The 72,089-nt window shown below is 37.9% G+C and overlaps 3 protein-coding genes and 1 long non-coding RNA gene across 4 annotated transcripts in view; all 4 read right to left on the bottom strand.

Moving 5' to 3' along the window:
* Positions 1-933, bottom strand: part of LOC126676381 (uncharacterized) — a 2,886-nt gene extending 1,953 nt beyond the window's left edge. Inside the window, exon 1 of the long non-coding RNA XR_007640275.2 lies at positions 793-933. This is a non-coding gene — a long non-coding RNA (uncharacterized LOC126676381). The remainder of the gene's footprint in view (positions 1-792) is intronic.
* Positions 934-48,294: 47,361 nt separating this feature from the next.
* Positions 48,295-49,543, bottom strand: LOC126678266 (uncharacterized). Its single transcript, XM_050373167.1, has 4 exons — positions 49,448-49,543; positions 49,068-49,367; positions 48,872-48,979; positions 48,295-48,585 (listed from the first exon to the last, which is right to left on the bottom strand). The coding sequence occupies exons 1-4, from the start codon at positions 49,541-49,543 to the stop codon at positions 48,295-48,297; spliced, it is 795 nt and encodes a 264-aa protein (XP_050229124.1).
* A 534-nt stretch (positions 49,544-50,077) lies between these two features.
* On the bottom strand, positions 50,078-52,462 carry LOC126678265 (uncharacterized). Its single transcript, XM_050373166.1, has 7 exons — positions 52,108-52,462; positions 51,708-51,930; positions 51,456-51,650; positions 51,043-51,393; positions 50,896-50,966; positions 50,190-50,790; positions 50,078-50,087 (listed from the first exon to the last, which is right to left on the bottom strand). Exons 1-7 carry the CDS (start codon positions 52,460-52,462, stop codon positions 50,078-50,080), a joined length of 1,806 nt encoding a protein of 601 aa, XP_050229123.1.
* Positions 52,463-52,510: 48 nt separating this feature from the next.
* LOC126678264 (uncharacterized) lies at positions 52,511-53,740 on the bottom strand. The gene has a single exon (XM_050373165.1). It carries the CDS (start codon positions 53,738-53,740, stop codon positions 52,511-52,513), a length of 1,230 nt encoding a protein of 409 aa, XP_050229122.1.
* Between the last annotated feature and the right edge of the window lie 18,349 nt (positions 53,741-72,089).

The following is a 72,089-nucleotide window of genomic DNA, read 5'->3' as shown; positions in this document are numbered from 1 at the left end:
GCAATATCTCTGCTTTGCAAGACATTTTCTGCAAAACGTCAATTTAGTTTACGTAACTCATATTCAGTCCTTAGACACTCATAACAAGCATGAAATCAATCATAGTCCAGCCCCTATACATTCTTATAAACATGACAATTCAAGTTTCAAACACCATTTAAAACACCTAAGCATAAACTACACAATTTGGCCGAGTATCATTACCATTTTTCAATCAAGTTTCCATCAACATTTATCAACCAATTCTAAGCTGTAATCAGCCCTTTATATCTCCAAATCATGCTCAACATTAACATTTGAACTTTACAACATCGATCGTATATCAAGGCTGAAACCCTTAACTCATTTCATATCAAAATTCATCAATTTATTAATCACACAACACATTTCTATAACCTATGATCATCAACAATCAAACATCACAAACTCTATACCAAAACCTTTATAAACTATATAAATTTCATAATTTACCTTGAGGTTGGCATGTTTATTTCATGACCTAACCAATTCCTTCCAATAATCACCATCAACACTTTAAATTTTGGCTCCAAATTCATAGTTCATACCCTAACAATCATCAAACAACCAAACCCCTAATTAAACACTCAAACCCTAACCTAGAATAATTTTCACAAAGCATCATAACCAAATCAAATTCTCAGCCATAATCATTTTATCTCCTCAATTTTATAGTATAAACATTAATTTCTAGCTAATAAACATCATCACCATCAAACTTGAAAAAAACCGAAATGTTATTCTGAAACCCTGACCAACATTCGAGCTCCTTACCTCAAATTGATGCCATAGAGCTGTAGATAATCGCTTCCTCGTTCCTTGGCCGCAAGAATCACGCAATTCTGATGAGAAGCGAAAACGTTATGGGCATTTGAAATTTTTCTTTCATGAAGAAGATGATCATCACGTTTTTGATTGCTGAAAATGAGGGGTTCCTCATCTTAAATCATATGCTTTTGATATTTATATGTTGGCAAAGTATATCTTTTAGTCCTTTAAGTTGCCACCTCCTTTCGCTTCAATTTCTAACTTTTCTTTCGTCCGATTTAGTCCACTAATCGCTTAATCATTCGATTCTCGATAAATTCCGTATTATTTATTTCCAAATAAATAATTTTAATCCCATATCTTATAGCTTTACTTTCCAATAATTTATTTTGTCAATTTTGGCCAAAAACGCCCAAATTTCCATTTTAACCTAACTTGCACTTTTTCTCACTTTTTCGTCCAATTTTCATATTAATGACTATCGATAACCACTTTATCGATATTATTTTCTTATCTTGAGAAAATAGAGTAAAGCACAACTTCCTCCGAAAGTTTGTGGTTAAAAGTCCACTTTAATCCTTAAAGTGGCTAATTTGCACTTTAACCCTTATTCTTAACTAATCGTCAAACTTTCTTTTAAAACGATTTCGTATACTTACGAAACTTTGACTATCATTTATTAATAATATTTCACGGACCTTGACGTGAATACTATTAGCTCTGGCTTTCCAACTTTTTTTATTTTATTCTCTTTTAGTCTCGATTAAATCCAATTTATCGCATAATAATTTTCCATTTAAATTATTATTCTACGATAATTCCAATAGACCCGCTTCGGTCTAAGTCTTTATATCCTAATCCGATATTCTCGTTCTTAACCTTTACGATTATGCCTCGTGGCACTACACGTAATACCTCAAAAATTTAGGTTATTACAAATCATTTGCAATTTTACAATAATATATATAATGGTTAATAGCATTACCAGTGCACGAGTGTGGCATCGTGTAGGAGGGAAGGAAAATAGAGTGGGAATAGAGAAAAGAAATCAGTTAATGAGGGTGGAGGTTTGGACAGATGTAATATTAAGGAAGATGGCAGTAAATGAAAACTAAATGAGTTTTGTGCTATTAATTGAAATAATAATGGAAACAAAGAAATGCCACTACCTAAGATGGCAATTGGTGAAAAGAAATTGTGATTTATGACTTTTTTTGTTATTTTCTCTAGATTCTTTCATAAAATTGATGCGACCTTTTGTCTTTTTAATCCAACGATCGAAAAACATCTCGCATGCAAATTTCATGGTAAATATTTGATGCGGAGTTAATTATTGTTCTTATTCTTTTATGCGCAAATGTGTTGCAATTTTTTGTTGTTTTGATCTAACTGTAGAAAAATCCGCAATACCGTTAAAAGGTAGAAAATATATGTAGTCATGTAGAAATAATTATTGTCCTTGTTAGATTGTTTCATAAAGTTGATGCGACCTTCGTTTTTTTAATCCAACGGTCAAAAAAAGTCCCGCATAAAAATTTCACGATAAAAATTAAATGTGGAGTTAATTATTGTCGTTATTTTTTTATTTGCAAATGTGTTGCAATTTTTTATTTTTTTAATCCAACGGTAGAAAAAAAATGGCAATACCGTTTAAAGGTAGAAAATAATTGTACAGGTAATTATTGACCATGTAGAAATAATTTTTGTTCTTATTAGATTTTTTCATAAAGTTGATACGACCTTTCGTCTTATTAATCCAACGGTCGGAAAAAAATCCCGCATGCAAATTTTCTGGTAAAAATTTAATGCAGTTAATTATTGTCCTTATTTTTTATTCGCAAATGTGTTGCAATTTTTTCTTTTTTTAATCCAATGGTAGAAAAAATCCCGCAATGCTTCTTAAAAGTAGAAGATAAATGTAGAGGTAATTATTGCTCATATGGAGATTATTATTATCCTTGTTAGATTCTTTCATAATTGATGCTACCTTTTGTCTTTTTAATTCAACGGTCAGAAAAAAATCCCGCATGAAAATGTCACAGTAAAAATTTAATGCCGAATTAATTATTGTTCTTATTTTTTTATTCGACAATGTGCTGCAAATTTTTGTTTTTTTAATCCAAAGGTAGAAAAATCCCGCAATACTGTTTAATGGTAGATATAGAGGTAATTATTGTTCTTATTAGAATTTTTCATAAAATTGATGCGACCTTTCGTCTTTTAATCAACGGTCGAAAGAAATCCCACATGCAAATTTTACGGTAAAAATTAAATGCATGGTTAAATATTGTCCTTATTTTTTTATTCACATAAGTGTTGCAATTTTTTGTTTTTTTTATTAATCCAGCGGTAGAAAAAATTTCGAAATGCCGTTTAAAGGTAAAGATTAAATGCAGAGGTAATTATTGTCCAAGTAGAGATAATTAATGTCCTTATTAGATTCTTCCATAAAATTGATGCAACCTTTTATCTTTTTAATCTAACGATTCAAAAAAATGTCGCATGCAAATTTCATGGTAAATATTTTATGCGGAGTTAATTATCGTCATTTTTTTATTCGCAAATGTGATGCAATTTTTCGTTTTTCTAATCCAACGGTAGAAAAAATCCCATAATACTGTTTAAAGGTAGAAAATAATTGTAGAGGCAATTATTGACCATGTAGAGATAATTATTGTCCTTGTTAGATTCTCTCATAAAGTTGATGCGAACTTTCGTCTTTTTAATTCAATGGTCGAAAATAGTCCCGCATAAAAATTTCATGGTAAAAATTAAATGGAGTTAATTATTGTCCTTATTTTTTTTTCGCAAATGTGTTACAATTTTTTATTTTTTTAGTCCAACGGTAGAAAAAATCCCGTAATTCCGTTTAGAGGTAGAAAATAATTGTAGAGGTAATTATTGACCATGTAGAGATAATTATTGTCCTTGTTAGATTCTTTCATAAAGTTGATGCGACCTTTCGTCTTTTTAATTCAATGGTCGAAAAAAATCCCGCATGCAAATTTCTCGGTAAAAATTAATGCGGGGTTAATTATTGTTCTTATTTTGTTATTTGCAAATGTTATGCGATTTTTCGTTTTTTTTATATAACGGTACAGATAATTATTGTCCTTGTTAGATTCTTTCATTAAGTTTATTCAACCTCTCATCTTTTAAATCGAACGGTCAAAAAAAGTCCCGCATAAAAATTTCACGGTAAAAATTAAATGCAGAGTTAATTATTGTCCTTATTTTCTATTCGCAAATGTGTTGCAATTTTTTGTTTTTTTAATTCAATGGTAGAAATTTTTTTGCTATACCGTTTAAAGGTAGAAAATAAATGTAGATGTAATTATTGACCATGTAGAGATAATTATTGTCTTTGTTAAATTCTTTCATAAACTTGATGCGACCTTCCGTCTTTTTAATCCAAGGGTGGAAAAAAAAAATCCCGCGTGCAAATTTCATGGCAAACATTTAATGCAGAGTTAATTATTGTCCTTATTTTATATTCTCAAATGTGTTATAATTTTTTGTTTTTTTAATCTAACGGTAGAAAAAATCCCGAAATTCCGTTTAAAGGTAGAAAATAAACGTAGAGTTAATTATTGTACATATAGAGGTAATTACTGTCCTCGTTAGATTCTTTCACAGTTGATGTGACCTTTCGTCTTTTTGATTCAACGGTCGAAAAAAATCATGCATGCAAATTTTACGGTAAAAATTTAATGCGGAGTTAATTATTGTGCTTATTTTTTTATTCGCCAATGTGTTGGATTTTTTTATTTTTTTAATCCAACGGTAGAAAATAAAATCCCACAATACTATTTAATGGTAGAAAATAAATATAGAGGTAATTATTGCCCATATAGACGTAATTATTGTCTTTATTAGATTTTTTTCATAAAATTAATGCGACCTTTCGACCGTTGAATTAAAAAGACGAAAAAAATCCTGCATGAAAATTTTATGGTAAAAATTAAATGCAGGATTTAATATTGTCCTTATCTTTTTATTTCGCAAATGTGTTGCAATTTTTTGTTTTTTTAATCCAAAGATAGAAAAAAAATCCTGAAATACAGTTTAAAGGTAAAAATTATATGTAAAGGGAATTATTTTCCAAATAGAGATAATTAATGTCCTTATTAGATTCTTTTATAAAGTTGATGCGACCTATCGTTTTTTTCATCCAACGGTCGAAGAAAATCTCGCATGCAAATTTCACGGTAAAATTTTTATGCGGAGTTAATTATTGTCTTTATCTTTTTCGCAAATGTGTTGCAATTTTTCGTAATCTAACGGTAGAAAAATCCCGCAATACCGTTTAAAGGTAGAAAATAAATGTAGTCATGCAGAGATAATTATTGTCCTTGTTAGATTCTTTCATAAACTTGATTCAACTTTTCGTATTTTTAATCCAACGGTCAAAAAAAGTCCCGCATGCAACTTTCACGGTAAAAATTAAATGCAAAGTTAATTATTGTCTTTATTTTATTATTAGCAAATGTGTTGCAATTTTTTGTTTTTTTAATCCAATGGTAGAAAAAATCCCGCAATACCGTTTAAAGGTAGAAAATAATTGTGGAGGTAATTATTGACCATGTAGAGATAATTATTGTCCTTGTTAGATTATTTCATAAAGTTGATGCGACCTTTCGTCTTTTTAATTCAATGGTCGAAAATAATCCCGCATGCAAATTTCACGGTAAAAATTTAATGTGGGGTTAATTATTATCCTTATTTTTTTATTCGCAATGTTATGTAATTTTTCAATTTTTTTATTATAACGGTAGTAAAATCCCGCAATACCATTTAAAGGTAGAAAATGAATCTAGTCATGTAGAGATAATTATTATCCTTATTAGATTCTTTCATAAAGGTGATTCAACCTTTCGTCTTTTTAATCCAACGGTCGAAAGAAGTCTTGCATAAAAATTTCACAGTAAAAACTAAATGCGGAGTTGATTATTGTCCTGATTTTTTACTCGTAAATGTGTTGCAATTTTTCGTTTTTTTTAATTCACAAGTAGAAATTTTTTTTCAATACCGTTTAAAGGTACAAAATAAATGTAGAGGTAATTATTGACCTTGTAGAGATAATTTTTGTTTTTGTTAGATTCTTTCATAAAGTTTATGCGACCTTTCATCTTTTTAATCCAACGGTCGTAAAAAATCCCGCATGAAAATTTCATGGTAAAAATTTAATGCGGTGTTAATTATTGTCCTTATTTTTTTATTCGCCAATGTGTTGCAATTTTTGTTTTTTTAATCTATTAGCAGAAAAAATCCCGTAATACCGTTTAAAAGTAGAAAATAAACGTAGAGTTAATTATTGTACATATAGATGTAATTACTGTCCTTGTTAGATTCTTTCATAATTGATGCGACCTTTCGTCTTTTTAATTCATCAACTGTCGAAAAAAATCACGCATGCAAATTTCACGGTAAAAAATTAATGCGGAGTTAATTATTGTCCTTATTTTTTAATTCGCCAATGTGTTGCAATTTTTTCTTTTTTTAATCTAGTGGTAGAAAAAATCCCGCAATATTGTTTAATGATAGAAAATAACTGTAGCGGTAATTATTGCCCATATAGAGGTAATTATTGTCATTCTTAGATTTTTTCATAAAGTTGATGCGACCTTTCGTCTTTTTAATTCAAAGGTCGAAAGAAATCCCACATGTAAATTTTACGGTAAAAATTAAATGCAGGATTAAATAATGTCCTTATTTTTTTATTCGCAAATGTGTTGCAATTTTTTGTTTTTTAATCAAACAGTAGAAAAAAATCCTGAAATACCTTTTAAAGGTACAAATTACAGGTAGAGGTAATTATCTCCCAAGTAGAGATAATTAATGTCCTTATTAGATTCTTTCATAAAGTTGATGCGACCTTTCGTCTTTTTAATCCAATGGTCGAAAAAAAATCTCTCATGCAAATTCTACGGTAAAAATTTGATGCGTAGTTAATTATTGTCCTTATTTTTTTATTCACAAATGTGTTGTAACTTTTTGTTTTTTTAATCTAACAGTAAAAAAATCCTGCAATACCGTTTAAAGGTAGAAAATAAAGGTAGTCATGTAGAGATAATTATTGTCCTTGTTAGATTCTTTCAAAAAGTTGATTCAACTTTTCGTCTTTTTAATCCAACGGTCGAAAAAAATCCCTCATGCAAATTTAACGGTAAAAATTAAATGCGGAATTAATTATTGTCCTTATTTTTTTATTTGCAAATGAGTTGCAATTCTTCCTTTTTTTAATCCAACGGTAGAAAAAAATCCCGCAATACCGTTTATTAGAAAATACATGTAGAGGTAATTATTGCCATATAGAGGTAACTATTGTCATTGTTAGATTCTTTCATAATTGATGCGACCTTTAGTACATTTTTTGTATTAAAAAAGATGTATCAATGGTGTATCAATGATTTGTCAATCAAATACGCTTAAAAAATATCTCAATGGCCGATGTACATTTTTTAAACATCAAAAAATAAAATGTATCTATCATACATAAATTATGTATCTGTTAAGTATATCTAAAAATGTATCTATCATGTATAAATTATGTATTAACGATGTATTTATTAAGTAAATTTTAAAATACCTACAGGTTGTTTAACTATTTATTTTTTAAATAATAAATCAATGATCATCGTATATATCTGAGATGTATCGAAATGTATCAATCATGTATAATTGATAACAGGTTCATGGTGCACCTGTTTTATGGGGCAGCAGGCCTAACGCGTCAGGCCTGTTGAAAAGGGAAAATATGTAAAAAAAATTATAGTATTAAAATAGGTTTTATTATATAGGACACATGTAGGCTAATAGATAAAGGTGGTGTTGGATGAAATAAAACACTGACATCTAGTAAGAAAGTAAACAAACTTAATAAAATTGCATTGTGTTAAATGTGGGGCCTTTTTTCTTGTTTTCTTGTTATTTTTTCAAGCAATTATTGCCCATATAGAGGTAATTATTGTCCTTGTTAGATTCGTTCATAAAGTTGAAGCGACCTTTCATCTTTTTAATTCAATGGTCGAAATAAATCCCGTATACAAATTATACGGTAAAAATTAAATGCAGGGTTAAGTATTGTCCTTATTTTTTTATTCGCAAATGTGTTACAATTTTTTCTTTTTTTACTTCAGCGGTAGAAAAAATCCCGCAATACCGTTTAAAGGTAGAAATTAAATGTAGAAGTAATTATTTCCCATGTAGAGATAATAATTGAAATTATTACATTCTTTTATAAAGTTGATGCGACCTTTCGTCTTTTTGATCAAACGGCAGAAAAAAGTCCCGCATGCAAATTTCACGGTAAAAACTAAATGCGGAAGTAATTATTGTCCTTATTTTTTTAGTCGCAAATGTGTTGCAATTTTTTTCTTTTTATAGGTCAAAAAATTCCGCAATACTGTTTAAAGGTAGAAAATAATTGTAGAGGTAATTATTGACTATGTAGAGATAATTATTGTCCTTATTAGATCCATTCATAAAGTTGATCGACTTTTTGTCTTTTTAATCCAACGGTCGAAAAAGTCCCGCATGCAAATTTCACGATAAATATTAAATGCGGAGTCAATTATTGTCCTTATTTTTTTATTCGCAAATGTGTTGCAATTTTTTGTTTTTTTAATCTAACGGTATAGAAAATTCCGCAATACCTTTCAATGGTAGAAAATAAATGTTGAGATAATTAATGTCCATTTAGAGGTAATTTTTGTCCTTATTAGATTTTTTTCATAAAGTTGATGCGAGCTTTCGTGTTTTTAATTCAACGGTCGAAAAATGTTGCGCATGCAAATATCACGGTAAGAATTAAATGCGGAGTTAATTATTGTCATTATTTTTTTATTCGCAAATGTGTTGCAATTTTTCATCTTTTTTAATCCACTGGTAGAAAAAATGTCGCAATACCGTTTTACGGTAGAATATAAATATAGAGGTAATTATTGACCATGCAGAGATAATTGTTATCCTTTTTAGATTCTTTGATAAAGTTGATGCGGTCTTTCGTCTTTTCAATTCAACGGTCAAAAAAGTTCGGCATGCAAATTTTAGGGTAAAAATTAAATGCGGAGTTAATTATTATCCTTATTGTTTTATTCGCAAATGTGGTGCAATTTTTGTTTTTTTAATCCAACGGTAGGAAAAATCTGCAATATCATTTAACGGAAAAATAAATAAATGTACATGTAATTTTTGACCATGTAGAGATAATTATTGTCCTTTTTAGATTCTTTTATAAAGTTGATGCGACCTTTCATCTTTTCAGTTCACCGGTCAGCAAAAATCTCGTATGCAATTTTCCCCGTAAAAATAGTTAATTATTGTCCTTATTTTTTTATTCACAAAGTGATTATTGTCCTATTTCTATATTTTTCTATAAATAAGTCCCATACTATAAAAGTTTTTCACAACATATTCCAACATCTTCTTTATTTTTCAAGCTCATTTTTTCTCAAACACTTCTTTTTTGCAGTGAAGTAAAAAAAACTTCTTTTTTCGTTTTCACCAAAAAAAAATGTCATGTTAGTAGTTCGAATCTCATATCTCATATGGAACTGGTTGGAACTTCCAATATTTAAGTTGGAGGACTAAATGATGGCATGTCGAGACTGGCTTTCATGAGAGTTTATCTAGATGATCGGACTCTAGCAGAGTTCCCTCGACACTAAAAAACAAATTATACATATATTGCGAATTATACATGTGTTAGGTGTTAAAATATGAATGGCATTAGCACAAAAAATATATATGAAAAACAGAAATAACAAACTCAACAAACATAAGATACAAACCACAAGAATTAACTGATGTGAGGGCACTCGATTATTGGGTGGTTTGTGTGAGTATGTCTGAGTATGTGTAGGTGTTAAGTCAGGAGGCGATGGTGATTCGCTCACGGCCTGGATACCTAGACTTAATGGATAACCCTAAGGCGATTGTGATACGCTCACGGCCTAGATACCTCGGGTAACCCAGAGGCGATGGTTATACGCTCGCGGCCTAAATACCCTAGCATGTGTAGGTGTTAAGTCAAGAGGCGATGATGATTCGCTCACGGCCTGGATACCTGAACATAACGGGTAACCCTGAGGCGATGGTAATACGCTCACGGCCCAGGTACCCCGGGTAACCCTGAGGCGATGGTGATACGCTCGCGGCTCAAATACCCTGGTAACTCGGTAGAATTATTCCGGTGGGATGATCCCGAGGTTGTTAGGTTGTGGGTGTTAAAGTGGGAAATCCCACATTGGTTGTGTGTGTGAGTGGACATGTGTTTATATATTGGTTGGGCACCTCCACTTAATACCAATTGGTTTTAAGATGGAATCTAACATGGTATCGGAGCCTTGTCCATTCACACAATTTGAGTTTGGCCCGGCCCACGTGAGATTTACGTGAGGGGGGACTTTGTTGCTTGGCCCATACACGCTACGCGTGAGGGGGAGTGTTAAAGTGGGAAATCCCACATTGGTTGTGTGTGTGAGTGGACATGTGTTTATATATTGGTTGGGCACCTCCATAAGCAAGGAATTATTTCCCAACGCTCTTGTCCGTATACGCCACAACAAAATGGTATGGCTGAGCGTAAAAACCGTCATTTGTTAGATGTTGTTCGCACTTTATTATTGGAATCTTTTGTTCCCACTAAATTTTGGGTTGAAGCTTTAAGTACAGCAGTTTACTTAATTAATCGTTTGCCTTCATCTATCTTGAAGTTTGAATCTCCTTACTATCGTCTTCATAATAAGCATCCCAGTTACCTTGACATACATACATTTGGTTGTGTTTGTTTTGTTCATTTGCCACCTCATGAACGTAATAAATTATCTGCTCAGTCTGTTAAATGTGCTTTTATGGGCTATAGTGTGTCACACAAAGGTTATGTTTGTTATGATCCATGCTCTAACAGATTTCGTATTTCTCGTCATGTTGTTTTCTTTGAAAATCAATTTTTCTTTTCTACTTATGTTGAGCCTTCACCAGAGCCACCCATTCTTCCTAATTTTGATGAGGTCACTCCAAATTTTGAACGATTTAAGACAGGATTTGTGTATCAAAGAAGACAACGTCCAACTTTGCAGGTTTCTGAGCTTCATCCCACATCTGAGCCTGATCAAACTACTCCTTCCATAACCACCCAGTCCGACATCATTTTACGCCGCTCGTCGAGAATCAAGCAGCCACCTGAACGGTATGGATTTTCTCATACATCTCTTCATACCAATTTGTCCAATGTTCCTATTCCTTCATATTATTCAGAGGCTGCTAAACATGATTGTTGGCGTAAAGCAATGAAAGAAGAACTTAAAGCTCTTGAGGATAATCACACATGGGATATTGTTTGTTGTCCTAAAGATATTAAGGCTATTGGTTGTAAATGGGTTTACTCAATCAAGCTTCGTTCTGATGGTACTCTAGATCGCTATAAGGCACGGTTGGTTGCTCTTGGTAACAAACAAGAGTATGGGGTGAATTATGAAGAGACTTTTGCTCCGGTTGCCAAAATGACAACAGTTCGACTGGTAATTTCAATTGCTGCCTCACAAGGATGGCCACTTCATCAGATGGATGTTAAAAATGCGTTCCTTCATGGCGATCTCAAAGAAGATATATATATGGTTTTACCACCCGGCTTACCCTCCTCTTCTTCTTTGGATGTATGTAAGCTGAAGCGGTCTTTATATGGGTTGAAACAGGCTCCCCGAGCATGGTTTGATAAATTCAGATCAACTTTATTACAGTTTGCATTCAAGCAGAGTCAATACGACTCTTCTTTATTTCTTTGCAAGACAGCCAATGGTATTGTTCTACTTCTAGTTTATGTTGATGACATTGTTATCACCGGGAGTGATTTTATCTTAATTGCTCGTTTACAACAACACCTGGAAGCCTCATTTCACATGAAAGATCTTGGTCCTCTTACTTACTTTTTGGGTTTGGAAGTCCATCATGACTCTTCAGGTATTTTTTTGCATCAACGTAAGTATACACAAGATTTGCTTACTTTAGCTCGTCTACAAGATGCTTCTTCTGTGGATACTCCACTCGAAATCAACACAAAATATCGCCGCGGGGATGGTACTCTCCTTTCTGATCCTACTGTTTATCGACAGTTGGTGGGTAGCTTAAATTACCTGACTATAACTCGACCTGACATTTCCTTCGCTGTTCAGCAAGTTAGTCAATTCATGCAAAATCCCAGTCATTTGCATTTAGCTGCTGTTCATCGAGTTATTCGATACCTTCGTGGAACACCTAGTCGTGGATTATTCTTTCCAGCTGGTTCTCCTCTTCATCTTGTTGCATATAGCGATGCTGATTGGGCTGGATGTCCTGATACTCGACGATCCGTCACGGGCTGGTGTATGTTTCTTGGTAATTCCTTGATTTCTTGGAAAAGTAAGAAGCAGGATCGTGTTTCTAAATCTTCTACAGAATCAGAATATCGTGCTATGTCTGCTGCTTGTTCAGAGATTATTTGGCTGCGTGGACTTCTAGCTGAGCTTGGCTTCTCTCAGCCTAATCCTACCCCACTTCATGCTGACAACACAAGTGCTATTCAGATTGCCTCTAATCCTGTTTACCATGAGCGTACTAAGCATATTGAAGTGGACTGTCATTCTATTCGGGAAGCATTCGACTCTCAAGTTATTTCTCTTCCACATGTTTCCACCAACCTTCAGATAGCTGATGTATTTACTAAGGCCATGACACGACAACGCCATCAGTTTTTTGTGGGCAAATTGATGCTTCTTGATCAACCAGCATCAATTTGAGGGGGGATGACAGCATATATCATGCTTTTATTAGGCTTTATTGCTGTAAATATTTTGTTCATAATAGTATAGTTGAAACTTCCTTATCTAGGCAGATTTGATTAGTAAATATACTGTCTATAGAAAGTTCCTTATTTAGGCAGATTTGATTACTAGAAATCAGCTAGATTTAATTGATGTAATTGCTGAGAATCAGCCATGTATTTTTCTATAAATTGAGAAGAACTCTCACATAGAGAGGCATTCAATCCAATCTGACATGGTATCGGAGCCTTGTCCATTCACACAATTTGAGTTTGGCCCGGCCCACGTGAGATTTACGTGAGGGGGGACTTTGTTGCTTGGCCCATACACGCTACGCGTGAGGGGGAGTGTTAAAGTGGGAAATCCCACATTGGTTGTGTGTGTGAGTGGACATGTGTTTATATATTGGTTGGGCACCTCCACTTAATACCAATTGGTTTTAAGATGGAATCTAACAGTGGGTTTGTTGGTTAGGATGACATGTGGGACCAATAAGTAAATAAGAAATGAAAGACAATCAAAACCATAACAGTAAACAAAATATGTCAAGTACGTACTTAATATAAACGTACATGAGATATAAGAATGAGACAAAGGTGTCAAGTACGTGTATAACATAAACGCCTAGTTTATGAGACGTACATGACCTATGAAAGTATGAATGTATGTTTGGAAGTAAGATCGCACGGAGTGTGTATATGCGTTTGCACATTAGGATTGCTGCCCATGCTCGCACATCGTGCCTAAGGCGCGACGCGAGGCTTGCCCTCGCGATGCAACGCTGCTCGTCGCTGCGCGAGGAGTCTTGGCACGGCAAGCCAAGGAAAGGCCCGACGTGACAAGACCATGGCCAGGCTGCTTAGGTCATTTTCGACCTATGTTGATGTATTGAAGCTTATTCGAAGTTTTATTTAATTAGTAGAAATTACGGATTTCTAATTGACGGAAAATGGACGTGGGATGGTTATGAAAAAAAACAGCAATATTGAGAGGGAAATATCTCAAGGTGTATAAATTCAAATTAAGTTTTGTTTGTTGTTACAGAAACTTAAGGATTTTAGCTATGAATGTCTGAGTTTAAGGTTTTGCTAATTCGGACCCTCAGTGGCCCAAATGAGGCAGAACATTACATTGAGTAAATTGCCTTGCATTTTATGAGCAGCCCAAGGTCTTAATTTCCGGGATAGATTTCGACACCTTCGGGTGCTAGTTTTAGTTCGAGACCTAAATGAATATTGTAGATGACATTCCAAACTATATGAATGCTAATTTTATTTAGAGGTCAGACTATTTTAAATATGCGTTTTAAATAGCCAAAGTTGGCTAGAACACCAACTTTATAGATTATGTTATAGCTTGAATTAAATTAATTCTTGCTATTATCGTAATTGCGTATACCCGATGAGGCGACTACCGATGAGGCTCGGAGTTTATGGATCGAGATTAACGCTTTGCTAGATTAGAGTAAATTGATAGCAAATGGTGAGTACACTTTAATTACTCGCTAATATTTATAAAATCGCGCATATTCATATACGAATGACTATATGAATATTAATGTGTTTATGTAATACCCCGTATTTCTATAAGTCACGTGTAAAAAATTTATTAGCCGGGAATATATAAATTAAATTTAAGCGTAAATTAATTTATAAATATTAATAAACATATATCGTTATAGTCGGAGTTTAAAAATTAAGTCGGAGGATTTAAATTTTAACCAAGGAATATGAATAGGGCTAATAAACGGAAAATACGACTTGGCGTCGTATATGAAAATATATTGATAATTAATATATCAATGTACATCTCTAAATGGAAAGTTTAAAATTTCGGACAAAACCCGGAAATTAAAATGCCAAAACTCGGAAAGCTTGACGAGTTATGGACGAATATAAATTAAGATATATATATTAAATAAAAAATAAAAAGAAAGAATAAAAAAGGGGAGGCGGTGCAGTTGTGGGCGGCAAGTAAGGACAATTGTCTATTTTAATTCCTAATTTTTTACTTCAATTAGTTTTTGATTATTAATTAATTAAGTATTATTCGTTAGTTGAAATTAAAATAAAATAATTTATAAGTTCCGAGCGAATAATTTTAGTGTTAATATTCGCGAAATAATTTGACGAAGCTACCGTCAAATTTTTACGAAATTTGGACATAGTAATTTTAATTAAGCAGGACTGATTTGGACCAAATAAATGTTCTGGGATTTATTGAAAATAAAATATAGGTAGGATGCGAATGAAAATTATATTTTTATTCGTTTTATAGTTTATTGGTTTTGGGTAAAGTTTCGTAAAATTTGAAATTAGTCTCCGTTTGGACTACGGACGACTAATTAAAATTAGAGTTAAAGTGCATGATTAAGCTAGTACCAAATGGTACTTTAGCCAAATCTAATTCTCTATAAATAGAAAGGAGGGGGGGGGGCCTCAGAAGCTCAGCTCAGTTATTAAACTGAGGTGCTTGCTAGTTATAGCAAGCGGGCCGCCGCGGCGCGATGCATTTGGCGATTCCGACTCTGATTCTTCAAAAAATCCATTAGTAATCGAGGTATTAATCTCGTATACAATGTTTATTTCGATATATATTAATTATATATTCGATATTAAACGGTAAATGTATCGAATCGATTGCGTACGTATCGATTCGACATTTTAATTATATAATTGAATTTTTTGGATTGAGTTTAAGTGTTAAGAGTAGAAAAATGGATTCGAGCACGTCAGAAATCAGCCCGGTGAGTCACCCTGAGGCTGCACGTCGTACAGCCAGTGAGCTGCACGAACGTGCAACACTGAAGCTGCACGACCGTGCAGCGTGCTGTTGCACGATCGTGTAGTCTTCTTCCAACGGATCTTAAGTGGGCTTTTCGCGGCCCTAACGCGACGCGGAAACTCGATCTTTGAATAGTTTCAAGTCATGTGGTCAATTGTGATTCGACTAAATTTTAAAATTTGAACTAGGACGTTTAACAGGGTTAAAAGAACCTAGACGTTTGAGGATAGTCGGGTTATTAACTCGATGTGATATTTTAATAAAACCCTACATTAATAAATGTGATTAATGTTAAAAGGACTATAAATTTATACCAAGAGTTGTATTACATATTGAACGAGAAGTTCAATATTGAGATTAGTTTATGTGTTTGTTTATAGAGTCGTCTACAAACATTAGTTGTTAAGTCTATCGTTTATACGATAAGCCTAGAGTTAGAAATTCAATGTCTAATATTATTTTAACATTTGAATTTTAATTAGTTCCGACGAATATTTGATCTAGCGAGCCAAACACCAACATGTTTGACTGACAAGTTTGTTTGGAGCTTACGTTTTTGAAAACGGGGACGACAATACTGTGAGTTTTGCTTTTGAATATTTATATTTAAACTGTTTTAAATAACAAATCGCACTATTATAATTAAGCCATTATAGATCTATTGGAATATGCTATCTATTGGGCAACAATAGGACTGTGTGATCACCGGTGTTAATAAATCACTGCATTGCATTTTGATTCGGTTCTTTGGCTAGATGCTTGCAAAGCGGCCTAGACCCTACAGGTTGTACTGGGGAGCCGGTAATTCAATTTACGGCCCAGCAACCCTTACACAGTGTTAAGATGACTGTGACATTGAGAGTTCACAGTTCATCCTGTGTTAAACAAGTGAGCATGAACTATGGCGATATCCATAGTTAACCAAATGAGGTTTCTTCTAGGGTTTCATTTGGATCGATTATTTGGTTATATTTTATACATACAAATGCTTTATGTATATGCGATTTAAATATTCAACTGTAAATATGTGAACTCACTCAGAAATATTTATATTTCTGACCCTCCCCAATGTTTTCCTTTCAGGTTATCAAGGTTTAGGTCGGACTTCCATAATAATTCCGGAAGTCAATGTCAACCATACCTTTAGAGCTGCAATAGTATGGTACTAGGAAGTCTGTCTTTTTGTTTACAGCAGTTCAACTTATTTTAATAAATTCTGATTGAACTACTGTATATAATATATGTTTGAAAAGCTGCGTGTTTTCTAAAATGTTTTGACTAGTTGTTTGAGAGATACACTGATTTTGTATTTTTAGCATTTTAGGATTGTATTGGAAACATAGCAGGTACGTCATAAGAGATAATATTTGCGCTCTGGCTTCTTGAAATACAATCGGGGTTTTAAGAACCCGTTTTCAGAAATGTGTTTTCGTTAAACGAGAAAAGGTTTTAACGGTATTTTCTGAAACCATATCATATGTGATATATGGTCTTGAATTGCGATCGCGTTTTTAATAAAGGTGTTAAAGTATTTCTGCAACGAGGTTGCAAACCTTGCTATGTTTTAAAACGCGAAAAAAATTATAAAGGATTTTAGGCTTACTACGGGTTTCGGAGCAACCACTCCCATTCCCTAGCGCCGGTCGCGATCCATGAATTTGGGTCGTGACAGTTTATATGTATGTTTGTAAAAGTATATGTACGTATGTTTTGAAATGTTTGTATTATGTTATTTTAAATAACATAATTATATGGAATAAATACAAATGCTTAAAGAACCCGGAAAGGGTATAGAATTGTGATATGAAATCAAATGTCGAATAACATACAATTATCGACAAGATATGAATAAGAACACATGACACATCCCTTTATGTACTATTATTCATAACAATTAAAGTATTGTGAATTGAAATCAAATGTCAAACAATATATGACTATAGACAAGACATGAATAAGGAAACATGGTACATTCCTATATGTACTATTAATCATAACAAATACCCTATCTGTGCATGTGTTGCGAATGTATTGTTAGATTGTATTGAGCATGTCATGGTCCATAACGGATCAAGAAAACTAAACATATACGAAAAACAGAAATAACGAACTCAACAAACATAAGACACAAACCACAAGAATTAACTGATGTGAGGGCATTCGATTATTGGGTGGTTTGTGTGAGTATGTCCAAGTATGTGTAGGTGTTAAGTCAGGAGGCGATGGTGATTCGCTCACGGCCTGGATACCTGGACTAAACCGGTAACCCTGAGGCGATGGTGATACGCTCACGGCCCAGATACCCCGAGTAACCCTGATGCGATGGTGATACACTTGCGGTCCAGATACCATAGCATGTGTAGGTGTGAAGTCAAGAGGGGATGGTGATTCGCTCACGGCTTGGATACCTGAACTTAACTGGTAACCCTGAGGCGATGGTGATATACTCACGGCCTAGATACCCCGGGTAACCTTGAGACGATGGTGATACGCTCGCGGCCCAGATACCTTGGTAACTCGGTAGAATTATTCCAATGGGATGATCCCGAAGTTGTTAGGTTGTGAGTTTGTTGGTTAGGATGACATGTGGGATCAATAAGTAAATAAGAAATGAAAGACAATCAAAACCATAACAGTAGATAAAAGATGTAAAGTACGTACGTAATATAAACGTACATGAGATATTAGAATGAGACAAGGTGTCAAGTACGTGTATAACATACATTACAAGAAAAACGCTCAATAGCGACCGGAAATTCAGTCCCTAAAAGTAAGTCTCAATTCGGTCGCTAATGTCTTTTAGCGACCGAATAAATCCGGTCGCCAGCGGTCGCAATAAGCCCCGGCTCTAAAAGTATTTAGCGGCCGGAAATTGCATTCGGTCGCAAAAGTTATTAGGGAAAGGAAATTAACCGGTATTTAAAATGGCCTTTAGCGACCAAATGTTTCATTATTCGCGACCGAATGCCTTTCACAATCAAATGTTCATATTTTTTATAATGACTTATTGCGGCCAATAATCCGGTCGCCATAAACATTAAATTTTCAAAAAAAAAAATTGAATCATACAAATCAAATTTAATTTATTACCAACCTGAAAGTTAATTAATTTCAAGATTTATGTCACGACACCAAGTTATTCAACATAATCATTGGTTCTAATTACGATTAGTGGGAAAATAACATCTTAAAAACTTAGTTTAAACAAAAAACATCATAAGAAACTAAAAACATCATAAGAACTTTGTTTAAACTAGATCTTCAGGCCCTTTTGTTACTTCAAAGGTAGAGAATTTAATAAGAACCTGCCATGTACAACCTGTCAAAAAAGTGAAAACTAAAATATGTCAAGGACACTTCAAATGACTTTAAGTTTAGTCTATTAGATTAGTAGCAATAATAGAAAATAATCTACCTAGAGATTTCTCCAAGAATGCAAAATGAATATTAAAAATATTGACATATACCAACAATTTTACAGGGGTGGCAATTACAATGAAATTCCAACACAAACAGAACACAATAGTTTTAAGAGTACTAGTCGTTATACTCTTTTTTCAAAAACCAAAACTTAAGTTACTCAAGTACAGAATTATAGTTCCAATTTCAAAAACTAGTACTAATTAAATCGATTTGACTTTAAGATAACATAAAATATCAATTAACATTCACGTACATGAAAACAGAGGATTAAACAAGGGTGTTTCACCACCACACTGCATTTTTCTTTAATGATACATGCCTAATATACCCCAAAACCTGCAGATAAAATTACCAATAAAAACTTAAGCATCATCTTCTATTCAAATTTCTAATAGTAGATATATATAGTATGACATAAAACATCTTCAGCTATCAGTGTAAGAATTTGTAAAATGAAATCAAAGATCCCGAGTCGTATGATAATATTATGACCTAATTGACACCTAAAACACTTCTATGGATTGAAGAAGGAACTTTTGGCTTCCAATCACTTGCTAACCAGATCCTACATTCACATGGAATAGAAAAACTTAATAGATTAAATACCAAGGGGAAATGAATGCAAATCCACAATGATTTTTCATTACTTGTTTTTCTTATGGCGCAATGATTTTTGAATTTGCATATATCAACTAAAACTGAAAAAATAATCTAATGCAATGAAAAAACTCTCAACTCTAACATCTCATTCCAAAATAGAAGAATCATATCTTGTTCTAACATTATATTCAAGATTTAAGAAACAGGTCCAAAACAAAGAACGTACCTCAACAAAGCTATCATGTGGAAACCATCGCAGCAGCACCACAAGATTTTTCATAGTAGTAATCGGCTAAAAAGCAGAGAAGCTGTTACCTACAAGTATTTCATCTGAGTATACACCTAATTGTTATGTTTGCTAGGCAAAAGGATCACTAACATCAAAGGACATACATCAAATAGAACACAAGTTTGTCAATAATTGCAAATACAAAAATATACTGTTAGAATCTTAGATAACGAGTATAACATTTTCAGGTGCAATTCTTATAAAAAACAACTAACTACAGGACATTCAATTTTCAAATTATCCTTTCTTTCAGCAATAGATTCTCTCCACTTCTTTAAGCTCAAGCAAAGTCTTCCAGCAAACAAAAACAAATAATAGTTTTACAAAGAAACTTCATTTTTGTTTTTGATAAAAGTGGCTACATACTTTTCTATGATTAATGAAGAAAAAATTTACCATCTTCCTTTTTGAGTACTTTCTTGAGTGAGTTTCATCAATAACAACCACCTGCACATTACCAATTAGATATTCAATTAATAAACAAATACAATTTACACATTGATAAATGAATTACCATACATTCTCATACCAAAAGCGACAAAACTTTAGGAGTAACCATCAATAGCAGTGACCTTGATGTGCTTATTTGGATCCATAGAACCTGATTAAACATAGTAGCTTTTAGAATGACTTCTCTTTGGAGAATATTTTAAAGTAAACAGAGAATATGCATTCTTTATTTCTAATTGTATTTGTCTACTCCAAATCACCACTACTTGAAAGCTTATTATGGTTTAATTATTATTTAATATTCTTTTCATATTTTTAACTTGGTAAAATAATTACAGCAAACAAATTTCAATTATTATACGGTGAATGTACCATTTCAATGAGCACAATTGTCATGCTTAATGGAAAATTCTGTAATTGGAATACTTGCTAGCTCCTTTTTGTTGGATTAAATGCATCAATTCCACCTTCAGTAAACAAGGATCTCAATCCTTGTCCACTCTTCTAGATCCTTCACAAAAAAAGAAAAGTCTTAAAGCAAACAATCCTGTATATTTTTAGCATGCACATTCATGATTTAGATTTGCATTACATAACACTAATATATATAAATATATATACATATATAAGAAACTAGTGGAGTTTTAATTAGAATGGTCCTTCACGACATTTTCCTTTATAAACTAATTTCTAGAAGGAATCAGATTATACTTCTAAGTTGTAAGAAGAGTACCAAGTGACCAAGAAGCACTGCCGCTGTAATGAATGTCAGAAATTCCTACACCATTTCTTTGGAAGCCAGTTTTCTATATAAATACGTAAGAAAGCACTATGTTTAGTTGAAATATAAAATTATAAGTGATTACAAACTCCACAAATTTGACAGATCTAATAGACAGTGAAAAAAATAAAAATGTCACTTGCCAAACAAGTTCGATTTAGAGTTCAAAAAAACAATTAAAAAGAAAAAACTAAAGCATATTAAGTTTGTCAAGTAAGAGTAGAAAGTAGAAATGAGAGCCTCAGTCTGAAATATATAAATTCCAGCAACTAGTTGAATTATAATTTCAAGCTGCGTTAATGTTGAACCAGTTTGAATAACATGAACATCAAAAAATAAATCAAATTATCACTAGAAACCGATACAGGGAAAGGGAGTAGCATCATAAAACTTCAATAAAAATAACAAATAAAATGCCAATTCCAAAATTTGCAGATCATTAAAACACAGTAAAGCAAATAATACTAGATGAAATTACTCTTTGTAATTTGTAAACAAAATAAACAACCATCAAGAATCCTTACATGGAATTAAAATCTCTAAAACACATTTTAAATGTTTGCCTATACATCAACTCAACACACGTTTTCGCCTAGAAATAATCCGGACTCGAATCTTTGAATTTATAATAGGGATCGGTTTAAGGTTTGATACTTTAACGAACCTATGTAGATATTCACAGGGCTTCTTTGGTTAAAAACACTTAACCACGTGATCTAAATAGTAATAATCTGGGAGTTACGAACTCAGGCGAGATTAATACTGAAAACTACTCCTAAATTAAAACAATCCGGAGATTGCGGGATAAAAGCACTGGGCTTGGTTTTTGATTGATTGATTTGTTGATCCAACAATAATGAAGCTCTGAGCTATTTATAGCTCTACATAATAAAGATTCCTAATTTAACTAGAACTAAAACTCTTTAAGAGAAACACTCCTAATGAGTTGCAAATTCCTAATGAAGCAAAAAACAAATCTGAAAAGGCTTTCCGTTGGGCTTAATTCCCTTAATAAGCCTATATGCTGCTCTGACCCATAATATTTTTGGGCCGGTGTAAACAATGCCCCCAACAAACCTGAAACTTTCGTTTTGGGCTTGTTTCCTTTCTAGGCCCATATGCGGTCTCTTGATCCACGTCTTCGGCCCAAATGTTATTGCAAAACTAGCAAAGGGGTGCGCATCTATAAACCGTTCGGTACCCCCTTTGAGTCCACGTCATTACCAGCTGTTACCCATGATGACACGAAGAAGTCCCACCACGCTTTTCGCTCCCCCATCAATCCTCCATTTGGGTAAACACTATGTTCAGAAACTGGCCGACCGAGCACAAAGGGTATCAAGACTGGGTGAATAGATTGAAGCCCCATTTTGGCCAATTATGGAAGGACGTCGGCATATATGATATGATCGGCCTCTGAAAGGCGAGCATACCGATAGCGAAGCACTATATTATGGGTGCCTCCCTCTTCTGGTCAAGCGATGTTCACTGCTTCTGCTTTAAGTTTGGAATGATGACCATCACCCTTCTGGACATGGCGACTATTCTCAATATTCCAGTCATCGGCGAGCGCATTTCGCCCAATCTAGACGCCGACGTTCCCACGTTCAAATTGACAAAGTCTTAAAGGAGTTATGGTCCATTCGTCAAGCTATTTATGGGCGAAGAACATTACAAACCTGACATCAGAGAACATACCGCGTTCCTCGCCTTTTTGTGGCTAAGTTCGTCCTCTGCACATCCTCATTCAGAGTTACCACGGTCTGTTTCACCCTCGCCGCTGCTCTTGCTGAAGGGCGAAAATGTAACCTTGGAGAGTTCATGCTTGCTCACCTGTACAGAAGTCTCAACGAAATTGCCCCCCATGATGACAATCGGGTTTTCCAATGTCCAAGTGACCCCCTATGGGTGTTGCAGTTGTGGCTCGCCCTGTACTTCCCTGAGCTATTTGAGGTCAGCCCTCAGATTAAGGCCGAATTGTGCGGTTACCAATTAATCGCCGCCGGCACTCGCCTTCCTCACGTACTGGATGTGTTGGAAGTTTTCACCAACTCTGTCAGAGTCTCGGAGTTATTCTGTCCGATCCTGTCCCTGAAATATCCTCCTTCCTGGCTATTCCTCGCCTGGGACAGTGAAGACACTGAAGAAGCCAGGGCCGATCCTCGGCTGAGACTTGGAGGTTAATATTGGGGCAGTTCTTTGAAGTCCCGTAATATGATCGCCGGCTTGGAATACAAACGCAGCAGCATAGAGACTTACTGCCCTAACTATGTCGCCCGTCAGTTCCGCTATAGTCAAGGAATTCCCTGTCCTTTATTGATCTCCGTCAATAATCGCGGGACCTACATGCCTTCAATAGAAAATTACCCTGACCTTCAGTTCATTATTCGCCTAAACAGGGCTTATCTTTCTCCCATTTCTGAAATATCTCGCCCCTCTACATCCTCATAATGCACCCCGGAATGCGAAAATTGGTGGGCTTCGGTCATAGAGTCCTATTTCGACCTCTCACCAAAACAAATTCTCAGTCTTCATAATTTTTTCATTACCTCCTTTATCACGAAACCCTACTCATGCCGATCTGTTTCTTTTGCAGGCACCAAAACATTCCAAATTCGAAGGTAATCTCTTTCATCTTTTCGAAATAGCTAAATTTGAACGTTTTTACAAGTTTAATTATGACCCATTACATCGCCCTGGTATGAACCTTAGAATGCAACGTCATAGGCGAATTGCTAGGTTAGAATATGACGAAAAGATGAAAAAAATATGGAAAGAGCATTACGAAAATAAGTACTCTTATGAATTCTATCTCGCCCATATTCGCCCTAAATTTAAGTATAAAATCCCACCAGTACCTAAAGTCAATATGTCCACCACCGATCCAATAAAACTTCCTAAGAAAAGAGTGAAAAAATTAAAACCCGAAATAACAAGTGAAGGCGTAACTTATACCGGCATCAGATGCCCTTCTGATGTCGAGGCGCTAGCCGAATTGGTGAAAATCGGCTATAATAGATTACCAGGTAAATGAATGTTCTTCCTTTTCCTTATCTTGCAAGATCGCTGTTTTAATTCTAATATTCTTTCTCAGTTGGCGTCCCAAGATGGAATAAAGACGATATCTTCGACACTGATGGCGAGGAAAAGTCAGAGTCCAAAAGGGCGATATCAAAGCGCCCTGCAAGCAAGAAAACTTCGAAGAAAGAACCGAAGGCCAAAAAGGTGAACAAAGAATCCACCGGGTCTAGGATGTTCGACCCTTCTCCTAAAGAAGTCCCGTCCGCTCAGCCTTCGAGTGCTCATTCGTCTTCAAGAGGCGATACCGAAATAGCCGACAATCAGACCGGCAATGAAGGTCGCTCGTTCCCTCAGTCGCTTTCTTCTTAAAAGACCCCATCAGAGGTAACTCCCATAGTGTCGTAGATGCTTACCCTTTCTCCACTGCCATCACTATTGTCGCCGCTGGGATCAGACCTGGTCAATCTGCCAACCTGAATTGCCGCAGGGGCCAAAATTAAGGTACTTTCAATTTGTGCTACCCTGCTATAATAGTAGCCTAGCAGCTGATATTTTATTGTGAAAAAACTTAGCAGATTCCTGATGATACTCCGGCGAATTGTGATGACGTAGCAGTGAAGGCAGCTGCTTTCCTAAATTCTGACAGCGAGGACGAGGATTCACACATACTGGAGGGCGAGATGCAAGTGGAGGTGACCAGCGGCTCTTCAGAAAACTGGGGGGATCACTTGGATGTCGTTTCTGAGCTGAAGTCCCAATGCACTGCTCTTTTCAAGTCACCCAAAGATTTTGAGAAACTCAAGAAGTCTGCAACCGCGCTGGACGATGCCCCTCCAGAAGTTCTTGGTGAGAAAGCTCGTGGCACCATGGTTAAGTTGTCGTCATCGCTCCAAGCTTTCCAGAAGATCTACGATGAATCAATGGCGACCCAAACCGAGCATGACAAGTTAATACTTCAGGAAGCCGAAGCCAAAGAAAAGCTGGAGGCGTTGAAGGTGAATGTAAAATCGGCTGTTTTAACCTTGACAACTCGCCGAGATCACGCCAAAGAGCTCCAAGACAAAATCGCTGCTATGAGGCTTGAGCTGGAAGCTGAAGAGAAGGACATCGGCGAGCTGGAAGTCTCTATGGATAAGAGTTTGCTCGAGGGTATCGACGTCAAGAAGAGCCAAAATGCCCTGAAGCAAAGTATTGCAAAGATGAAGCCGAAGGTAGAGGAGGCCCGCAAATCTTTCAGCACCGTTCGCAGTGAGATGGGCGATATTTTTAGCCATTTTTAGGAATGTTGTAATATTTCTAAGCCCGGAACAATTTTGCTTTTTTAATGTTTGAACAGTACTGCCTTTTGATTTGGCCTGGTGGCCGAATCGTTTAATGATCTGTAAACATTGTTGCAGTTTATATTGTTAATCGGCCGAGGGGCCGAACTTTTCATAATTCATATATTTTATGTTCGTTTATGTTTCCACCGTTATTATCGATCTTTAATTAGTCCGATATTATAAATTTGAGCTTTTTTTTTTTGAATTATTACATTAAATAGTTGAGAAAAACGGAGGACCCGTTGAAAAAACTAAACTGTAACAATACATGTCCGAAAAGAAAACTTGGTTTTTACATGTATCGGCCTCGATAAAATAAACTAAGAAACTTGGCCTAATGTGAAACATTTAATATATGTCGGCCTTGATGAAGACACTTATCGGTTTGGAACGTTCGATAAATGTCTGTTGCAGGCATCATTCTTCGCTGGCTCCAAACAACAGTCGGTCAATTTTTTCCCAATAGTTAGGAACATATTTCTTTAGAAACTGACCGTTGATCGCCCTGTCATGCTCTTCGCCATCAATATTCGCTAGGACATAAGCACTGCCTGTTAACTTGGTAGTTACGATGAAAGGACCTTCCTAGTTCGGACTCCATTTACTAAGTCGCCTGTCTTTATGGCCAATAGGCAAGATCGCCTTCTATACCTTATCGCCTATGGCAAATGATTTTGATTTTACCCGCTTATTGTATGCTCGTTCAACCCTTCTTTTCGGAGTTTCGAGGTGGTCTAATGCTACCAATCTTTCTTCGTCGAGATCTAGGGATTCTATTACCATTTTATCGAAGTAATCATCCTTGGATAATTTATTCTGATACAAATGGCAAGTAGACATTACAGTAAGCTCCATTGGCAACATCGCATCGTACCCATACACCATCCTGAAAGGTGAGGTTCCTGTAGCCGATTTCTGGCTAGTCCTATTCACCCACATTGCTTCTGACAGCAATACGTGCCATTGTCTTGGGTTCTCCTCGATCATTTTTTGAACATTAAGTTTGATAGCTTTGTTTGTCGCCTCGGCCTGCCCGTTGACTTGTGCATAGTATGGGGTCGAATGCAGCATCTTGATATTTATCTGAGAAGCCCATTCCAACATATCGCCTCCCGTGAACATCGTCCCTTGATCAGTGGTGATGGACTCAGGTAAGACATGCCGATGAACGATATACTCCTTGAAAAACTTGATAACGGCTTCTTGTGTAGGTGATTTCAGAGGCTTCGCTTCGACCCATTTAGTGAAATAGCATGTGGCGATGATGACAAACGTATGGCTATCTGACGAGCCGGGATATATTTTCCCTATGAGGTCGACTGCCCATCCTCTAAATGGCCATGGCTTGATGATGGAATGGAGTTCCTCAGCGGGGACGTGCTGTATCGGTCCACACTTCTGACAGGCTTCGCATCCCTTAGCATACCTGATTCAGTCTTGTTCCATTTTCGGCCAATAGAAGCCGTATTTATGGATCAGCCATCTCATTCTGGGGCCCGCCTGCTGATGCACCTGAAGAGCAAATCTTCAAAACCCTTTTTTTATAATTCGCCTGCCAGGACAACGTAGTTTAGGGCCAGGGTCCTTAGTCTCCTATTCGTCTGATCTGGTTTTTCAAACCATCTTAGAATTTCGGTCCTCCAATATTGGGTGACATCCAATTGGTAGACCGAAAAATTCCTTTCGTCGATGGTAATGCCCCCAGTATGGAGATTCGGCGTTTCCCTTTCGATTGCGTCGAACTGGAGATTCATCTTGTACCCACTGCCGTGTTGAGCCAAATCATTGGCGATACCATTATCAACCCTCTCGGTGTATTCTAAGCTTGTGTCTTGAAAGCCTTCGATCAGGTGCTTTGCCTTGTTGCAATATCTTACCAGAAGCTCGGACTCGCACTTGAATTCCCCAATCACTTGCTTGATGACCAACAAAGAATCTCCTCTAACGTTGATCGCCTTTGCCCCCAGTTCGGCCAAAATCTCAAGACCGAATACCAGGGCCTCGTATTCTGCTTGGTTGTTGGTACATTCAAAGTGGAGTTTAAACGACAGTTGGTAAGATGTCCCCAAAGGGCGACACGATGTGCACTCCGGCGCCAGCCCCTGGCTAGTCCTGAACCCATCGAACCACATCTCCCATATGGCTATGTCGCAGCAACTAATTGTTTCCTCCCTAAGATAGCAGCGATTTTGCGACGGAAAATTCCTTCGCAAAGTACTAGTATTCCATCGCAAACAAGGTTTTGCGACGGATTTGTTCCGTCGCAGATTGGCTGGTCGCTAAAAAAATAGCGACCAGGGCATCGCAAAACTGGCGACGGACAGTCCGTCGCCATATTCCAAAACCCGTCGCCAATTTCGTCTCCCCAAAAATGAAAAAGGAGACGAATTGGCGACAAATTAATTAATTAGGCGACGGAAATTATCCGTCGCCAAATTTAGTTTGTTTGCGATGGAAAGAATTCCGTCGCAAATTCCAACAATTTGCGACGGAACATTCCGTCGCAAAATTGCCTTGTTTGGAGACAAATTTAAGGAAATTTGCGACGGAATTTCCGTCGCAAAATCCGTCACAATTTGGACAGAAATTTTTTTTTTCCGTCCGTTTCCCTGTTTTATTAACGACGATTATAACCTGTAAAATCTACTATTTGCAATTCACATTATAACTCAATTTCCGAAAAAGAACGCTGTCATATAAAAACATGTTATAGTATACATATTGTAACAAAATGTATAAAGCAAGAAAATACAAAATGTATACAGTGACAAAATACAAAATGTCAGAAATACAAACATGACACTACAAATTCTGAGTGTCGTCATCGTCCGAAGGACCTGGGGGTGGGGGTGGGCGATACTGCGGAGGAAGAGTCTGCATCATCTTCGCCATCTCAGCCTGAATAATCTCGGCCATCCTCTCATTGGCTCTCGCCTGCTGGGCACGGAGATCCTCCACCTCGGTGGTAATCTGGCGCAGTCCATCCTGGATCCCTGCCTGCACACGCCGCTCGATCTCCTCCTCAGTTCGCTGTGACCGTGTGGACCTGGACCTCGCCCTGCTAGACGTCGTCGTATCCACGTACGCACTAGTCGCTGAACCCAACCTGTAGACACACCGCTTCTTGTTGACGCCCTCGATATCCAAAAATAGCTGGGTCTCGTCGACTTCCGCTGTGCTACAAGAACCACCATCTCCGGTCGGCGGCTGCGATGCAGCAGCAAGTCTCTGAGCAATTGCATCCTACAGAAAGATTGAAAAACATATCACATAACGGCTAAAAACGTATAACATATGAAATGTAAGTATAATTCCTTACGAAAATTCGACAGCATTTCCTCTATAATTTGATCAACACCCATTTTTCAGGGATATCCTGCAAACATATACATTTCATATACAACCCACCGGCTGTTAACACACCTAATCTAGCATTTACAATTTAAATTAAAACACATTTTACACTAATTTAATCTAACACTTGAGTAAAGTAAAACAACTACTAAAATTATATAGGTTCATGACTTACACTCATGTCCTGGGCCCTCTTGTCGACCATGACACCCTTATCAGCTTTAGTGGAGTGCATCCGAGTATACAGCTCCGTTGCGTTAGGCTTGCGGCCGAGCTCTTCAGCTTAAAAGAAAAATAAACAATTTGTTAGTTCATCAGAAAATCAGAAAATAAAAGATAGTTGTAAATAAAAAAGAATTCTAGAAACAAACCAACACATCCATATGTCGGATGGCGGAACGGGATCCCCCTGTATGGCGTACTGGTCCGGAACCGGCTCCAGGAGGCTCGCTCATCCGATTAGCGCGAGCTACATCAAACTTCTTCTTCTCGTCCTCTGACGCCTAGAAGGCCTTCCAGGAATCCCAGATATCTTGGCTGATCGAGGTATGTTTTTCGTCCTTCTCTCTCATCCTGTGAATAACGTCCTTGTATCGGTTCGCAGCATGCGTCATGAATACACTTTTGATGAAATCGTCGCTGTAATCCGCCGTATCCCACCAGTATTCCTTCTTCAAAACATAAACACCAAGTTTGAGTTAGTAATTTTGCGTTAGTCTAAATTCAAACTTTAAAATTAACAGTTTATTGCCTTAAATTCCTCCCAATAGAAATCTGTCTGCTCTGCAGTCAGAAACCGCCAGGCTCGCCCATTCTCGAACAAGCACTTTCTAAAGATCTCCCGCATAGACCGGGAGATTGGTCCAGAGTTCAACAGCCTCTCCCTGCGAGGTTACAGCAAAATTTTACTTTTTATAGTAAAACGATAAAAAATATTAAATTAAAAATTTGCATTCTTACCTGCTGGCATCTGGGAAACACAGTGACTTCCCCTGGGCATCCAGCTCTGCAGGGGGCTCTGCTGGCTGTCAGGGCTGAACAGGGGGTGCCGCCTCCACCTCCTACTGCTGACCCTGAATAGGGATGTCCTCAACAGGGGCACGCACAGCCGGGTTACCCCGACCAAGACCTCTAGCTGGGTAACCTCGACGTCCCCGACCTCTAGTCGGATCACCTGAACCACCCTGCCCTCTCATACCTGCAGACATTAAAAGACGTTTCGTTCCACATATAACAATATAATACATTGTTAAAGAATACATTATAACAAAACATTACAGAAAAATACATTATAAGAAAATACATTTTAACAATTTAATATATTAAAATTAACTAATACATTTAATATAACTAATTCATTACAATAATAAATGAATAGAACTAACAAAAACTGCAAAAATATCTAAAACGTCAGTCAAGTTGTTCTTCATCTTCGTCTGATGAGGATGGCGGAAATTCTTCTTCTTCATCTTCAGCAGGAGGGATTTGCAACGCATCTTCGTTGGCCATCTCATTCAGGTCAGCTAAATTTGTGGAATTTTCGTCCGTTTCAACTATAAGGGGATTTTCTTCAATGTCCTCTTGGAAGGCTGGGACAATCGCATCGGGCATGTCAAGTTCTGATCGTGCCTTAATTTTGCAAACTGCCCACCAATTTACTTTGTCCCGTCTTCTGCTTGGATATGGAAGGTAATGAACTTGGTCAACCTGTTCTGCAAAGATGAACGGTTCGTATTTATTGTACCTGCATCTGTGATTAACATCTTCCAAGTTGTATTGATTGCTAGTTTATGTGCCTGTATCCGTAGGGTCGAACCATTCGCATTTAAAAATGCCGGTCTGCTTCATTGGTAGAGCTGGATACTCTAACTCAATAATGTCCATTAACACTCCATAAAAGTCATTTTCACCCTCAACATATTTTGTTCCCCTTACGCAGACACCGCTATTCATTGCAAGTTGATCCTGCCCATATTCCTGAGTAAGAAATTTGAAGCCGTTTACATAGTATCCCTTACATGTGGTGACCTTTTTACATGGTCCCTTTGCGAGACTCAGAATAAACGGATTATTACAAACAGTTGGATCTTTCACCTGTGGGGAGTTAGAAATTTGTAAGATTTATAAACCTTATTATAAAAATGATAGTCCATTGTTATAAGATACGTGCATATTGTTCGAACCAAGAGGCGAAATCACTTTCCAGCACTCTTTCAATTTCTATTTCACTTATGTCACTGTTTCTTTCGCGGAACCCGGCCACAAAAACCCTTTAAATAGAAGAGGCCCAAACTACATCAAATTCTAGAAAATATGTAAAATATTACACTATATTTAAATGCTTACTTTCGATGATCTTCGATTTCGGAACAATTCAGAAGAACATAGGTCCGAGCAGCGATGATCTCATTGTCTTCAAGATATCTCCTACCGCTACCACGCAACGGCTTTCCCTTAGGTTTAAAAATTCCCAGTTCTCACCCCTGCAAACCTTTTGCCGATCTCTCGTTTCCCCATACGAAAATCAGTAACATTTCAACGGAATTGGTGATTCGGAGGAAAAAACTTGCGATGGCAATCAAACCACGATTGTTTATCGCATTTATCCAGTGTGAATGCATCGGTGTTTTCCATGCAGTACGGGCATGCTTTTCTACCAGCAGTGCTCCAACCAGACAACATAGAATAAGCGAGAAAGTCATTTACTGTCCACATAAGAGCCGCCTTTAGTTGAACATTCTAACGCTTATGAATATCATATGTTTGGACTCCACATTCCCACAGTTGGTTCAACTCTGCAACCAGCGGCTGTAGGAAGATATCCATTAGATGTTTTGGGTTTCTAGGCCCCGGTACCAAAACCGTTAAAAACATAAACTCATCCTTCATGCACATGCCTAGGGAGAGATTGTACGGCGTCAAAATGACCGGCCACGAGGAATACTGCTGCCCAAAATTGATAAATGGCTGAAACCCATCAGAGCATAAGCCTAATCTGATATTTCTCCCTTCATCGGCAAACTCAGAATGCAGTTCACTAAAACGTTTCCAAGCCGAAGAGTCGGACGAGTGGCACATCTTATCACCATCCATCTCGTGGTATGCATGCCACGTCATATTCCGAGCAGTGGCTTTCGAAGCGTACAACCTCTGTAGCCTCGGAGTTATTGGAAAATAGAACATTTTACTATATGGCACGTTAGCCTTTCTTTTTGCGGATTTTCCATGGGTCACAGGTTTCCACCACGCATAATTACAAACTTTGCAGTGCGTTAGATCCGCGTCCTCCCCCCAATAAATCATACAGTTATAGAAACAACAGTCAATAACCTCAACCGGCAACCCCAAACCTTTGACCAGCTTCTTAATTTTAGCAAAATTCGTTGGCATCTTGTTGTCCTCCGGGTGCAGCTCCTGTATCAATCCGCATACGTCGTCAACTAAAGCTACTGAACCCTTATGTCGACACTTGATCTCCATCACTTTAGCAGATGCAGAAAATGGAGAGTGTCTCCTATTCCCAGGCCATATGTCTTCTTCAACCGCACGCATCATATCATAAAATTTTTGAGCTTTATCATTCGGAGTTCATCTTCAGGAAACGTTATTTCTGGACCGGCCGCATCAAGAATCATTCTTCGAGCGGAACTGAACTCACCTGGCCCCTCATTTTCATAGTCGAACTCAACATCCTGCTCTGGTAACTATGCAAGGGGATTGGGATTCAAAACGCTCCCCTCGCCATGAAAAACCCATACTTGGTAACCTTTCACAAACCCATTCTTCAATAGATGGAATTCCACCTCATCGACATCCCGATAGCTTGTATTTCGACAACCTCTCTTAGGGCAGGGGCATTTTATCTGTACTCCACTCATACAAGCCGGATGCCGTAATGCAAACCGGATAAACTCCTTCACATGATCCTTGTACCCTGTGGTTAGCAATCCGCTTGTGTGGCTCTTGTACATCCAAATGCGATCTGTCTCCATTTCTGTAGCGCGGATAATTAGAGTTGGGGTTTTCACTTGAGATAAGCAAAGTCAATGTAATTGACTGCTAAAAAGGTATGGCCCTATCCCATTAACTAATATTAAATAACAAACTAATAAAATTGTTAAAATTAAACAACATATAATTAATACATTTATCAAATGAACCTAATTTAATCAACCAATATTTATAAAAATATTAACAATCTACTTTATTCAACAACTTAAACAATTAAACCTAGAAATATCTAACTAACAATTTTAATCAAATATTAAAAAACTCCTTAAAAAACAATATAATATCACTAAAATCAATATATTTTATTATAACAATTCAACTTAATTCTAATATTATTTTCAAAACATAAAATTAACCATATTAACCTAAAATAAAAAAATTAACCCAAAAATTAAAATAACCAAATTTATTATAAACCTATAATTAATTTAATAATTGACTTAACCTATAATAAGCCTAAAAAACAATAAAACCGAAATTTAACCAAATATATTAAATAAATTTAATAAATCATCCAAATTTATAATAAATAATAGAATTGAAATTTACCAAAAATGGGAGCGGAGACAGCGGAGCGGAGGCAGCGGTGGAAGCGGTGAAGCGAGGCTGTTTTTCAAGTTATTTAATTTATATTAGTTTATATATAAAAAACTGAAATTAAATTTAAATATAAAAAAAAGATCAGAAAACTTACCGAGGAGGAGAGGAACGGACGACGGCTGGGAGAATTGAACGGCGGCGGCGGTTGCTCTGAACGGCGGCAGTTGGCGACGGAAACAGTAGAGAGGAAAACGGCGGGGGAGGAGGGAAACGGCGGGGGAGGAGGGAAACGGCGGGGGAAGGAGAAACGGCGGAAAAGATGGGGAGGAACGTCGGAAAAAAATTTAGAAGAGAAAGTGGGAGAAGAAACCGATTCAGGTTTTCATTTAACACAATTTTTGCGACGGACTTTATTGTCCGTCGCAAATATTGTGTTAAATGAAACGAACCGTTTTGGTTATCACAATTTGCGCCGGAATTTGCGTCCGTCGCAAATATCCGTCGCAAAAAGTGATTTTTCTAGTAGTGAAGGGTGATACCAGGATGATCAGCTAAGAAATCGGCCTGAACTTGTCCTTTTACTGCTCTCTGAGGAACGTATACCAACGTAAACTCAGACATAGAGATCGCCCACTTCCCAATCCAATTTATTAAGTATGGTTTCGACAAAATATACTTAATGATATCGGTCTGGGATAGTACGCATACCACTACTGGCAACATATAATACCGTAGCTTGCAGCATGTGAAGTACAAACACAGGCACATCTTTTCTATGTCGGTATAGCGAATCTCCGTATCGGTCAGCCCACGACTTAGATAGTAGACCGCTCTTTCACCCCCGTCATCCTCTTGGGTGAGCATACATCCCAGAGATTCATGTGCAGCCGATAAATAAAGTAACAATGGCTTGTTCGGCTTTGGAGGGGTCATGACTGGAGGTTTGGCCAAGTACTCTTTTAAATCGTCGAATACTTTCTGCTGCTCGTTCATCCATACCCACTGATCGGTCTCTTTACCTCGTAGTAGAACACTCCAACTGCGAAGTCATCCTGCTGTGTTTGCAATGAATCACCTCAAGAAATTTATTTGACCGATGAATCCCTGAAGCTGCTTCTTGGTTTTAGGTTGTTCAGCATTGATGATCGCCTTGGCTTTGTTTTTATCTATCTCCACTCCCCGCTGATGAACCAAGAAACCCAAGAAGTTTCCAGCCGATACTCCGAATGCGCATTTGAGAAGGTTCATCTTTAACCCATTGGACCGTATGCGGTCGAACCCATTTCTCAGATCGGCCAAATGGCCTTCCTCGGTATTCGACTTCACTACCACATCGTCAATGTATACTTCAAGGAAATCCAGACCCCTGAACATCTTATTCATCGCTCTTTGGTAGGTCGCACCCGCATTTTTCAAACCGAAAGGCATAACGACCCATTCTTAAGCTTCGATCGGCCCATGGCACCGAAAAGCTGTCTTAGACACGTCTTCCTTGCTGATCGGCACTTGATTGTACCCGGAATGTGCATCAAGGAAACTAAGCACCGTGTGCCGCGCTGCTCTATCTATCAACATATCGGCCACTAACATTGGGTATTCATCTTTAGGTGTGGCCAGGTTGAGGTTTCGAAAATCTACACATACCCTCAATTTTCCGTTTTTCTTCATGACAGGAACGATGTTAGACAGCCATTCGGTGTACTTAGCTTCTCGAATAAACTTCGCATCTTCCAATCGTTTGATTTCGTCCTTGATGAGGGTATCCACCTCTCTTGACATTCGCCTGGGAGGTTGTCGAAATGGCCGAAATCCGTTTTTCAGAGGGAGCTTGTGCTTAGCGATATTTGGATCGAGGCCCAGCATTTCATCGTACGACCAGGCAAAACAATTGCGGTATTCAATGAGGAGAGCGATCAGCTTTCCCTTGAATTCTGCACTTAACCCCGCATTGATATATGTAGGTCTGGGCGATTCTTCTGTGCCCAGGTTTATTTCTAACAGGTCGTCTTGTACCTGGGCGAGATCGTCTTCCAGTTTACCTGTTGCCAACTGTATGTCCCCAATTTTTAGTGATCCCGTTGGGTCTTGATCCTGGTCCTCATAAATGCATTCGGCCGATGCAACGTCGTACAAAGAGGCCAGCTGTCTGATCTTTTCCCTCAATTCCTTATGTCGTACTATCATTCTAAAGGGTTGATAATAGTGGATCTGCCGTTTCCCCCAAGGGTAATTGACACTGGCCGATCTGAATTGACTAATAAATGGGGCACGCTCGCCTCCCCTTTGGAACTAAGGGACTGCATGTTCCGCACCTCTTCGTTATATAGTCGTGCCTCTAGCACATTATGGTCCTCGCCGAAGGGCTTGGGATCGCCCTGTACAACTTCAGCCTCACCATCATCCCGCAATATAAATAGCATTTGATGCATGGTGGATGGTATGCACATGTTGGAATGTATCCAATCTCGGCCAAGCAATATGTTGTAGTTGCTATGGGCGTTAACCACGAAGAAACCCTCTTCGGTCTCTACTCGCCCGACTTTTATCATGAGAGTAATGTATCCCTTAGCCGGCGTCTCGCCTCCAGCAAAGTCGGTCATGTAAACGTCAGTCGGGTCCAACTGATCTCGATTTATACCGAGCTTCTTGAGCATCTTTGCTGGGAGTATATTCACCCCTGTTCCGTTATCAATAAGAACCCTGTTAACCGTTACTCCGTTTAAATCGGCATTGATATACAGTGGCCGAATACGCCGAGTCATCCTTGTCGGGGGTTTACTAAGTGATACTACTGTCGTGCTATCGGCATTGTCAGCTTCTGGGACGATTACATCACCCTCCAACGTCGCCTTTTGCCCAGGCTTACTTCTATAGGAATCAGGGAGTGTGACCACTTTTACCCCGAATTCGTCCTTGATAAACGGTACCCATGCCTTCAACACCCCTTTTTTGTGCGAGACGATTACCTCACGATCACTGGGCAATTTTGCTTTTAACTGACCATCTTGGTGAGAAACAAGAATGTCTCTGTAGGATCGTTTCTCGCTAGTATCCATGTCGCTCTTATGGGCCTCTATCTCTCTGGTCGCGCAGGTCGTCTCTTCTTTTCCAACAACTTTCTTTGGAACCCATATTTTTCTCATTTTTCAGGTTCTTCGTTCATGTGGCTCGGTAGTTGTTTCAATCCATGCCCTGTTGCCCAATCTCTTGGCTATGGGTTTGCCCCCACGTTCGGCCTCTGGTGCCAATCGGCGCTGTGCGGGCGGCCTTGCCGTGTTGTGGTTGGCCCTTGACTACTGTCTTAACCTCTACATTCGCCTCTTTTGGGTTTTCGTCATACGAGGGGTCTCCTCCGTTAGGCGAAAGATCCTTTTGAACACGGTTGTCCTAGACTCCCGCTGTGGCTGATGCTTCTGCCACTGTTCTGTGGGCGATCTGGGTTTAAATGTTTTGGGATGTTCCCTTACTTCTTCGGCCCTCTTGGCATCGAAACAAGTATTGCATGATGGGCAAGTCATTCCGCGGTGGGCGAATTATGGCGCTTTCTCATCTGCTGCTGGGATCGCTCCTTTTCTGCTCGCCATTTGGAACCGTCCGTCTCCACCTTAATCTTAGGTTTCTTCGGATTCCACTTACTCCGGATCTGTCCCTGCTCTATAAAACTATCGAAATGCGGCCGAACAGTATTAATGGAGATGTACTTTGCATCGGCCTCCTTCTTCGTTGGGAATAAGAGTTTCCCTTCGTTGATCGCCTTCTGGATCACAACCCTGAAGTTCACACAGTTGTTCATGCTGTGCCTCCAGGAATTATGATATTTGCAGTAATCCTTTGCGACCAGTTCCTCTGGTGGTGGGATTACGTGACCCTCACCGAGGGCGATCTGTCCATCTTTTATCGAAGATCTCGTCGGCCTTGGTTAGATCGAAGAAGTACTCCTTCTGTACCACCGCGGTTTTGTTCTTCTTGACAAAACCCGGCTTTCTTAAAGCCGAACATTCCAGAGGTTTAGTGCCCAAGAATTCGGCCATGTTGACTTCATCCTCTGAGCTGCTATCTTCACTATCCGAGACAACGGCTACGTCCAGTTGGTCTTTGTAGTAGGTACCTTTGGAAGCCCCTCGCCTCTGCTCCTTCTCTTGGAGAAGTTGTTCATAACTTGTCACCATGTTGGTTAATTCGAATAAGTCTCGTAACCGGTACCTTCAAAGTGCTCCGTCATGGCGAAACTCATTCTTCTTACCACCATTGGGACACAATCAGCCTCGGACATCTCAGTGGAACACCTTGTTCTAAGGTTCCTGAATCGGCCGATGTATTTTTTCGCCGATTCGCTCGGCAATTGCGAAATGCGAGCCAAATCGGCGAGGGTGACGTCAGGTGGTGCTCTGTAAAATTTCTCGTGGAAGAGGATTTCTAAATCTTTCTAGGTGTCGACCGAGTTTGGTGACAACCTTGAGTACCACGTGAATGCCATCTTTGTTAGAGAACTGGCGAACAGCCGGAGTTTCCAAAAATCGTGCGCCGCAGCTTCGCCACATTGAGCTAAAAATCGGGCGACATTTTCGACCGTCGATTGCCCCCGTTCTTCGCCCGAGAACAAGCTGAACTCAGGTACCTTGTATCCCCTGGGGAAAGCGTACAGCTTGTCGATCCAATCTGGATAGGGCTTCATGTATGACGGGCGAGGCATTGGTCTTAGATCGACCCCAAGTTTCTCCAGCATGTCCACGAGTTGTCCCTGATTGTAAATATTTGGCTCACCCCCTTCCGTAGCCGAACGTTCGCCCATATTTAGTTCTTGGGTGTTGGCTCCAGTTGCAGCTCCCTGTGGTCTGGGCTCGCCTTGGGGTACATAAGTACTTGCCTCCGGGTGATCGGCTCTTCCAGCAGATTCGGCCTCATGCCTTGTCAAAAGCTTGACCGATCCATAAGTATACCCCAACTTGCCGGGCTGTTGCAATGTTTCGGCAGAACTACCCGGATATTTGAAACGATTCGGTGTCTGATTTTGTTCGACCCGTCTATAACCCTGGTCGGCAGTTGACTACCCTAAAAAGAGTTGTCTCAAGTTATCCATTTCCTTATCGAGGCCATCTAAATTACCTTGGATCTGCCGTTGGACCGATGCTTGATCGGCCATGATGTTTTTCATCACTTCAGACATCTGGTGCATCGCACCGTCGAACATCTGCTTGTTCTCTTGGGAAATCTTGCCCTTCATGGCCGAAAAATAGGCATGTGACAAAGATGGGCGAGATTGAGGAAGTTGGCGTGAGTAATCCATTCCATCATTGGCTGCATCACCATTCTTGTCCCTCGGGAGGTTCCCATCAGTGCCCGAAGTATTCGGCACCTTGTTCGATTGGTTCACCTGTTGTTTATCCTTGGCCATGAACTCTGATTTGTCCGAGTTAGATTCTTCTACTCCGTCACCTCCTTTCAGTTGTTGTCGGCGTATAGACCGAGCGTACCTGGAATCGTCCTTAAAGTCCGTTTTTGTGCTAACCATAATCTATTTCCCTAGTACTAATTAAATCGATTTGACTTTAAGATAACATAAAATATCAATTAACATTCACGTACATGAAAACATAGGATTAAATAAGGGTGTTTCACCACCACACTGTATTTTTCTTTAATGATACAGGCCTAATGTACCCCATAACCTGCATCTAAAATTACCAACAAAAACTTAAGCATCATCTTCTATTCAAATTTCTAATAGTAGATATATATAGTATGACTTAAAACATCTTCAGCTATCAGTGTAAGAATTTGTAAAATGAAATCAAAGATCCCGAGTCGTATGATAATATTATGACCTAATTGACACCTAAAACACTTCTATGGATTGAAGAAGGAACTTTTGGCTTCCAATCACTTGCTAACCAGATCCTACATTCACATTGAATAGAAAAACTTAATAGATTAAATACCAAGGGGAAATGAATGCAGATCCGCAATGATTTTTCATTACTTGTTTTTCTTATGGCGCAATGATTTCTGAATTTGCATATATCAACTAAAACTGAAAAAATAATCTAATGCAACGAAAAAACTCTCAACTCTAACATCTCATTTCAAAATAGAAGAATCATATCTTGTTCTAACATTATATTCAAGATTTAAGAAACAGGTCCAAAACAAAGAACGTACCTCAACAAAGCTATTATGTGGAAACCATCGCAGCAGCACCACAAGATTTTTCATAGTAAGAATCGGCTAAAAAGCAGAGAAGCTGTTACCTACAAGTATTTCATCTGAGTATACACCTAATTGTTATGTTTGCTAGGCAAAAGGATCACTAACATCAAAGGACATACATCAAATTGAACACAAGTTTGTCAATAATTGCAAATACAAAAATATACTGTTAGAATCTTAGATAACGAGTATAACATTTTCAGGTGCAATTCTTATAAAAAAACAACTAACTGCAGGACATTCAATTTTCAAATTATCCTTTCTTTCCGCAATAGATTCTCTCCACTTCTTTAAGCTCAAGCAAAGTCTTCCAGCAAACAAAAACAAATAATAGTTTTACAATGAAACTTCATTTTGTTTTTGATAAAAGTGGCTACATACTTTCCTTATGATTAATGAAGAAAAAATTTACCATCTTCCTTTTTGAGTACTTTCTTGAGTGAGTTTCATCAATAACAACCACCTACACATTACCAATTAGATATTCAATTAATAAACAAATACAATTTACACATTGATAAATGAATTACCATACATTCTCATACCAAAAGCGACAAAACTTTACGAGTAACCATCAATAGCAGTGACCTTGATGTGCTTATTTGGATCCATAGAACCTGATTAAACATAGTAGCTTTTAGAATGGCTTCTCTTTGGAGAATATTTAAAAGTAAACAGAGAATATAAATTCTTTATTTCTAATTGTATTTGTCTACTCCAAATCACCACTACTTGAAAGCTTATTATGGTTTAATTATTATTTAATATTCTTTTCATATTTTTAACTTGGTAAAATAATTACAGCAAACAAATTTCAATTATTATACGATGAATGTACCATTTCAATGAGCACAATTGTCATGCTTAATGGAAAATTTTGTAATTGGAATACTTGCTAGCTCCTTTTTGTTGGATTAAATGCATCTATTCCACCTTCAGTAAACAAGGATCTCAATCCTTGTCCACTCTTCTAGATCCTTCACAAAAAAAGAAAAGTCTTAAAGCAAACAATCCTGTATATTTTTAGCATGCACATTCACGATTTAGATTATGCATTACATAAGACTAATATATATATACACATATATAAGAAACTAGTGGAGTTTTAATTAGAATGGTCCTTCACGACATTTTCCTTTATAAACTAATTTCTAGAAGGAATCAGATTATACTTCTAAGTTGTAAGAAGAGTACCAAGTGACCAAGAAGCACTGCCGCTGTAATGAATGTCAGAAATTCCTACACCATTTCTTTGAAAGCCAGTTTTCTATATAAATGCGTAAGAAAGCACTATGTTTGGTTGAAATATAAAATTATAAGTGATTACAAACTCCACAAATTTGACAGATCTAATAGACAGTGAAAAAAAATAAAAATGTCACTTGCCAAACAAGTTCGATCTAGAGTTCAAAAAAACAATTAAAAAGAAGAAACTAAAGCATATTAAGTTTATCAAGTAAGAGCAGAAAGTAGAAATGAGAGCCTCAGTCTGAAATATATAAATTCCAGCAACTAGCTGAATTATAATTTCAAGATGCATTAATGTTGAACCAGTTTGAATAACATGAACATCCAAAAATAAATCAAATTATCACTAGAAACCGATAAAGGGAAAGGGAGTAGCATCATAAAACTTCAATAAAAATAACAAATAAAATGCCAATTCCAAAATTTGCAGATCATTAAAACACAGTAAAGAAAATAATACTAGATGAAATTACTCTTTGTAATTTGTAAACAAAATAAACAACCATCAAGAATCCTTACATGGAATTAAAATCTCTAAAACACATTTTAAATGTTTGCCTATACGTCAACTCAACACACGTTTTCGCCTAGAAATAATTCGGACTCGAATCTTTGAATTTATAATAGGGATCGGTTTAAGGTTTGATACTTTAACGAACCTATATAGATATTCACAGGGCTTCTTTGGTTAAAAACACTTAACCACGTGATCTAAATAGTAATAATCTGGGAGTTACGAACTCAGGCGAGATTAATACTGAAAACTACTCCTAAATTAAAACAATCCGGAGATTGCGGGATAAAAGCATTGGGCTTGGTTTTTGATTGATTTATTTTTTGATCCAACAATAATGAAGCTCTGAGCTATTTATAGCTCTACATAATAAAGATTCCTAATTTAACTAAAACTAAAACTCTTAAAGAGAAACACTCCTAATGAGTTGCAAATTCCTAATGAAGCAAAAAACAAATCTGAAAAGGCTTTCCGTTGGGCTTAATTCCCTTAATAAGCCTATATGCTGCTTTGACCCATAATATTTTTGGGCCGGTGTAAACAATGCCCCCAACAAGCCTGAAACTTTTGTTTTGGGCTTGTTTCCTTTCTAGGCCCATATGCGGTCTCTTGATCCACGTCTTCGGCCAAAATGTCATTGCAAAACTAGCAAAGGGGTGCGCATCTATAAACCGTTCGGTACCCCCTTTGAGTCCACGTCAGCACCAGCTGTTACCCATGATGACACGCAGTAATGACCTGAACCCTTCGGCTTCCATCCATTTTACACTTTTAAGAAAAATACTCAGTCACTTTCTCATTACCTACTTTCTCGGCAAAATTCAAAACTCTCTCTCTTCTCAGCAATCTCAAGTTTTCTGCAAATCAACTGGTAAGCACTCGTACTCGCCCTTCTCATTCCCAAATCGCCCTTTTTAGATATTGCCTAACCAGGGTGTGCTATTGTTTGCAGTTATCATGGCTGCTCCCAACAATACCATCGCCACTCAGGTCACCGACAAAATCAACGAGATCCGAGCTGCTGCTCCGACCATAGATTTTCAGGTAATAGTCAAAACTACTGACGATCAAGAATGTGTTGGTCCGATCCTTGTTTCGCCCAGCCACCTATGCGAGATTGCTACTCCGTTTCACGAAGAAGTCCCACCACGCTTTTCGCTCCCCCATCAATCCTCCATTTGGGTAAACACTATGTTCAGAAGCTGGCCGACCGAGCACAAAGGGTATCAAGACTGGGTGAATAGATTGAAGCCCCATTTTGGCCAATTATGGAAGGACGTCGGCATATATGATGTGATCGGCCTCTGAAAGGCGAGCATACCGATAGCGAAGCACTATATTATGGGTGCCTCCCTCTTCTGGTCAAGCGATGTCCACTGCTTCTGCTTTAAGTTTGGAATGATGACCATCACCCTTCTGGACATGGCGACTATTCTCAATATTCCAGTCATCGGCTAGCGCATTTTGCCCAATCTAGACGCCGACATTCCTACGTTCAAATCGACAAAGGCTCAAAGGAGTTATGGTCCCTTCGTCAAGCTATTTATGGGCGAAGAATATTACAAACCTGACATCAGAGAACATACCGCGTTCCTCGCCTTTTTGTGGCTAAGTTCGTCCTCTGCACATCCTCATTCAGAGTTACCACGGACTGTTTCACCCTCGCCGCTGCTCTTGCTGAAGGGAGAAAATGTAACCTTGGAGAGTTCATGCTTCCTCACCTGTACAGAAGTCTAAACGAAATCGCCCCCCATGGTGACAATCGGGTTTTCCAATGTCCAAGTGACCCCCTATGGGTGTTGCAGTTGTGGCTCGCCCTGTACTTCCCTGAGCTATTTGAAGTCAGCCCTCAGATTAAGGCCGAATTGTGCGGTTACCAATTAATCACCGCCGGCACTCGCCTTCCTCACGTACTAGATGTGTTGGAAGTTTTCACCAACTCTGTCAGAGCCTCGGAGTTATTCTGTCTGATCGTGTCCCTGAAATATCCTCCTTCCTGGCTTTCCCTCGCCTGGGACAGTGAAGACACTGAAGAAGCCAGGGCCGATCCTCGGCTGAGACTTGGAGGTCAATATTGGGGCAGTTCTTTGAAGTCCCGTAATATGATCACCGGCTTGGAATACAAACGCAGCAGCATAGAGACTTACTGCCCTAACTATGTCGCCCGTCAGTTCCGCTATAGTCAAGGAATTCCCTGTCCTTTATTGATCTTCGTCAATAATCGCGGGACCTACAGGCCTTCTATAGAAAATTACCTTGACCTTCAGTTCATTATTCGCCTAAACAAGGCTTATCTTTCTCCCATTTCTTAAATATCTCGCCCCTCTACATCTTCATAATGCACCCCGGAATGCGAAAGCTGGTGAGCTTTGGTCATAGAGTCCTATTTCGAGCTCTCACCAAAGGAAATCCTCAGTCTTCATAATTTTTTCATTACCTCCTTTATCACGAAACCCTACTCATGCCGATCTGTTTCTTTTGCAGGCACCAAAACGTTCCAAATTCGAAGGTAATCTCTTTCATCTTTTCGAAATAGCTAAATTTGAACGTTTTTACAAGTTTAATTATGACCCATTACATCGCCCTGGTATGAACCTTAGAATGCAACGTCATAGGCGAATTGCTAGGTTAGAATATGACGAAAAGATGAAAAAAATATGGAAAGAACATTACGAAAATAAGCACTCTTATGAAATCTATCTCGCCCATATTCGCCCTAAATTTAAGTATAAAAGCCCACCAGTTCCTAAAGTCAATATGTCCACCACCGATCCAATAAAAATTCCTAAGAAAAGAGTGAAAAAACAAAAACCCGAAATAACAAGTGAAGGCGTAACTTATACCGGCATCAGATGCCCTTCTGATGTCGAGGCGTAAGCCGAATTGGTCAAAATCGGCTATAATAGAATACCAGATAAATGAATGTTCTTCCTTTTCCTTATCTTGCAAGATCGCTATTTTAATTCTAATATTCTTTCTCAGTTGGCGTTCAAGATGGAATAAAGACGATATCTTCGACACTGATGTCGAGGAAAAGTCAGAGTCCAAAAGGGCGAAATCAAAGCGCCCTGCAAGCAAGAAAACTTCAAAGAAAGAACCCAAGGCCAAAAAGGTGAACAAAGAATCCACCTGGTCTAGGATGTTCGACCCTTCTCCTAAAGAAGTCCCGTCCGCTCAGCCTTCGAGTGCTCATTCGTCTTCAAGAGGCGATACCGAAATAGCCGACAATCAAACCGGCGATGAAGGTCGCTCGTTCCCTCAGTCACTTTCTTCTCAAAAGACCCCATTAGAGGTAACTCCCACAGTGTCGTAGATGCTTACCTTTTCTCCACTGCCATCACTATTGTCGCCGCTAGGATCAGACCTGATCAATCTGCCAGCCCGAATTGCCGCAGGGGCCAAAACTAAGGTACTTTCAATTTGTGCTACCCTGCTATAATAGTAACCTAGCAGCTGATATTTTATTGTGGAAAAACTTAGCAGATTCCTGATGATACTTCGGCGAATTGTGAAGACGTAGCAGCGAAGGCAGCTGCTTTCCTAAATTCTGACAGCGAGGACGAGGATTTGCACATACTGGAGGGCGAGATGCAAGTGGAGGTGACCAGCGGCTCTTCAGAAAACTGGGGCGATCACTTGGATATCGTTTCTAAGCTGAAGTCCCAATGCACTGCTCTTTTCAAGTCACCGAAAGATTTCAAGAAACTCAAGAAGTCTGCAACCGCACTGGCCGATGCCCCTCAAGAAGTTCTTGGCGAGAAAGCTCGTGGCGCCATGGTTAAGTTGTCGTCATCGCTCCAAGCTTTCCAGAAAATCTACGATGAATCAATGGCGATCCAAACCGAGCATGACAAGTTAATACTTCAGGAAGCCGAAGCCAAAGAAAAGCTGGAGGCGTTGAAGGTGAATGTAAAATCGGCTGTTTCAACCTTGACAACTCGCCGAGATCACGCCAAAGAGCTCCAAGACAAAATTGCTGCTATGAGGCTTGAGCTGGAAGCTGAAGAGAAGGACATCGGCGAGCTGGAAGTGTCTATGGATAAGAGTTTGCTCGAGGGTATCGACGTCAAGAAGAGCCGAAATGCCCTGAAGCAAAGTATTGCAAAGATGAAGCCGAAGGTAGAGGAGGCCCGCAAATCTTTCAGCACCATTCGCAGTGAGATAGACGATATTTTTAGCCATTTTTAGGAATGTTGTAATATTTCTAAGCCCGAAACAATTTTGCTTTTTTAATGTTTGAACAATACTGCCTTTTGATTTGGCCTGGTGGCCGAATCGTTTAATGCTCTGTAAACATTGTTGCAGTTTATATTGTTAATCGGCCGAGGGGCCGAACTTTTCATAATTCATATATTTTATGTTCGTTTATGTTTCCACCGTTATTATCGATCTTTAGTTAGTCCGATATGATAAATGTGAGCTTTTCTTTTTTGAATTATTACATTAAATAGTTGAGAAAAACGGAGGACCCGTTGAAAAAACTAAACTGTAACAATACATGTCCGAAAAGAAAACTTGGTTTTTACATGTATCGGCCTCGATAAAATAAACTAAGAAACTTGGCCGAATGTGAAACATTTAATATATGTCGGCCTTGATGAAGACACTTATCGGTTTGGAATGTTCGATAAATGTCTGTTGAGGCATCATTCTTCGCTGGCTCCAAACAACAGTCGGTCAATTTTTTCCCAATAGCTAGGAACATATTTATTTAGAAACTAACCGTTGATCGCCTTGTCAGGCTCTTCGCCATCAATATTCGCTAGGACATAAGCACCGCCTGTTAACTTGGTAGTTACGATGAAAGGACCTTCCTAGTTCGGACTCCATTTACTAAGTCGCTTGTCTTTATGGCCAATAGGCAAGATCGCCTTCCATACCATATCGCCTATGGAAAATGATTTTGGTTTTACCCGCTTATTGTATGCTCGTTCAACCCTTCTTTTCGAAGTTTCGAGGTGGTCTAATGCTGCCAATCTTTCTTCGTCGAGATCTAGGGATTCTATCACCATTTTATCGAAGTAATCATCCTTGGATAATTTATTTTGATACAAATGGCGAGTAGACATTACAGTAAGCTCCATTGGAAACATGGCATCGTACCCATACACCATCTTGAAAGGTGAGGTTCCTGTAGCCGATTTCTGGCTAGTCCTATTCACCCACACTACTTCTGACAGCAATACGTGCCATTGTCTTGGGTTCTCCTCGATAATTTTTTGAACAATAAGTTTGATAGTTTTGTTTGTCGCATCGGCCTGCCCGTTGACTTGTGCATAGTATGGGGTTGAATGCAGCATCTTGATATTTATCTGAGAAGCCCATTCCAATATATCGCCTCCCATGAACATCGTCCCTTGTCAGTGGTTATGGACTCAGGTAAGACATGCCGATGAACGATATACTCCTTGAAAAACTTGATAACGGCTTCTTGTGTAGGTGATTTCAGAGGCTTCGCTTCGACCCATTTAGTGAAATAGCAAGTGGGGATGATGACAAACGTATGGCCATCTGACGAGCCGGGATATATTTTCCCTATGAGGTCGACTGCCCATCCTCTAAATGGCCATGGCTTGATGATGGAATGGAGTTCCTCGGCGGGGACGTGCTGTATCGGTCCACACTTCTGACAGGCTTCACATCCCTTAGCATACCTGATTCAGTCTTGTTCCATTTTCGGCCAATAGAAGCCGTATTTATGGATCAGCCATCTCATTATGGGCCCGCCTACTGATGCACCTGAAGAGCAAATCTTCAAAACCCTTTTTTTATAATTCGCATGCCAGGACAACGTAGTTTAGGGCCAGGGTCCTTAGTCTCCTATTCGTATGATCTGGTTTTTCAAACCATCTTAGAATTTTGGTCCTCCAATATTGGGTGACATCCAATTGGTAGACCGAAAAATTCCTTTCGTCGATGGTAATGCCCCCAGTATGGAGATTCGGCGTTTCTCTTTCGATTGCGTCGAACCGGAGATTCATCTTGTACCCACTGCCGTGTTAAGCCAAATCATTGGCGATACCATTATCAGCCCTCTCGGTGTATTCTAAGCTTGTGTCTTGAAAGCCTTCGATCAGGTGCTTTGCCTTGTTGCAATATCTTACCAGAAGCTCGGACTCGCACTTGAATTCCCCAATTACTTGCTTGATGACCAACAAAGAATCGCCTCTAACGTTGATCGCCTTTGCCCCCAGTTCGGCCAAAATCTCAAGACCAAATATCAGGGCCTCGTATTCTGCTTGGTTGTTGCTACATTCAAAGTGGAGTTTGAACGACAATTGGTAAGATGCCCCCAAGGGCGAGACGATGTGCACTCCGGCGCCTGCCCCTGGCTAGTCCTGGACCCATCGAACCACATCTCCCATATGGCTATGTCGCAGCAACTAATTGTTTCCTCCCTAAGCACTACTCGATAGCAGCGATTTTGTGACGGAAAATTCCGTCGCAAAGTACTAGTATTCCGTCGCAAACAAGGTTTTGCGACGGAATTGCGACGGATTTGTTCCGTCGCAGATTGGCTGGTTGCTAAAAAAAATAGCGACCAGGGCGTCGCAAAACTGGCGACGGACAGTCCGTCGCCATATTCCAAAACCCGTCCCCGATTTTGTCTCCCCAAAAATGAAAAAGGAGACGAATTGGCGACGGATTAATTAATTAGGCGACGGAAATTGTCCGTCGCCAAATTCAGTTAGTTTGCGACGGAACATTCCGTCGCAAAATTGCCTTGTTTGGAGACAAATTTAAGGAAATTTGCGACGGAATTTTCGTCGCAAAATCCGTCACAATTTGGACAGAAAATTTGTTTTTTTTGTCTGTTTCCCTGTTTTATTAACGATGATTATAACCTGTAAAATCTACTATTTGCAATTCACATTATAACTCAAATTCCGAAAAAGAACGCTGTCATATAAAAACATGTTATAGTATACATATCGTAACAAAATGTATAAAGCAAGAAAATACAAAATGTATACAGTGACAAAATACAAAATGTCAGAAATACAAACATGACACTACAAATTCGGAGTGTCGTCATCGTCCGAAGGACCTGGGGGTGGGGGTGGGCGATACTGCGGAGGAAGAGTCTGCATCATCTTCGCCATCTCAGCCTGAATAATCTCGGCCATACTCTCATTGGCTCTCGCCTACTGGGCACGGAGATCCTACACCTCGGTGGTAATCTGGCGCAGTCCATCCTGGATCCCTGCCTGCACACGCCGCTCGATCTCCTCCTCAGTTCGCTGTGACTGTGTGGACCTGGACCTCGCCCTAGTAGACGTCGTCGTATCCACGTACGCACTAGTCACTGAACCCAACCAGTAGACACGCCGCGTCTTGTTGACGCCCTCGATATCCAGAAATAGCTGGGTCTCGTCGACTTCTGCTGTGCTAGAAGAACCACCATCTCTAGTCGGCGGCTGCGATGCAGCAGCAACTCTCTGAGCAATTGCATCCTATAGAAAGATTGAAAAACATATCACATAACGGCTAAAAACGTATAACATATGAAATGTAAGTTTAATTCCAAACGAAAATTCGACAGCATTTCCTCTATGATTTGATCAACACCCATTTTTCAGGGACATCCTGCAAACATATACATTTCATATACAACCCACCGGCTGTTAACACACCTAATCTAGCATTTACAGTTTAAGTTAAAACACATTTTACACTAATTTAATCTAACACTTGAGTAAAGTAAAACAACTACTAAAATTATATAGGTTCATGACTTACACTCATGTCCTGGGCCCTCTTGTCGACCATGACACCCTTATCAGCTTTAGTGGAGTGCATCCGAGTATACAGCTCCGTTGCGGTAGGCTTGCGGCCGAGCTCTTCAGCCTAAAAGAAAAATAAACAATTTGTTAATTCATCAAAAAATCAGAAAATAAAAGATAGTTGTAAATAAAAAAGAATTCTAGAAACAAACCAACACATCCATATGTCGGATTGTGGAACGAGATCCCCCTGTATGGCGTACTGGTCCAGAACCGGCTCCAGCAGGCTCGCTCATCCGATTAGCGCGAGCTACATCAGACTTCTTCTTCTCGTCCTCTGACGCCCAGAAGGCCTTCCAGGAATCCCAGATATCTTGGCTGATCGAGGTATGTTTTTTGTCCTTCTCTCTCATCCTGTGAATAACGTCCTTGTATCGATTGGCACCATACGTCATGAATACACTTTTGATGACGTCGTCGTTGTAATCCGCCGTATCCCACCAGTATTCCTTCTGCAAAACATAAACACCAAGTTTGAGTTAGTAATTTTGCGTTAGTCTAAATTCAAACTTTAAAATTAACAATTTATTGCCTTAAATTCCTCCCAATAGAAATCTGTCTGCTCTGCAGTCAGAAACTGCCAGGCTCGCCCATTCTCGAACCAGCGCTTTCTAAAGATCTCCCGCATTAGACCGGGAGATTAGTCCAGAGTTCAACAGCCTCTCCCTGCGAGGTTACAGCAAAATTTTACTTTCTATAGTAAAACGATAAAAAAAATTAAATTAAAAATTTACATTCTTACCTGCTGGCATCTGGGAAACACAGTGCCCTCCCCTGGGCATCCAGCTCTGCAGGGGGCTCTGCTGGCTGTCGGGGCTGAACAGGGGGTGCCGCCTCCACCTCCTGCTGCTGACCCTGAATAGGGATGTCCTCAAAAGGGGCACGCACAGCCGGGTTACCCCGACCACGACCTCTAGCTAGGTTACCCCGACGTCCCCGACCTCTAGTCGGATCACCTGAACCACCCTGCCCTCTCATACATGCAGACAATAAAAGACGTTTCGTTCCACATATAACAATTTAATACATTGTTAAAGAATACATTATAACAAAACATTACAGAAAAATACATTATAAGAAAATACATTTTAACAATTTAATATATTAAAATTAACTAATACATTTAATATAACTAATTCATTACAATAATAAATGAATAGAACTAACAAAAACTGCAAAAATATCTAAAACGTCAGTCAAGTTGTTCTTCATCTTCGTCTGATGAGGATGGCGGAAATTCTTCTTCTTCATCTTCAGTAGGAGGGATTTGCAACGCATCTTCGTTGGCCACCTCATTCAGGTCAGCTAAATTTGTGGGATTGTCGTCTGTTTCAACTATAAGGGGATTTTCTTTAATGTCCTCTTGAAAGGCCGGGACAATCACAACGGGCATGTCAAGTTCTGATCGTGCCTTAATTTTGCAAACTGCCCACCAATTTACTTTGTCCCGTCTTCTGCTTGGATATGGAAGGTAATGAACTTGGTCAGCCTGTTCTGCTAAGATGAACGGTTCGTATTTATTGTACCTGCGTCTGTGATTAACATCTACCAAGTTGTATCGATTGCTAGTGTCTATGCCTGTATCCGTAGGGTCGAACCATTCGCATTTAAAAATGACGGTCTGCTTCATTGGTAGAGCTGGATACTCTAACTCAGTTATGTCTGTTAACACTCCATAAAAGTCATTTTCACCCTCAACATATTCTGTTCCCCTTACGCAGACACCGCTATTCATTGTAAGTTGATCCTGCCCATATTCCTGAGTAATAAATTTGAAGCCGTTTACGTAGTATCCCTTATATATGGTGACCTTTCTACACAGTCCCTTTGCGAGACTCAGAATAAACGGATTAGTACAAAAGTTGGATCTTTCACCTGTGGGGAGTTAGAAATTTGTAAGATTTATAAACCTTATTATAAAAATGATAGTCCATTGTTATAAGATACGTGCATATTGTTCGAACCAAGAGGCGAAATCACTTTCCAGCACTCTTTCAATTTCTGTTTCACTTATGTCACTGTTTCTTTCGCGGAACCCGGCCACAAAAACCCTTTAAATGGAAGAGGCCCAAACTACATCAAATTCTAGAAAATATGTGAATTATTACACTATATTTAAATGCTTACTTTCGATGATCTTCGATTTCGGAACAATTTAGAAGAACATAGGTCCGAGCAGCGATGATCTCATTGTCTTCAAGATATCTCTGACCGCTACCACGCAACGGCTTTCCCTTAGGTTTAAAAATTCCCAGTTTGTCAACATCGTCATCGATATCCATATCACAAGTTTCATTTCTTCCCAAACGCACGGCTATCATCGGATTACCTTCAGCAAAATAATAGGATGCAAATTTAGCGATTTCTTCTTTCAGATATCCACTACTAATGCTCTCTTCCACCCTGCCTTTATTAGTGACCTTTTTTTTCAATTTCTTCAAATATATGTAACCGGATATTAATATTAGTAAGCATTTCCTATAATCATATATATATATTGAACAGATGGATACGAGAAAAAACCATAACTAATTGATTACCTTTCAAATGGATACATCCAGCAATACTGAACCGGTCCTTCCATCATAGCTTCATACGAAAGATGCACGGGGAGATGCTCCATAGAGTCAAAAAGGCTGGGTGGAAATATACGTTCCAACTTATACAAGATTTTTGGGATCTCAGTTTCCATACTGTTTAGATCTTCCTGTGACAGTGACGTGGAAGTTAACTCCCTGAAAAAGATACTTAACTCTATTAGAGGCTCCCACACGTTTTTCGGAAGTAGCTACCGAAGGGCGATTGGCAGAAGTCGTTGCATAAAAACATGGCAGTCATGACTTTTCATTCCATGCATTTTCAGCCCCTTTAGATCAACACATCTAGACAAGTTTGACGCGTACCCGTCTGGAAACTTTATTTTCTGAATCCACTCAAGAAAAACTCGTTTTGAATCCCTATCCAAAGCATAGATTGCCTTTGGAAATCTCCCAGTTGCTGGATCTTTAGCTAACCCTGGCCGATCACAGATGTCGTTCAATTCTTCACGAGATTTTGCATGGTCTTTTGTTTTCCCGGGGACATTGAGAACAGTATTAAAAATGTTATCGAAGACATTTTTCTCAATGTGCATGACATCGAGATTGTGACGTATTACATTCGTTCTCCAATAAGGCAAATCCCAAAAGATACTTTTTTTATTCCACCCATGATCTTTTGACAGTAATGCATTAGTAACTTTCGCACCAGGCTCAAATGCCTTCTTAAACCCCAGTCGATCAATCTCTGCTAACAGTTCATCTCCAGTTCTCACCCCTGCAAACCTTTTGCCGATCTCTCGTTTCCCCTTACGAAAATCAGTAACATTTCGACGAAATTGGTGATTCGGAGGCAAAAACTTGCGATGGCAATCAAACCACGATTGTTTATCGCTTTTATCCAGTGTGAATGCATCGGTGTTTTCCATGCAGTACGGGCATGCTTTTCTACCAGCGGTGCTCCAACCAGACAACATAGAATAAGCGGAAAAGTCATTTATTGTCCACATAAGAGCCGTCTTTAGTTGAAAATTCTAACGCTTATGAACGTCATATGTTTAGACTCCACATTCCCACAGTTGGTTCAACTCTGCACCCAGCGGCTGTAGGAAGATATCCATTAGATGTTTTGGGTTTCTAGGCCCCGGTACCAAAACCATTAAAAACATAAACTCATCCTTCATGAACATGCCTGGGGGGAGATTGTACGGCGTCAAAATGACCGGCCACGAGGAATACTGCTGCCCAAAATTGGTAAATGGCCGAAACCCATCGGAGCATAAGCCTAATCTGATATTTCTCCCTTCATCGGCAAACTCAGAATGCAGTTCACTAAAACGTTTCCAAGCCGCAGAGTCGGACTGGTGGCACATCTTATCACCATCCATCTCGTAGTCTGCGTGCCACGTCATATGCCGAGCAGTGGCTTTCGAAGCGTACAACCTCCGTAGCTTCGGAGTTATTGGAAAATACAACATTTTACTATATGGCACGTTAGCCTTTCTTTTTACGGATTTTCCGTGGGTCACAGGTTTCCACCGCGCATAATTACAAACTTTGCAGTGCGTTAGATGCGCGTCCTCCCCCCAATAAATCATACAGTTATAGAAACAACAGTCAATAACCTCAAGCGGCAACCCCAAACCTATGACCAGCTTCTTAATTTTAGCGAAATTTGTTGGCATCTTGTTGTCCTCCGGGAGCAGCTCCTGTATCAATCCGCAGACGTCGTCAACTAAAGCTACTGAACCCTTATGTCGACACTTGATCTCCATCACTTTAGTAGATGCAGAAAATGGAGAGTGTCTGCTATTCCCAGGCCATATGTCTTCTTCAGCCGCACGCATCATATCATAAAATTTTTGAGCTTCATCATTCGGGAGCTCATCTTTAGGAAACGTTATTTCTGGACCGGCCGCATCAAGAATCATTCTTTGAGCGAAACTGAACTCACCTGGCCCCTCATTTTCATAGTCGAACTCAACATCCTGCTCTGGTAACTGTGCAAGGGGAGGGGGATTCAAAACGCTCCCCTCGCCATGAAAAACCCATACTTGGTAACGTTTCACAAACCCATTCTTCAATAGATGGAATTCCACCTCATCGACATCCCGATAGCTTGTATTTCGACAACCTCTCTTAGGGCAGGGGCATTTTATCTGTACTCCACTCATACAAGCCGGATGCCGTAATGCAAACCGGATAAACTCCTTCACATGATCCTTGTACCCTATGGTTAGCAACCCGTTTGTGTGGCTCCTGTACATCCAACTGCGATCTGTCTCCATTTCTGTAGCGCGGATAATTAGAGTTGGGGTTTTCACTTGAGATAAGCAAAGTCAATGTAATTGACTGCTAAAAAGGTAGGGCCCTATCCCATTCGCAAAACAGGCGCCCCGTAACCCGGCCACGATATATGACTCGCAACGGAGAAAAATATTCGGCAGCCTTCCGGCGTCGTTCTCCCTCCGTGCGATATTTAGTATATGAGTTGTAACGCTAATTATATATTCGTCGAGGAATAAGCGTTACAAAACTTATACTAAACATCCACCCGGAGAACAAACGCTGGAAAACAACCAAATATTTTTCTACCGCTACTAGACATATATGTTTTTTCGTGATCGAGTTACGGAAGCACAAGTTTTGCGAACTGTACAAACTGTACAATCCCGTGTCATTCAATCTCTTGAACACACGGGACAGGAACTCTATGGCTAGATTTACAATTTTATTCGGTGGAAATAAAATCGAGATTCATTTAGGTTGAATGTTTGCAAATAAAACCTATTCCAACTAAAATAAATCAAAATAAGCAATAAAACCTACTTGTTGAAGGGCAGAACCGCAAAGAGAAGGTGAAACGTCCGGATCAATTAGAACCACGGTGCGCGGACTATCAAAGGCTATCAGCGACTATCAGACCTATATATATCATAGTAAATCAAAACACGTATTAATAAAAAAAATTAATAAAAATTCGGCAGCACTTCCCCTAAAAATGTGCATCACCCATTTTTCAGGGAAGTCCTGCAATCAAATCACAATACACAAAACCACCAATTTTAACGCAAATAATATAAATAGTAATTTATTAGCTTAAATTATTATCTAATCCAATTAACTAATATTAAATAACAAACTAATAAAACTGTTAAAATTAAACAACATATAATTAATACATTTATCAAGTGAACCTAATTTAATCCACCAATATTTATAAAAATATTAACGATCTACTTCATTCAACAACTTAAACAATTAAACCTAGAAATATCTAACTAACAATTTTAATCAAATATTAAAAAACTCCTTAAAAAACAATATAATATCACTAAAATCAATATATTTTATTATAACAATTCAACTTAATTCTAATATTATTTTCAAAACATAAAATTAACCATATTAACCTAAAATAAAAAAATTAACCCTAAAACTAAAATAACCAAATTTATTATAAATCTATAATTAATTTAATAATTGACTTAACCTATAATAAACCTAAAAAACAATAAAACCGAAATTTAACCAAATATATTAAATAAATTTAATAAATCATCCAAATTTATAATAAACAATAGAACTGAAATTTACCAAAAAGCGGAGCGGAGGCAGCGGAGCGGAGCGGAGGCAGCGGAGCGGAGCGGAGGCAGCGGAGCGGAGGCAGCGGTGGCAGCGGTGGAGCAAGGCTATTTTTCAAGTTATTTAATTTATATTAGTTTATATATAAAAAGCTGAAATTAAATATAAATGTAAAAAAAAATCAGAAAACTTACCGGGGAGGAGAGGAACGGACGGAGGCTGGGAGAATAAAAACGGCGGCGACGGTTGCTCTGAACGGCGGCAGTTGGCGATGAAAACAGTAGAGAGGAAAACGGCGGGGGAAGGAGAAACGGCGGAAAAGATGGGGAGGAACGGCGGAAAAAAATTTAGAAGAGAAAGTGGGAGAAGAAACCGATTCAGGTTTTCATTTAACACAATTTTTGCGACGGACTTTATTGTCCGTCGCAAATATTGTGTTAAATGAAACGAACTGTTTTGGTTATCACAATTCGCGACGGATTGTACTTTCTGTCGCTAATTGTGATAACCAAAACGGTGCGTTTGGGTGCAGACTCTGATTTAGCGACAGATGGTTTTCATCCGTTAACACAATTTTTGCGACGGACTTTATTGTCCGTCGCAAATATTGTGTTAAATGAAACGAACCGTTTTGGTTATCACAATTTGCGACGGATTGTACTTTCTGTCGCTAATTGTGATAACCAAAACGGTGCGTTTGGGTGCAGACTCTTATTTAGCGACGGATGGTTTTCATCCGTTGCAAAATAATTGGCGGTCTTATTTCCCTCCATTTCCCTCCATATTCCCGCCAATTTAGTGACGGATTTGTGACAGAACGTCCGTCGCTAAATTGGTGGGAGCTATCCCGCCTCAAAAATTGGCGTTTTGGCGACAGAATAAAACTCTGTCGCCAAATCCGTCGCTATATATTGTAATTTGCGCCGGAATTTGCGTCCGTCGCAAATATCCGTCGCAAAAAGTGATTTTTCTAGTAGTGAAGGGTGATACCAGGATGATCGGCTAAGAAATCGGCTAGAACTTGTCCTTTTACAGCTCTTTGAGGAACGTATACCAACGTAAACTCAGACATAGCGATCGCCCACTTCCCAATCCGATTTATTAAGTATGGTTTCGACAAAATATACTTAATGATATCGGTCTGGGATAGTACGTATACTACTACTGGCAACATATAATACCGTAGCTTGCAGCATGTGAAGTACAAACACAGGCACATCTTTTCTATGTCGGTATAGCGAATCCCCGTATCGGTCAGCCCACGACTTAGATAGTAGACCGTTCTTTCAACCCCGCCATCCTCTTGGGTGAGCATACATTCCAGAGATTCATGTGCAGCCGATAAATAAAGCAACAATGGCTTGTTCGGCTTTGGAGGGGTCATGACTGGAGGTTTGGCCAAGTACTCTTTTAAATCGTCGAATACCTTCTGCTGCTCGTTCATCCATACCCATTGATAGGTCTATTTTCCTCGTAGTAGAACACTCCAACTGCGAAGTCGTCCTGTTGTGTTTGCTATGAATCACCTCAAGAAATTTATTTGACCGATGAATCCCTGAAGCTGCTTCTTGGTTTTAGGTGTTTCAACATTGATGATCGCCTTGGCTTTGTTTTTATCTATCTTCACTCCCCGCTGGTGAACAAAAAAACCCAAGAAGTTTCCAGCCGATACTTCAAATGCGCATTTAAGAGGGTTCATCTTTAACCCATTGGACCGTATGCGGTCGAACCCTTTTCTCAGATCGGCCAAATGGCCTTCCTTGGTATTCGACTTCACTACCACATCGTCAATGTATACTTCAAGGCAATCTAGACCCATGAACATCTTATTCATCGCTCTTTGGTAGGTCGCACCCGCATTTTTCAAACCGAAAGGCATAACGACCCATTCGTAAGCTCCGATCGGCCCAGGGCACCGAAAAGCTGTCTTAGACACGTCTTCCTTGCTGATCGGCACTTGATTGTACCCGGAATGTGCATCAAGGAAACTAAGCACCGTGTGCCGCGCTGCTCTATCTATCAACATATCGGCCACTAGCATTGGGTATTCATCTTTAGGTGTGGCCAGGTTGAGGTTTCGAAAATCTACACATACCCTCAATTTTCCGTTTTTCTTCATGATAGGAACGATGTTTGACAGCCATTTGGTGTACTTAGCTTCTCGAATAAACTTGGCATCTTCCAATCGTTTGATTTCGTCCTTGATGAGGGTATCCACCTCTCTTGACATTCGCCTGGGAGGTTGTCAAAATGGCCGAAATCCGTTTTTCAGAGGGAGCTTGTGCTCAGCGATATTTGGATCGCGGCCCGGCATTTCATCGTACGACCAGGCAAAACAATCGCGGTATTCAATGAGGAGAGCGATCAGCTTTCCCTTGAATTCTGCACTTAACCCCGCATTGAAATATATAGGTCTGGGCAATTCTTCTGTGCCCAGGTTTATTTCTAACAGGTCGTCTTGTACCTGGGCGAGATCGTCTTCCAGTTTACCTGTTGCCAACTGTATGTCTCCAATTTTCAGTGATCCTGTTGGGTCTTGATCCTGGTCCTCATAAATGCATTCGGCCGATGCAACATCGTATAAAGAGGCCAGCTGTCTGATCTTTTCCCTCAATTCCTTATGTCGTACTATCATTCTAAAGGGTTGATGATAGTGGATCTGCCGTTGCCCCCAAGGGTAATTGACACTGGACGATCCGAATTGACCAATAAATGGGGCACGCTCGCCTCGCCTTTGGAACTAAGGGACTGTATGTTCTGCACCTCTTCGTCATACAGTCGTGCCTCTAGCACATTATGGTCCTCGCCGAAGGGGTTGGGATCGCCCTGTACAACTTCAGCCTCACCATCATCCCGCAATATAAATAGCATTTGATGCATGGTGGATGGTATGCACATGTTGGAATGTATCCAATCTCGGCCAAGCAATATGTTGTAGTTGCTATGGGCGTTAACCACGAAGAAACCCTCTTCGGTCTCTACTCGCCCGACTTTTATCCTGAGAGTAATGTATCCCTTAGCTGGCGTCTCGCCTCCAGCAAAGTCGGTCATGTAAACGTCAGTCGGGTCCAACTGATCACGGTTTATACCGAGCTTCTTGAGCATCTTTGCTGACCCCTGTTCCGTTATCAATAAGAACCTTGTTAACCGTTACTCCGTTTAAATCGGCATTGATATACAGTGGCCGAATATGCCGAGTCATCCTTGTCGGGGGTTTACTAAGTGATACCACTGCCGTGCTATCGGCACTGTCAACTTCTGGGACGATTACATCACCCTCCAACGTCGCCTTTTGCCCAGGCTTACTTCTATAGGAATCAGGGAGTGTGACCACTTTTACCCTAAATTCGTCCCTGATAAACGGTACCCATGCCTTCAACACCCCTTTTTTGTGCGAGACGATTACCTCACGATCACTGGGCAATTTTGCTTTTAACTGACCATCTTGGTGAGAAACAAGAATGTCTCTGTAGGATCGTTTCTCGCCAGTATCCATGTCGCTCTTATGGGCCTCTATCTCTCTGCTCGCGCATGTCGTCTCTTCTTTTCCAACAACTTTCTTTGGAACCCATATTTTTCTCATTTTTGAGGTTCTTCGTTCATGTGGCTCGGTAGTTGTTTCAATCCATGCCCTGTTGCCCAATCTCTCGGCTATGGCTTTGCCCCCATGTTCAGCCTCTGGTGCCAATCGGCGCTGTGCGGGCGGCCTTGCCGTGTTGTGGTTGGCCATTGACTACTGTCTTAACCTCTACATTCGCCTTTTTTGGGTTTTCGTCATACGAGGGGTCTCCTCCGTTGGGCGAAAGATCCTTTTGAACACGGTTGTCCTAGACTCCCGCTGTGGCTGATGCTTCTGCCACTATTTTGTGGGCGATCTCGGTTTAAACGTTTTGGGATGTTCCCTTACTTCTTTGGCCCTCTTGGCATCGAAACAAGTATTGCATGATGGGCAAGTCATTCCCGCGGTGGGCGAATTATGGCGCTTTCTCTTCCGCGGTGGGCGAATTATGGGCAAGTCATTCCCGCGGTGGGCGAATATTTTCTACATAAAGAGGTTTTCAAACGTTTTCACCCTTTATATAATATTACTTTTAATTGTGTGTATTCACTCAGTTTTATACTTACCCCGTTATCCCTCCCATTTTCAGCAAACGTATATCATGATTTGAAGAACGAAGCTTTTGAAGTTTTAAATTCTCGAAAATAGTACGAGTCATGAGACAAGGATCTCATTTTAGCATGTCCGCAATAGTTTAGAATAGGCAGACTCTAATTTGTAAAGCACTTTAACTCTAATATATGTTTCAAACAGGGGTCGTAAGCATTTTGATATGGTGTATGATTTGAAAACGTTTTATTCCGCGTAAAATTTGTACAGGTTTTCAGGCTTGCTACGGATTTTGGAGCTAACATTCACATTCCCTAGCGCCGGTCGCGAATCATGATTTTGGGTCATGACATCGTTTTGTATGACTTGCACAAAGACATCGATGTTACCATTGATCCGTATAAGGGAAAGAAAGGATCTGATATATTTGATGTTAAAATTGTTGAAAATATTCCTATTCAAGTTGATAAGTAAGTCTTTTCTCTTTGTCATTTTGTTCTTTTTTTTTCATGTATTGCTTTACAGATTATTATGTGAGTCAACTATAAATAAACTGCATGTCAATTGCACGTCAACCTGTAATTTATTATGTGTTTTTATCAGTTTTTTCTGCTTGTGCTTTTCTTTTAGTGACTATGAAATCCATATGGTCTGTGCTGTTAAAATGTTTCATTGATGGAAAAGAAATGGGTCCTGATTTTGTTGCTAAAGAATATCGTGCTCGCTATGCTTCGTCTTTGTATGTGTATGGTAATTGGAAGGAACATTCTAACATGGTCTGTGAAGATGAACATTCAGTCAAGTATAAGAGGCACATGAAAAAGTGATTTTTTATGTATTATACATTTATTATTTTGGTTTTCTATTTTAGAAAAGTACTTTGGATATTAATACTGTTTTTATTGTGTTTTTTTAGTTCAATATTTTTTTAAATGCTTGTAAAAATACTTGCTTTATGCTTAATTAATTGTTTTTGTTCATTTATATGTTTTTACATGTGAAATATATTTATTTTGATTTATTTACAGATTTTTATATCAATTATAAATCAACAATAAATAAACTGTAGCTAAATTAAAAAGTGATGGAGGAGCATTTTTTTTTACATTTTTAAAATTTTATACACATTTGATTCATTATATTAATATCATGTATGTAATGTTCTAAAACAAAAAAAAAATTGTCTATGTAAACCTGATTTGAACATTAAAGAAATTTTAAGTACTAACACAAGAAATTTTGTTACAACCTTTTGTTTTCATATTTCTGTGTACATTTGTCATGTACTATAAAAAAATTAAAACAAATATTTAGCGTCTTTAAAACTTGAAAAAATAATTGAAATAGAAAGCATGTAAAGTCAATTGGTAATCAACTGATGTAGACTCTAATTTGCCTTCTGCATATTTCTCCATGTCTTTCTATTGCGACCATACAGTTGACATCTTCTGCATCTATTATGATATGAATTTGAATTCTCCCATCCAACTTTAAACATTCTCTTCTTATGTCTTTCATATTTTATTTTTCCAATTAGTGTTGCAATAATCATTTATGTCACTTCTTCTGGTATAGTCCACATTTTGTGATCTTCTATTGGATATACTGTTGTCTCATAAGTCTTCAATAATATTTCTTTCTTATAATAATGGGAACAAAACTTGTAAGGTTCTTGGTTCATTTCCTTAAATATTTCCATTGCATGTGGGCACGGTATTCCATCCAATTGGAATCTTCTACACGTGCACGTTCTATTTTTGAGGTCGACAATGAAAGTCGTTGTTTGATCAAGCACCGATTTTAAGTTATCTGTTGAATTTGAAACCTGCATTTTTTAGTTGTAGCTTATATCAACCAGAAGTCAACCTAAAATAAACTTCACTAAAATTTAACTATCTCACCATAATAATATTAAAGGAAAACTTACCACTTATCTCAGAGACTGAATATAATTATCATTCAATATATTTTCTCCTCTTTCTAATAGTGATGTGAATGTTAACCTTGCCAAAAATCTATTTGAATAGCTCCATTCTTATACCAATGATCGTAGGTACTCTAGCAATGTTGTGATTGGAAGATCCTTGGCAGCTTGTATTTTTTAATTGAGAGATTTAGCAATATTGGTCGTCATGGTTGTGTGCCTGTTATTACCGTAATGAGCTCTTGTCCATTTTTCGTAACCAACAGCTTTTAGATAAGGTCTCAATTTCTTATCTATTTTGTATATCTCCTTCATGAAATTGTTGAATGACTTAGTTGTGTAAGCCTTTGCTGGTCCAAAATATGCCTTTCTCGCCTGTGTTGTTGATTTTTAAATTGTTTCTTCATATTGTTGTATAAATGGTATGTGCACACTGTATGACTAGCTTCGGGAAATACTTTTTCAGTTGCTTTCACGATGCTTTCATGTCAATTTGACACTATACACATATCATTTGGCATCTGAAACGTGTCTCTAATCCATTCCATAAACCACTCCCATGACTCATTATTTTCAGAATCAACTATGCAAAAAGCAAAAGGAAGTATTTTACCGTTACCGTCTTGTGTTCTTGCTGTCAATAACGTACCGCCATATGCCGAAGTGAGGAAAGTACCATCAACTACAATGATTGGAATACAGAATTCCCAACCTTTTATTTAGGTATTCAATGCAATAAACACATAAAGGAAGGTGTTGTCCTCTTTTACTTCCATCTAAAATGCGGATCCTAGATTTGTAAGTCTTATCATGTACAGATAGTTTGCTATGAGAGTGAAGGAGTCTACTAGATTTCCACGTACTTTTTATTCCGCAATTTATTTCGATCTCCAAGCTTTTATGTAACATATATTAGTTCCATACAGTTCTTCCATATCTATCCTAATATCTGAGTTGGTTTGTAAACAAATTTGAGGTCAACATACATGGATTTGATGCAATCCACAATTATATTTGATGTCGCTTGCCTTTGATCTTGTGTTCTCTCATGTAATGAGCAAATGTGGTTGACATTCAATTTTGGAATCATAAACAACTGAATCTTCCATTTTCTTGATGCCTTAAGTTGCCATGTACATTTTGAATCCAAACAATTTAAGGTTATACTGTCTATCACATGATCTATGCACTTTGTATTGAAAGTGGTTGTCAATCGCATAAAAACTCAAAACAGTTTTCGATACCTCTTTGTCTTTATATATATGTCCTTCTTTTATTTCTTTATGTTTCAGATATGTGATTATGATATCCTCTTTGAAGTTGCTTTCTGATTCATCTTCAGTTTGCATCATTTCCTTCGATATCATTTTTGCATAATGTACTAAATCCGGTATGTCATCCCAATGTCTCTCACTTGTTGATCCAATCTCAAATGTTGACTTTGAAGGTGATTCTGAATGTGGAATGTTGGCATTGGACAAGGTAAAAGTTGAATTTAAAAAACTAACTTCCTTTTGAGATGTTGTTGTCAAAATACACAACGGATACTTCATGCAATATGATTCATTCTTCTTGAGCTTTAAGTAGAATGATAAAGTTGCATTGTCTGTTATTTTTAAAGATGGATAGTTGCTTCTAACTTGATATTTAATTTCCAAGAGAGTTGACATGTGGTTGATTTGGAGTTGCTTGTACAGAATCTCTTAAAAGTTGTTGTAGTCACATATTGTCTTGACTATTATTCCAATTGGCTCAAAGTTGATGTATTCAAAATTTTGATTCCATCTTCCATTGTAATAAACATAAATCAGAATGTTCTCCATAACTACAACACAAAATCAAAATGTTCAAAACCAGCAACTGAAAATTAACAAGTAATCTACAAATGATCAAAATCATAGTAGTATGTCTACTAATTAACATATCTAATCTATTTTGCATAGATTAAAAAGCATCTAGGTTTTGTGTTGTTGATACAATCAAAAAGTAACAAGAAATCTGCATATTTCAACAATTTCAATCAATAATTTAGTATATCAAATATGTTTTCCAAATATTGACATAAAATTAGGTAATATTTATATGAACAATCAGCCTCATTACCTAACTGTTTATGCTATTTATACATTTATATTTGTTAATCTAAACAATTCGCGAGTTATAGAAAGCATGCATTTAAGAACTTTGATGAGCATCTCTATGATTTTAATTTTTCAATCTATAAAATTAAATTTCTGGATTACCTTGCTATTCTTGATAATTTATTATTTGAATTTTTTAGATCGAAGTTTAAATCAACAATCGAGCTGATTTTGAGCAGAAACAGTTGATTATGGCAGATTTTTGGACCTCGGTTTGTCCTCTAATGGCCGAAGTCTTGAGCTTGAAGAAGAGGTTGGTTGTTATTTTGGAAAGGGACTCTTTCCTCATTCATGATTGACTATATTTAAGGAAGGGTAGTATTATCCTATTTTGAATGAAAACCTCTGTGTCTTTTGATTTGAGGTATTTATGAAAAACCATTTAATTTTAGTGAGAGATATCCGCATTTATTAATTAGCTGATTCTAATAACCCTGAAATTAATACGATATTTGGATCATGCCACAGTCCTAAATTATGGTATTTAGGCCAAATAGGTCGGGAATAAGAACCGACTTAAGAAGTATAATCAAGGTAAGATTATTAGTTGGATCATGAAATAATAATTTGAAGCAAAAATTATTATTCGTTAAGACGATTGTGAGCTTGACTAAGAAAAAGATAAGAGAAAGTGGCTAAAAGTACACTTTAGCCCAAACTTGGAAAATAAGCTTTTAATTCCTGAAAATCAGAAGTTAAATTGATTATTAACAGGAATTAGTATTTATAAAATAATATCGATAAAATGGTTATCAATAATTATTAAAGTGAAATTTTGACGAAAAAGTGAGAAAAAGTGCAAGTTAGCTCCAAATTGGAATTTGAACGTTTTTGGCCAAACCTGCCAAAATATATTATAAAAAAGCAAGATTATAAAATACGGGACTAATATTATCTATTTGGAAATAAATAATATGGAATTAATCGAACCTAAAAGATTTAGCGTTCAATGGACGAAAACAGACAATTTTTAAGTTAGAAATCGAGGTGGTTTGAGTCGATTTATTTAACGACCAAAGAGAGACTTTATCCATACATATATAAGGCTTTCTAAATTGATATTCAATTCAAAAAACCATTTAATCCCAGCTACTAAAATCCTGTGTCTCCTTCTTCTCTATTGAAGCTCGCACCCAAAAATCTTCAAATCCTCATATTTTCTTCGATTCACAACGGAATTGAGCGATTCAACGGGATTATGGCTTAAATTTGAGGTAAACTTGAGTAATTCTAATTAGGGTGTGCTCAGTTTCAATTCGGTTTTTGAGGTTAATTTGGGGTTTTTTGGTAAATGATGATCTTAGGTATTCTTGAGCTTTAATTGAAGGATTTGAGTGATAATTGGAGCTAGAACCTACGGCCAAGGGACATCATCAAAGTAAGAGTTTATTTTCTGAAATTGATGAACTTGGATGGTAAATTGGCTGTAGGATTCGGTATTATTGTGTTTGTAAATGATAATTGATGTTTAGTTATAAGAATTATGTTCATTGGATGAAAATTTGGACCTGGAAATGAATTGAGACCTTCGGCCATGAGCCTAGAAAATAATGGGAGGATCATGTGATGGTTTTATGCTTGCACTATGAATGAATAGGGCTGAATTAGAGTCAAATGTAATTGATAATGTTTGATGACAAATGTAGGTCATGGTACGGCCATTTTGGCAATTTAATGATTAAATGTTTTGATTATGATTAATACATGGATTATGAGTCTTTGTATTTTATGTAGAGGGATGGACTATGTTTAAAATAAGGCGTGGTTGCGCTAAGATTAGCCTCGACGCGTAGTGATCGCTATATAAACGTATACGAGCTAGTTTGACGTTTTATCATAAAACGCTAAACAATATTAAATGATTTATAAGTTTTGTATAATCATAACTTTAAGTTAAAAACTTGATGATTATGATTGTTCTAAGTGAAGATCCTCAAGTAGGCTATTTGATATGGAAATCAAATAGCGATCGTAATCGACTACGAGGTCGATTACTCGACGAAACATAACATGTTTCGAAAACATGTTTGAAACTCAAACATAGACTTAGTTATTTGATTGATAAGTCAAATAACATATTAATCTTAGATTTAAAATAAAAAACCTGATAAACATAAAAGATGTATAAATCGTTATATCGATAGAATAAAAGTTTATCGGAATTAGACGCGTTGATATGATGGGTTTTCCGTATATGTGTTCTCGAGTCTATTGTATCGATCGAGTTAGATCTTAACTCGATATCTATTTGATATTTGCTTAGGATCGACAAGTCAACCAAATAGCGGACAACGATCTCAGGGAGCTTGGTGAACGCTATTATGATCAAAGATTTGGATAACCAAGCAGTGAGTTTATTATGTGGATGTTTACATTTGTAATATTTAAATGCATTTCTTTTTACACTAATATATTAATAAGCCAAATGTTTAAAACGTTAAGAAACAAATCCAAAAATTTCACATTTTTAGCTATTTAAGCTGAACGTTTAAAACGTTAGGAAACAAATCCAAACGTTTCACCTTTTTAGCTATTTAAGCCAAATATTTAAAACATTACGAAACAAATCCTAGCGTTTCATCTTTTTAGCTATTTAAGCCAAACGTTTATAACGCTACGAAACAAATCCTAACGTTTCACCTTTTTAACGATTTAAGCCAAACTTTTAAAACGTTACGAAACAAATCCAAACATTCCACCTTTTTAGTGATTTAAGCCAAACGCTTAAATCGTTACGAAACAAATCCAAACGTTTCACATTTTTAGCTATTTAAGCCAAACGTTTAAAACATTACGAAACAAATCCAAACGTTTACACCGTTACAAAATAAATTCTAAAGTTTCACAATTTTAGCTATTTAAGCCAAACGTTAAAAAAGTTACGAAACAAATTCAAACGTTTCACATTTTTAGCTATTTAAGCCAAACATTTAAAACGTTACGAAACAAATCCAAACGTTTAAAACGTTACAAAACAAATCCTAAATTCGCCCTTTTTAGCTATTTAAGCCAAACGTGTATAATGTTACGAAACAAATCCTAAAGTCTCACCTTTTTAGCGATTTAAGTCAAACGTTACGAAACAATTCCTAACGTTTCACCTTTTTAGTGATTTAAGTAAAACGTTAAAAATGTTACGAAACAAATCCAAACGTTTTTAAGGTTTCGAAACAAATTCTAAAGTTTTACCTTTTTAGCTATTTAAACCAGACGTTTAAAACGTTAAGAAACAAATCCAAACGTTTAAAAAATTACGAAACAAATCCTAACGTTTCACTTTTCTAGCGATTTAAGCCAAACGTATAAAACGTTATGAAGCAAATCCTAATGTTTCACCTTATTAATGATTTAAGACAAACATTTAAAACGTTACGAAACAAATCTAAACATTTAAAATGTTACGAAACAAATCCAAACCTTTCACATTTTTAGCAATTTAAGCTAAACGTTTAAAACGTCACGAAACGAATCCAAACGTTTCACTTTTTCTTCTATTTAAGCCAAATGTTTAAACGTTATGAAACAATTCCAAAAGTTTAAAATGTTACAAAACAAATTCTAACGTTTCACATTTTTAGCTATATAAGTCAAACGTTTAAAACGTTACAAAACAAATACAAACGTTACCCCTTTTTAACGGTTTAAGCCAAACGTTTAAAACGTCACGAAACAAATCCAAACGTTTCACCTTTTTAGCTCTTTAAGCAAAACGTTTAAAACGTTACGAAACAAATCCTAACATTTCACCTTTTTAGCGATTTAAGTCAAACATTTAAAACGTTAAAAATCAAATTCTAACGTTTCACCTTTTTAGCTATTTAATCCAAATGTTTAACATGTTACGAAACAAATTGTAAAGTCACACCTTTTAGCGATTTAAGTCAAACATTTAAAACGTTACGAAATAAATCCTAACATTTTACTTTTTTAGAGATTTAAGTAAAAAGTATAAAATGTTACGAAACAAATCCAAACGTTTCACCTTTTTAGCTGTTTAAGCCAAACGTTTAAAACATTACGAAACAAATCCAAATGTTTAAAACGTTACGAAACCAATCATAACATTTCACTTTTTTAGCAATTTAAGCCAAACGTTCAAAATGTTATGAATCAAATCCTAATGTTTCACCTTTTTGACGATTTAAGCTAAACATTTAAAACGTTAAGAAAAAATCCAAACGTTTAAAACGTTATGAAACAAATCCAAACGTTTCACCTTTTTAGCGATTTATGCCGAACGTTTAAAATATTACGAAAATAATCCAAACGTTTGATCTTTTTAGCTATATATGCCAAACGTTTAAAACGTTATGAAACAAATCCAAACATTTAAAACGTTGCAAAAAAAATCCTAACATTTCACATTTTTAGCTATTTAAGCCACACGTTTAAAACGTTACGAAACAAATCCTAAAGTCTCACCTTTTTAGTGATTTAAGCCAAACGTTTAAGACGTTACGAAACAAATCCTAAGGTTTTACCTTTTTAGCGATTTAAGAAAACCGTTTAAAACGTTACGAAACAAATGCAAACGTTTAAAACGTTATAAAAAAATCCTAATATTTCACATTTTTAGCTATTTGAGCCAAACGTTTAAAATGTTACGAAACAAATCTAACGTTTAAAAAGCTGTGAAATTAATCCTAACGTTCCACCTTTTTAGCGATTTAAGCCAAACGTTTAAAAACTTACGAAAGAAATCTTGACGTTTCACTTTCTTAAAGATTTAAGGCAAACGTTTAAAACGTAATGAAACAAATCCAAATGTTTAAAAGGATATGAAATAAATCTAAACGTTTATAACATTACGAAACAAATCCACATGTTTCACCTTTTTAGCTATTTAAGCCAAATGTTTAAAGCGTTACGAAACAAAGCCTAATGTTTGACCGTTATTATGATTTAAGCCAAACGTTTAAAAAGTTAAGAAACTGTAATATCCCGTACGTTTGGCGTTGCCGGAATTGGTAATTTGATTTTTTTTCCAATGACCCGAGCTAATAGGACAAAGAATATCGGAGGGATTGGATTGACAGGACTCGAGTAGGTCGGTTTTAAGAATTCTAATACGGAAGTTCGACATTAAAATTCGTTTAAATGATGAATTTTGGGACTAGAAAGGAACGGAAGGAAAAGTTATAAAAATAAAGTTTAAGTCCCAAATTTGTAATTTATAAGTTAAATCTCGGGAATTGCAATTTAAATGTTATCGACGGAAATTAGGGATTATAAGTTAGTGTTATTTATTTGGATATAAATAATACGTACGTAATTGAGTTAAAGTGAATAATTAACCATTTGGTTAAAAGGAGAAGTTTGGAAGAGAAATGATTTAAGTTTAAAAAGTGAGGGACCAGAAGAAGCTTCTATCCATCATATATAAAGAAAAGGATATGAATCATTAAGATCAGACAAGGAAAGAAACTTACAAGAGAGGGTTTTGATGAAGGTTTTGCGATCAATACAGTTTCGCCATTTCGCGTCCGTATCGCGCGTTCTTGATGTCGATCTCTCCGGAATTCAAGCCTCTATCAATCCTAAGCTTCGAAACAAGGTAAGTTCAACGTTTTAATCACGCGAATTGATGAGTAATGTCTTTTTGGTGTTGGGACATTACGGTTTGGATCGAACTTACGTAAAACACGTTAAAATCATTATTTTTGAGCGTTTCGGAGTTGGGTTATGAGGTATTTACGTGTTTAAGCATGTCGGGATTAATTAGGATGGTTTTCGGGTGAAAAACCATGGACGAGGGGCTGGAAACGAGTAACTGACGTCGTGAGGCATTGTCTCACGACGTGAGACACGTCTCGCGACGCGAAGCCAAGTCTCACGACGCAAGCCTGGCTCTCACGTCATGAGGCCCTCTCTCATGACGTGAGAGAGGTTAGGCCCGATGTGCCTAGCTACCGACGACCCCTGCTTGTCGGGATTGATTTGGATGGTTTCAGGTGAAAAACGACTGAGGAGGGGCTGGAAACGAGTGCCTCACTTCGTGAGGCATTGTCTCACGATGTGAGAAACGTGTCGCGATGTGAGAAACGTGTCGCGACGCGAGCCTAGTTCTCACATCATGATACCCTCTCTCACGACTTGAGAGAGGCTAGGCTCGATATGCCTAGCCACCAACGACCCCCGCTTGTCGTGTCGAGGTCTGACACAACCTACCCCAACCCGAAAGCACTATGTGGACTCCGAAAACATAAAAAACGATCGTCGAACTTGACGATTCAGACTAGGGTTTCAATAATCGATTAATAGTATACCTCGAATGGTATTAAACGCGTATAAGAGATGGTTAATACTTAACACGTTTACGAACCGTTTTAGTGGAATTGAAATAACCTAAATCTATAACCTAGGGTATAAGGTTTACGAGGTGCACGTTTATATACTAAACATGCTTGTTATGGGATTATGTATCAGACGTAGCGGCAAGCTACGAGGTAGGCGTATTGCGATTATTCGGGTTTGACCGGCATATCGAGTACATTGTAGATTGGATAGCGGGTCAAGTGAGTTACATATCACTTTCATGTATTATTCGTAAAAGTTATTTTATATACTATAAATAGTATTATCGCATACATCGCATATTATGTGATTTGAATTGTATTGTATATCATATGTTTGATTGTTTTAAATATAAGAACCCGGTGTGCGATCTGAGGGAACAACTACCTATTGGGTGCCAATAGACTGTGTGATCACCAGTGTCAGTAAGTCTTAGCAAGTAGCACTAAACTAACTTATTTTGATGTGATACAAGGTCAACTTGGTTGAATTATCCCGCAGACTATATCTAGTAAGTCGCTTTGGTTGAATTACCCCGTGAATCTGCTGTATAGTTGGATTTGAGATGGTATGAGGCATAATGGTTGAACTATCCAGATGCCCGACCAGATGGTGGTAGACGTGGTTGAACTATCCCGTAACCCCATCTAGATTAAAAGATGGTATTCATTATGAATACAAGGAAATGTACGGCTTAAGATTGTTTATAAGATTAGGGCTTTGATAGGATTAAATACTTGGCTTATATTGTATAGCATATAAATGATTGTTTTAAATGCGATATTATTTTTATAATACCTTTTGTAATTTTGAATCTCATTCAGCATAGTCTGACCCGTTTTTTTTAAACATTTCAGGTGCTTAGTGTTTGGACTTGGCTAGGGTCCACCCTTTTTGGATCAGGAAGTCATCAGTAGCATGTATAGTGTCACGACCCAAATTATTGAGCCGAGACCGGCGCTAGGGAACGGGAGTGGTAGCTCCGGAACCCGTACCAAGCCTAAGACCACTATCAGTTTTTCGCAAATACAATACAATACATTTACATACGGAAGCTGACATATATATATATATATCATATAATCAAATATTTACACTAACTGTTCGGATAACCTCGCGGGCTCTAGTTACCGTATCATGTACGAACTGGCCTCATGGTACTATATACATAAGTTAGTGTAACTATCCATATCACCGGCATCTGATTCCGTGAACAAAACACATCATACGTAGCCTACAAAAAGATATAAACATAGCCAACAAGTAAAATATAAAACTCAAAATATACTGCTGTCAAGGCTACGACTCTGTCGACACAGGACCACTATTGCAGCACTACGGAAGTCGAGAACTGTACATCGATAGCAAAGCCACCTGATGTATCCGATTCAACTCACACAAACCAATCTCATATCTCATACACACCATAAACATCAAATATCACAACAATCAAACATAACAAAAGCCCATACAAACAAATCATATAAATGCGATGTATTTGACAGAAGTACTTATCATATATGAAATTAGCTTTTATAAATAAAACACGAAAGTAAAGTGCAACTCACAGTGACCGCTATCCAATTTACGATGTGGTCTATATAATGGTATGCTAGTACTAGTCCACGTTTTGTGCCCTCACTGCTCGCTGACATGTCCGATTAAACGTTTAATAGTTACGTGAATTTCGTGTTTATATGAGTAATACTTTAAAGTGCTAGGTTTTAGGTTCCATTCTTATTATTATCCACGTATTCGATAATCCTTAATTGCGTTTACGACTTAGCGAATACCGCTTCTCGTATTCGAGAATCGTATAACTTTCTTAACGTTTTTCATTATCGTTAATTATCAAAAACGTCGCAATTCGTCTTTTAGAGTCAATTGTTTGAAATTCGCGAATACCTAGGTCGAAACACAATTCACATGCACCCTCGTGCAATCGGGTGCACGTACCTGCGCCTCGGCGGGTGCACGGTCGTGCAACCCTGGTGCACGTTCGTGCACCACGTGCACAGCCCCCGGAAATTCGATTTCTGGAGCTTTCCGACCACCTCGATGCTCCACATACCTAGAAGACACTCTATTCCACGAAACCCGTATTTTCGTTTTTCCAAAAATGTGTAAATAGAGCTAATATCGATAAACATCCAAATCCTTAACTGAATATTATAAAAACAGCCACTTAATTCGAATTTAACTCCAAATCTCGAGATTTTTACCTTGATTTGAAGCTTAGGATGGATAGAGCCTTCGATTTCAAAGAGATCGACGCAAAATTCGCTTGAATCGGACGTCGAACGGAGAAACGACGAAGAAACGTAATAGGTCGATGTTTTTCTAACTCTCTGGATGCTTCTTTTCTTCCTCATCTGATTTCATATGCCTCTTTACTTATTATTTGGCTAAAGGTTGATTTTAGTCATTCTTTTCTTTCTTTGTTACAAAATATCCTTTATACTTTTCTTTTGTTCGATTTAGTCCATAACTAATTCAATTAATACTTTTAATTAATTCATATACGTATTATTTATATCCAATAAATAGTACGACCTAAGAATTTATATTTTCCCGTCAAAATTTAT

The sequence above is a fragment of the Mercurialis annua genome, linkage group LG4 (assembly GCF_937616625.2).
Source record: "Mercurialis annua linkage group LG4, ddMerAnnu1.2, whole genome shotgun sequence".
Taxonomy (NCBI): Eukaryota; Viridiplantae; Streptophyta; class Magnoliopsida; order Malpighiales; family Euphorbiaceae; genus Mercurialis; species Mercurialis annua.
Note: the sequence above shows the minus strand (reverse complement) of the source record. Positions and strands in the feature narration are given on the sequence as shown.

What these genes read in the sequence shown, in the direction of transcription:
- LOC126678266 (XM_050373167.1), bottom strand. Translation starts at nt 49,543, where the DNA reads ATGCGGGAGATCTTTAGAAAGCGCTGGTTCGAGAATGGGCGAGCCTGG. An exon ending in TCTATTGGGAGGAATTTAAG is followed by an intron (nt 49,368 to 49,447) that starts GCAATAAATTGT and finishes TATGTTTTGCAG; the next exon opens with AAGGAATACTGGTGGGATAC. An exon ending in AGAGGGCCCAGGACATGAGT is followed by an intron (nt 48,586 to 48,871) that starts GTAAGTCATGAA and finishes ATCTTTCTATAG; the next exon opens with GATGCAATTGCTCAGAGAGT.
- LOC126678265 (XM_050373166.1), bottom strand. Translation starts at nt 52,462, where the DNA reads ATGTGGACAATAAATGACTTTTCCGCTTATTCTATGTTGTCTGGTTGG. An exon ending in TCATGGGTGGAATAAAAAAA is followed by an intron (nt 51,931 to 52,107) that starts GTATCTTTTGGG and finishes GTGATCGGCCAG; the next exon opens with GGTTAGCTAAAGATCCAGCA. An exon ending in AATTGAAAGAGTGCTGGAAA is followed by an intron (nt 50,791 to 50,895) that starts GTGATTTCGCCT and finishes AACTCCCCACAG; the next exon opens with GTGAAAGATCCAACTTTTGT.
- LOC126678264 (XM_050373165.1), bottom strand. Translation starts at nt 53,740, where the DNA reads ATGGAGACAGATCGCAGTTGGATGTACAGGAGCCACACAAACGGGTTG.